The 60948-nt window shown below is 42.6% G+C and overlaps 2 protein-coding genes across 2 annotated transcripts in view; both read left to right on the top strand.

Moving 5' to 3' along the window:
* The window catches only part of slc7a1a (solute carrier family 7 member 1a), a 19716-nt gene extending 16883 nt beyond the window's left edge, over window positions 1-2833 (top strand). The window contains exon 12 of the mRNA XM_030792414.1: window positions 1-2833. This exon is cut by the window's left edge and continues 262 nt beyond it. The gene's annotated coding sequence lies outside the window, so the exon portion shown is untranslated.
* A 25675-nt stretch (window positions 2834-28508) lies between these two features.
* mtus2a (microtubule associated tumor suppressor candidate 2a) lies at window positions 28509-60487 on the top strand. Its single transcript, XM_030793129.1, has 14 exons — window positions 28509-30434; window positions 30860-31130; window positions 36239-36442; window positions 48128-48286; window positions 51939-52037; window positions 54745-55019; window positions 57105-57171; window positions 57763-57977; window positions 58179-58284; window positions 58430-58503; window positions 58599-58697; window positions 58987-59106; window positions 59456-59556; window positions 60130-60487. Exons 1-14 carry the CDS (start codon window positions 28509-28511, stop codon window positions 60485-60487), a joined length of 4074 nt encoding a protein of 1357 aa, XP_030648989.1.
* The last annotated feature ends 461 nt before the right edge of the window (window positions 60488-60948 follow it).

Genomic DNA, 60948 nt, shown 5'->3' on the forward strand with positions numbered 1-60948 from the left:
AACAAAAAAAGGAAAATCAGTCAAAAACAGTGCCGGGGGTGATGTTGCCTCCTTATTACACGAGAGTGTGGAGAATATTTTAGGTTGGAGAACAAATGCTGGAAGCCACTGATTAGTTTTGACGTTTCAGGATTCTGACAGTTTGGGTCTTTGTGTATGCAAGAACCTCATTTCTTTGAGAAACAAAAGAAAACACACACACACATACTCAAAAGACTGTTGAACAAAGGTCAGAGGAGAGGCATTTTACAGGAGCCTTGATGAGCTGTTAAAATCTACTTTAGGCAGAGGTGCTCTCACTCATAAATGAACGATGGCTGCTTTAAATTTTGAAATGCACTTTTGTAAGTGTCTTGATAAACTCACTGAAAGCTTCATTTGGAGAGGCGGGAAATGGAACAAAAAGGTCATGTGCCTTTATGACAAACCGTGCTGATTCACGCTAACGCAGGACTTAGTCATGCTAATGCACAATGCTAATTTGTAAGGCTGATCACCATTAGATGGTTACATTTTTAATGTTATCTTAACAGTTGAAAGCCTTGTTGAAAAAAAAAAGTCTTGTGTACGTAGAATGACTGTGCGTCAAAAAATCACTGACTTCTGTTACCAAGACCCATGCTGCTAGTCAACTCAGTGTTAAAACCCCACACCATCGTACGTTAATATGTACCGTTCTTGTTATTAGATGTTAATCACCCACTATTAGGGTTGATAAAAGCAGGGATATTGCCTAAATGCTTGTGAGTTTATGCTGACGTATATTGTTTTTTTGGGGGTTTTTTTTCATAACCTACTAATGCATTCTCATTACATACGATAATGAGCTCATAGATCAGGTAGGCTGTAGAGGCCCTTGGTTGCTACTGACACCTGGTGGTGTGGTGGAGAATGCCTCCAGCACGGATGGATAGGAGTTAGAACGAGCTGGAAAAAAAAAAAAAAAAAGGTTAAAAAGCTGTCACAGTGCTGGCTACTGTGTCCCTGTGCAGATGATGTCTGCCAGTGTAGCAGAAATTGATTTTGTTCATTTCTTGTTTTCTGAAAGGAATATTTCATAAATCTTTTAAGGGCAGTCTGAGGAGTCCAATTGTATCAAGGCTGATAATTGCTATGGAAACCATCTGTAGAGTTTTAGAGGTTTAGACAAAAAAACATCTTACCCTGGAGGTAAACAATATCCCTCAATGTTTTCAGGTTACAGTTTTGATAAAAAGGTGTGGTTATTGTAGGGCCTGTCTAGTTTAATCTCAACCCACCATGTTGCAGCGATTCCCTTGCCTGCTTTTACAGAAATGACAAGCTGTTTAGACATGGATTAAATGACTGTCTTTTTTTTTTCGGAAAGAAAGTAGCTTTTCGTTAATTAATTTTGCAGTATACACATTCAGCTTACTTGTGGTGAAATATTTGTTTGCAAACATTGCTTTTCTTAATGTTTCTAAGCAAAATTTGTAACAGGTGTGGATGTGTGCATACTTTTGGAGGATGGGTTTAATTGATCTTTATGGGATGGGCGTTGAAGAGTCATTGTTTTATTTAGTCTTCGTACTTGAACCCGCTGACAAACATTTGTGTTAATAAATAGACAACTTCTGTCGTCTAGCAAATGAAACATGCTACAAACAATGATATAGGCCTAACTGTACTTGTACTCAGACTAACACTATTTAATCACGGTGTTATAATGAAAACACTGTACATTTTACGTTGTTTACTGGCCTAAATTCAGTTGACGGCTTATGGAAATTAGGACAATTTTCATTTTTCAGAGCGTTTGAGTGAAATTAAGTTTGACCAGTCTGAAATTTGTGCTTCGGTGTCCTCTAATACATGTCTTTTTAGTTGAGGGACACCAGCCATATATCTTGTGACTTCGTTTTTTTTGTAATGTGACATGTTTTCTACGGCCGAGGTGAAAAGCAGAGTGATTGTTAATATTCTGTCAGCGGGGTATTATTACATGCTGGTATTTTTTATATAGAGAGAGAATGTTTATGGCTTACAGAGTAGTCTACAGTTATTTTTGAATGATATTGCTTTTATGTTAGAATACTTTACATTCTTTGCTTAATTTCATCACCACAGCCATAATTATCAAAAACTGTTATCAAAAAGTGACACGCGGTCATATTTAACTCAAATAACTTCACGAAGTCTGTAGAATCGCATTGACTACCTGCTCATGGCTTTTCCGTAACTGGCAACAGTCAAAATGTGATTGTAATTTAAAATGTCAAAGCTAAGCACTCTCAGTTCGTTGCTCTCGATTTGCCACTAATTTTGAGTTGAATTCGGGTCGAAGTCTCTTTTGAGCATCATGACTTATTTGTTATCGCTTATGCGGACATCGCTTATGCGCGAAAACAGAAATTGGGGGGGACGTGGACGTGGCCGTGTTTTCATTGCACCAACTGTTTAGTGCATATACTTACTCCGCTAAAGTGGCTTTTCCTTTTTGTTTAACCTGTAAACTTCATTTGAATTTAAAGGTTTAACCGATTTCATTGAAAAGCAACGTGCATTCGTTGTAATCATACTTCCCCTATAAAGAATGTACCGTTACGTACGAGTGTGTCCGATTCTGTGCATTGTCACTGAAGTTAAGACACTGTCTCATTTTTTTAGTGTTTGTAGATTTTTCGTTGTTTGTTGTGTTTTGTTTTGTTTTTTCATGGGTGTTACTGTGTTTGTCTCTAAATTTGGACCATTTCCTGTGCTCCTATGTAACGTTTCATGTACATGATGACTTTTTCTTCGAATAGTGTAATCCCTGTTTCCTATCTTACGAAACTGTTTAATTCGCTGCTGTAAATAAAAATGCTTTTTGTGATTTTTTTGACTCCCGTGCTACTTCTACATGTTATCTGGATATGGATGACAATAGGCCTATTTACTGTTTGTCTCAGCCGTATGTAGCTGTTAAAGACTAAACTGTTTTTCTGCCAAGTTCATTTGTGGACCGCTCAGTTCAAATACTGTATTTAAGGAGTTGCTCATGCTCTCGACCATAGGGGGCGCACGAGGCACACTAAAGAAGAGAGAACACCTTGGATGGAAGAGGATGGGCAGGACGCACGAAGATGCGCCACTTTATAAAGACGGAGCACGCGACTGGATGGTGCTTTCGGAGAGGTTTATTGTGCAGCTCAGCTGTGTTCTCGCGCAACTAGCATTTCCCAGGTAAGACCGCGTGTTATGATTGAAACAAGCCGGGGATGTATCACCATTCACGATCATTCTGGGAGTTAGAAGAGATTGTTGATAACGTAATTCTATTAATTTTCTCTTGTATAGTGGAGTTTTGCAGCATGAATACATGTGCATGACGACGTGGGGTGTTTAATTAATAAACTAATCGAAGGTTACCTGAGCCTGTCGGAATAATAGACTAGGAAATTGCACAGGTAGTGTTAAGTGAGATTTATACTATAAAGTGGCGTCTTCAAATTTTAAATACAATTTCACTTTTTTATCTTCTTGTTTGTTTGATAGGATGCGTGCTCATTCTGTGCATGCTAATCTTGATGTGTGATACTAGACTACTGTTTTTTTTGTTTGTTTTTGTTTTGTCTTTTTTTAAGTATATATAGGGTATTGTCACGGTAGGAGGACATTGTAAAACTGTATACAAAATGCAAAAATGAAACATAACAAAACACAATCATAAAGAGCCTAAAATGTAGTTCATAATTTTTATCACAGGTGTATTATTTATTTCTGCCTCTACCTGTGATGGAAAAACAGCAGAACTGGCAAAACATTAGTCCGATATTATGTTGCGTGTCTTACAATTTCATAAGATTTATTTGCCTCGTGAAGCCACGTGTTTTCTGTGTTCATTAATTGTGCAGGCTCGGCTGTCTGCGTCCCGTTTAAACAAACTTTGGCTACATAGCTGCTTGGGTCTGATTATGTTTGTTTGGGAGTGATTATATATACATAATCAAAGTATATTCGATTTATGGAAATTGCATTAGATCTGGGCACACAAATGTGTGAATTCACAAGCAACTCTTAATCTGGAGGACCTCAGAAAGCCCACTGTTTAACATACATTTCAGCACATTGGAAGGAGTAAGATTAAGCGTCTTAACTATTCATCTAAAGCCTTCTACATTTGGCCCTTTGAGCATAACTCCCTTTGCAAGACTTAGCGGAGGAAAGGAAGAGCCTGGGGCTATAGCTTACAACTGACAGATTCAACCTAGCCATGAACCTGAACTAGGGATATTCAGGGTACATCCAAGGCAAGTGGTCCGAGCAGAGTTTGTCCGACTCAGCACGTCTCTGTTCTGAGAGAAAAAAATCAGATATTCTTCACAAATTCAAGGAAGCCCCCCCCCCCCCCTCCCCCCTTCCCTTTTCCTAATGTACATTATGCTAGTAATTGTTCTGAATCCTTATACTTTAGACAAGTAATTTTTGGACTTCCCTGTCCACACACTGTGCATATCTATGATTTGAAGTAAACAGAGAGGAAACGGGGGAAAATCGGCCAAGATTCGCGTGGCTTAAATGGCCGAATTCTTTGTGCGATGGAACAGAGTAGGCGCTTGAGTCTTTCATGACTTCTAGGCCAAGGGTCCGAAAGAGCCAAGTCACGAGTGAAAGACAGCAGAGTTGATGGAAAGTGAATTATGCTAATGATTACCGAAGATTAGAAAGGCTTTGCCCCGAACTCGGCTCTTGATCCACTCTGCAGTCAATAGGATCAACAGCTGCTGAGGTTGATGGAAAACAGTCATAAGCCTACAGCTTCCCCTGTGTTCCTCTCTTAAGTGTCCAGATATAAATTCAAAAGCCAACACAGAGGCAAGAGGCCATGCAAACGTCTGTCTTGGCGTCCTGCGATGCGGAAACGCGTTGTCCTCCGTCCCAGAATTGACACTTGGCGAGATATCTGGAGCTCTGTTCTCTGTAAGACACTCGTTCAAAAGAAGCTTCAGGTTAATCTGAGCATAACATGCTGTCTCATACATGACATAATCCCCACCCTTCCTGCCAGAGATCCCTTTTGTAGTGTCCTGTTCCCTCTTTTTCGGCATTTGCCCCAGCGGTAGATCACTGCTTAGCCCGAGACGCCAGTCATGTCTCTGATCTCATGCCTGGATCAGTCCTTTCTTTTCCTTCTCCGTTAGCGCTGCTGCTTCATCTCCCCTCTTCATTTATTTATAATACCTTACTGTACTCAGAGCTGAGCTTTTGTCACGGAAAGGAACTGAGGAAGGGAGACAGTTCAAGTAACAGAGTAATGCGATTCCCAGACTCATTCTTTTTTGGGGTGGTTTGATTGATATGTTTCTGTCGTCAGGGGAGATGTTGAACATCTTCGAGAACCTAAGGAACCTTCCCACTCCCAGTTATATACATATGTATATGACCGATAACGAATTTAAAAAAAAACAATACAAAAAAAAAATATATATATATATATATATATATATATATATATATATATATATGTGTGTGTGTGTGTGTGTGTGTGTATAGGTATTTTAGTCATATTTCATGCTACTGTGTGAAAGTTAATGTTGAACCTGTAATAACTGCTGACAGTTAGTTTGAGTGCGCGTTTGCACGGTCTCCATAATCTTAAAAGGAATCAAACATATTGCAATTATGTTTCTATTAACAAACACATCGATATAAGATTGATGTGTGCTCCATGAAGCAGTATTTCTCATTTACCCAGTTGACTTGAGCCAAAACAGCTAAAATATGGAACCAGCCATTCTTATTGGATAGTCTTGACTTCCGATTTGAGTGTTTCAGTTGAGGTAACTGAAGCCAAGTCAGAGAGCTAGACATTGTGAAAGGGTCTGTGTTTACAGTGTGCTTGGGAACAACTTTTTGTACGCTTAGTCTGTCATTCATCTGTCGTGTTCCTCACTCCATGCAGCTACACTTTGTGTCTGATTTCTGGGGGTCTTATACAGCGAATCATAACTTTCTCAGAATTCTAGAATCCAATCCCAGACTGGAATCACCCGGTAACATTTGATGTGTCAAAAAAAAGTCTGCCAACAGCATGAAAGAGAAGAAACTGATTAAAGAATGCCTGGGCGTTAGCCTTGAAAGGGAGCCCACCATTTTCTTTTTCATCCATCAAAAGCAGAGCAAGGACTTAGAATTGTAAACACACTGAGTAATCTCAGAAAACGTCCGTGCAGCCAAAGCAGTCAGCCACTGAGTCACAGTCTATCATGGAGCAAACTTCGTGAGAAAACCTCAATTAAAACTTTACAGACCTGGGTCGAGTAACTATTTGAAGTAGTTGACTAACTGGGCCCCGTCCCAGTTCTCTTCAGCACTCCCTTTCTTTGTGACCTTGCTTTCTTAATTAGCAGGATAAAGTTTGATGAAGAGTCCATAAAGCATTCATGTATTCTTTGTTTGATGTATTTTCAGCACATTCAGTCCTGTTAATTTAGTAACTTCAGTAGAAAAAGACCCAGAACAGAACCATTCAAATCTTATTTTGACAAAATCATTCAAGTACTTATTTGACACAGATCTGGGACCTTTTCATGGGGTAGTTTTAGAAGCTATTCCTCTACTTCCTTTTGATGGTCTGTCTTTAAAAGCTAGATGTGAACGCTGAAACCTCTACCTAGCTTTTTTTTTATTTCATTGGAAAAAGTTTTGAATACGAGTGTTGATGCTCCTCTGACCTTTGTGTTAACTGAGTAATGTGGTTCACAGTCTTAGTCCTGGAGTGATATATGCTTTTGGTCAGGGGTGAGAGTACTTGAGTACTGTACTTAAGTACATTTTTCGAGTATGTGTACTTTACTCGTGTTATTTTGTTTGTAAACTTATGACTTTTACTCTACTACATTTGAAAGACAAATATTGTACTTTTCACTCCACTACATTTCTATGAAGATTTTCGTTACTCATTTTTTTAAGCATAGCTTTAAAGTCATTGGACGAATTTTCTTTTCTAAAATGCGATAGGCCATATTGTGTTTGTCACTGGAGAAAAATTTATCACAGTTAACTACTCCAATGCTGTCAGTCAAGTGTGTGCTGCATTTTTTTAACAGTTGAACTTGGCGCTTTTACTGATGGCTACCACTATTGCAGATAAAGATGATAACGATAAAGATTCCTCACTAGATCACCCATGGCCATAAGTCCATGTCTGAGATTTTTGGAATCAACCAGTTTGTTTCAGAGTCATTAGGCTCTGTAAGTGCATTGTGGCAACAATACAGCAATGCCTTGACATTAAAAAGAAAATGTACTTTTGAATACTTAAGTAATTTTAAAAGTGAGTTCTCCAGTACTTTAACTCAAGTAAAAATTTAACTGAACAACTTTTACTTGTATTGGAGTAATATTTGACCAGGAGTATCTATACTTTGACTCAAGTAATGGAATTGTGTACTTTATCCACCTCTGCATTTGGTTAAGATGAACATGACAGTGCAACTGATGTCTATGGCTTTCATTGTGTCTCTCAGTGTGATGACTGCTTGGTTTCTGTCGTGTTTGTTTAGCTGTTCAATATCCGATACCAGTAAATCAGGGAAAATGAACACACAACACAAACTAAAAGTGTGTTTGTGTGTGTGTGTGTGTGTGTGTGTGTGTTTGTGTTTGTGAGAGCATGTGTGTGTGTGTGAGAGAGCGGGAGAGAGACTGAGTTGGAAGTTCAATTGTGAGAGAATTAGAGCAGTCATCACCAGGGTATTATCTATTGTCTGTGGATGTGAGTGAGTGAGTGTGTGTGTGCGTGCATGAGTGTGTGTGTGTGTGTTTGACAGAGAGACAGAGAGAGAGACACAGAGAGAGAGAGAAGGACTAGTTAAGTTGCAACGACTGAAAGCTTCCGGAATTTTCCCATGGGCAGGCCAGTAAATGACAGGCCAGCAGCCCACTGCCCACCTGCTTTCATTCAGCACCGTCCTCCAAAATGACCTTGACTGCCTCACCGCTGTGCTTCAGTACATGCGTTCCCTGCTGTGAATTACACAGTCCCGCCTGCGTGCACAACTTCTTACGTTCTCCCCCTTTGGATTCTAGCTCTGAATACAAGAAAGAGATAGCAGCTCCCTAGATAGCTTTTTTTGAGATGGGGAAATTGCCAGACACCAAAATATACTACCAGTGTTTTTATTTTGAAAAAAAGAGAAAAGAAAAAAAAGTAAGTCAAACTGAGGTTATGAGAACACTCCCGGTCCCCAAAGGAGAGAGTCACCTCTGTTTCACCTCTCCAAGCGTCTCGCCTTTACTCCTACTTTATCAGGCCTTAAGTATTTATGAGTCCACCCCCCCACCCCCACCCAAACTCCTATCTCCCCCATACTACACCATCCTATGTCCCCTTAACCCCATCTCGAGCACTTCCTCCTCCACCCATTTCTTATTCTTCACACTTTTAATCTGCCGCCACCACCACCGCTACCGCTGTTGCTGCTGCTACTACTGCTATAGTTACTGAATGTCATACTTCTCACCCCGTTCACACAGCTTACATTAAAACTGTATATGCGTGTGCATGTCTGAGCATGTATGGATTTTGCCTTGATATTCAATTGGTGTTTTGGCTTATTTTTTTCCCCCTCTGTTTTTTTTTTTTTTTCCTCATCAATGAAGCTGTCCGTTAACGAGTCCAAAGCTTCACATCCCTCTCTTAATATTCGTCCATATCCTCTCCCCTGCTTCCTAATTACACAGTGGCTCCTTTTGTGTGCCGACTGGAAGCTTCGTCTAATTAATCACATCACTTTAATGATCGCTGGCTGTCGTCATAACCAATCAGAAAGCTCTCGGCCGTAGCAGAGGTCAGAGGAGAGAACCGGGACTAATGAAAAGGCTTTTGACCACATTTCCACTTCATCATGAAAATATTTTTTTCCTCCCACCACTGACAAAATGAAAGGAAGATTTTACGAGTTAAATAGTGTCTAGTGTTTTTCGGATAGTTTTGTAGCAATGTTTGTTGTACTTGATGTTTATTCAGTTGATAGCGATTTTTCATGCAGGTAATGTGGTGCTTCTATGACAGAGATCAGCTACAACAAATGTTAGTTCAGCAGTGATGGATGCTAATTGGACACATGCTATGCAGAGGTGTGAGGTAGACCGTTGGCATATGTACATTTGTCTTTTTCCGAGCGTCTGAAATGTGATAATAGATCAGGGTCGGACACCACCAGCCCTGTGACTGTTCTCTCACTTGTACAGTGAGATCCATGCACATGCAGTGTTCCTCCACACAATATTAACTCATCACAAAGTGAAGGGGACCCATAGACTAAAATCAATGCTCATATTGATAAAAGAGCGTAATAACTATTATCTTTAACACTTAACGGCCCTTGAATGTCATTGTATTAGTTTTACAGTCATTTAATTCAAAGACAGCCTCGTGAGTACAGGTAATAAAAGTCAATAACTGCATCATTTTAAAGAGGTTTGCACAGATGTATGGACCTGGCTTTATGCGTGTAATCAGTTCACGAGCATCCCTGGTTTACAGAAGCCTTGATTTGTCTTATTTGTCTAATGCCTTTTGTATGCCCGTGTGCGAAGCCTGTAGAGAATCCGTCCATTCTCCTGGAGCACAATGGGGTGGAGTCTTACTGCAGTATTCCGTTCTCCCTGTTATACTCCGCCCCCCTCTCACACACCGGCATTGTGTGCATCCATCCATGCCTTTCTGTTTACATTGCTGAACCCAACGTGACACACACAGATAGAAACTGGTATTTGTAAATTTGACAAAAATGGAGCAAATGCTATGAATTGAGAGTGATTAACTGACATGCAAAATAGAGGGATAAGAGATTTGTGAGAGAGAAAGAGAGAGAGAGAGAGAGAGAGAGAGAGAGCATGCTGAAAGTGTGGAAATGGTGGGAGCTCAATAAATCTGTGCTGTTATTGGCTGAGCTCTGCTACCCCCATTCCCCAGGCACTGTAGAAAGCTTTTTAACCCTTGCAGGTGAGTTGTAGCCATGTGCCAATATCCCTTCTCTCAGTATTGAATCTTCAGTGAAAGCACTGAGAGAATCATAGTATAATAACATAACAATATGAAATGCTTTGTTGTGTATGACATAAGCGTTTACCGTCGTGAAAAGAACATACACGAGGGTGCATTTAATCAGAATGAACAGACTCAATACAAAGTTAGTACCTAGGAAGCAACAAAACAACAACATTAGGCACGTCATTCACTCACTCAGTGAATCGTTTGTTCATTTGTTGGTTGGTTGGTTCATTCATTCATTCATTCATTCACTCACTCAGTGAATCGTTTGTTCATTTGTTGGTTGGTTGGTTCATTCATTCATTCATTCATTCACTCACTCAGTGAATCGTTTGTTCATTTGTTGGTTGGTTGGTTCATTCATTCATTCATTCATTCACTCATTCATTCACACGTCAGTGAAGAAAAATAACATTTACTTAGATATATTGCCAAACTGATTTTTCTTTCTGCTGGAGTGGAGATGCAGGAGAAAGAAGTATTTTCTACTCTAATTCAGTGCTCACACCGCAGGGTGATGGATTGCGCAGCAACAATGGAAAGCAGAGGCTAATGTAAGATTTGAAAGAGATTTATCTGCTCCTCTGTCATAACTTTGCCACAGCCCCAGCTGCAGAAAGGTTTCATATTCTCTGAGATCGCCGGTCAGATTCGGCCGCAAGTCCCGCTCTGCATCGGAATGGGGGTCTGTGTGCAGTGCAGACGGTAATCAGAGGACCTTGACTGACAACTGGGATGTGTGTGTGTGTGTGTGTGTGTGTGTGAGGAAATAGGGAAAGTGAGTGTATGGCACCAGGACAAAGGAAAAGCAAGCACATGGGTGTGTGTGGGGGGGGGGGGGGGGTGTGGAGGAAGTGGGGGTGGTTGCAGTTGGAATCCTTTATGGGAGAGAGGGATGGAAAGAACAAAAAGGGGGGATGAGAGAGAAAGAGAGAGAATGAGTGAGCGGGCTTCTAGGTATGGGAGCAGACGAAAATAAATCAACTCTGTCGGAGTGTGCGTGCGCGCGTGTGTGAGCGAGTGTTTCCTAGATCCCAGACAAAGAAGTGGCCAGCATTCACCTCAAAGAGAGGTGTTCCACAGTGTATTCTGGGGATAATAGAGTGGATTCTCCAGCCTGGACAAAGCTGCACCGACGTGGGGGCAGGGGACCATTTTCAGTCTTTTCTCCATCTTTCATGGACGCGGCAGTTTAGGTCTGAGACGTTTTGTCCTGTGATGAGATTGCAGGATTAATTAGTGTGTCGGTTTATATATTCATGGTTTTGGGAGGGAGGGGTCAGATTGGGATTCGTTTCAGTCTCTGGGGAGAGCAGGAATGCATCTAAAAGCATTAAGACAGACATATTCATGCACACATCAATAGACATGTTCACACACACACACACACACACACGTATGCACGCACATTTTTTACACGTGAGACCTGAGGGGGTTGTATGTGATACTGTCAGCACTGAAACCTGAAAATTTGTTTTGTGTGTGTGAGTGTGTGTGTGTGTGTGTGTGTGTGTGTGTGTGTGTGTGTGATGTCCATGGCTGTGTGTGTGTGTGTGTGTGTGTGTGTGTGATGTCCATGGCTGTGTGTGTGTGTGTGTGAGTGTGTGTGTGTGTGTGTGTGTGTACATAGTGTGGAGCAGGGGGGTGTGTTCTCTCCTCTGATTTACTGCGTATGAGTGTGATGAGACTGTGACTGTTGGGGTGGGTGATGTGGAAAGCTGCAGAAATGCCTTCATAAACAAAGCGGACTGAGAGGAGAGAGGCTGTATGTGTGTGTCAGGGAGAAAAGGAAAGAGGGAGAAAGAGGGAAAAAGAGGGAGAGACAGAGCTCCTCTGGGTAAGTGTCATTTTGTCACCGTCAAGTGTGGAGTGGGTCACTGGCGGCATGGCTGAGGCAGCAGCACGGGTTCTTTTGTTTGAGAGTGACACTGTGTGGGTTTGCTCCTGTTGTGCCAACTCTCACTCTCTTGCTGTGCGTGTGTGTGTGTGTGTGTGTGTGTGTGTGCATGTGTGTTTGACAGAGAGAGAGAGAGAGAGAGAGAGAGAGAAATAGAGCAAAAATTTAGAGAGAAAGTGTGTGTGTGTGTGAGAGAGAGAGACAGACAGACCGACCGAGAGAGAGAAAGAGAGCAAGAGAGAAAGAGAAAAAGTGTGTGTGTGTGTGTGTGTGTGTGTGTGTGTGTTTCTTTATTTGTGTGTGTTTCTTTATTTGTTTGTGTTTGTTATGTGCAACTTTGCCTAAGGTTAGAAAAAAGTATTTATGTCAAGTTGATGTGCAAATTATGCTGGAAATTCAAATACCAGGAGGAGTGGTGAAATCTCATTGGTACTCATTTCTGCAGAATGCTGAAGCCTAAGGTGATTAATGACACACAGCAGCAAATTTCATCTCACAGCCCTAATGTATTTATTTATTTGTTTGTTTGTTTATTTATTTCTCTGTTTTCCACGTTTGGATGATTGATGATACAGAATGACTGATCACTGGTCACATTAATGCTATTTGGCTGCATAATCTAATTATTATTATTATTATTCTCTATATAGGAGGTTTGAAAATGTTCTCTTTATACTCTACTCTATATGAAGCTATATTTTCATATGTATAGGGATTACTCTTTTCGAGTGTGAATGGATTTTTGTTATTACAGGGCAAAGGAGGTAATTCTGTTACGCATGTCAGTCAGTCAAGCAGTCAGTCTCTCAGACTGTATAAGAAGAACTTTAAAGAGGACACACTGTGTGCTGTGTTTGGATATGATCTTTCGTTGGGGAACAAGTAGGAGAGAACTTACCCCTTACAGACATCTCCACCTGCTTCTTGACATACAGTATCTGTCTAATCTGAGAAATGCTAAGATGTCTACATGAGGCTGAGAGGCTGATAAAGGAACAGGGTTTTTTTTTTTTTTCCTGCCTGCCCACCAGAATGCTGGGGAGTGAGTGAGGTGATCTTTATAGAATTGGATCGTAGGAGCCAAAAGGTCCTGTTCTTTACACATGAAAGTGAAGGTCATTGTCTGTGATACTGCCTCTATACAGCTGCCATCATATGGAGAATACCAAAAGAGATCAGTGATGATCTGGTTACATTAACAAAGCTTACAAAAGCTTTCAGTCTGAGAGTTACAGTTTTTTTTTTTGTTGTTTTTTTCAGGGTAACAGATTTTTTTTTTTTTTTTGCCTCTGAAGTGTTTATTCTTAAACGTTTGCTTTAGCGATCAAGACAGTATGACTCTCAGAGAGTATGATTTGATGAAAGAGAGAAATAGCGAAAGAGGCCAAGTACTGACAGGAATACATTTCCCCCCGTCCTCAAGAGGAAAGGAACTGTGAAAGTTTTTCTTTTTTCTTTCTTTTCTTTTCTTTTCTTTTCTTTCAGCTGAACCGCACAGCTACTGATACGTGCTCCGTGGGGCAGGTTTTGCCGACTCAGACTCTGAAGTGCCGTTTTTCTTCGTCTATCAATAAGCATTTTTATTTCTCACAGTCTCACCATTCACCAGAGAGAGAGCTTTACAACTGCTCAGCCGTTCTTTAAAAGTAATTTTTCATCTTTAAAACCAGATATCATCAATCAATTTAGGCCATGTTATTTATTACAGATATCTAATAGAAGGATAACAGAACAGAACAGTTCAAATACAAGGGCTTAAATATGAATCTGAGTTTGTGGAAGAACTGTTTATTGTTGCTTGGGTCTTGCTGTCATTGTGTTGATTTTATTTGATGAACTACTAACCGTATGTGCAGTCTGGTTCTGTTATTTATTTATTTATTTATTTATTTATTTGGGGGGGGGGGGTGATTACCATTTATTAAAGATGAAGTAATGGCCTAAGTATATTTAGCTTCACCCTTTTGTAAACAGGGCACAGAATAATTTATCTAGGGATTATCTCTTCCTTCTGTCTGCTCCCGTGGACAGAATCTCCCCCCATTTATCGAGCTGGAATCTCATTTGGGGCCACACTGTAATAACGCCTTCATATCTTCCACACCAGCGCGACCTTTCAGTTAAATGAATTACCGATTATGCTCTTTGACAAATAGATTTACATGTGCCAGTAACTGCGATGGATTTGGTGGTAGCCGGCGAAATGAGCAGATAGATGCCCTAATCCTTAACGGGTCTTCGTAGCTCGCGGAGACTAAAATCTTGTTAAAGGGCCGCTTTTGTTATTCTTTCGCCAAGGGACATGCCCACAGTCCTGCTACTGTGGTGATGCCTGTAGTATATGGTGATGAGAAAGTAGGAAGATGTATGGGTTTTTACCCTGATATTGTTCTATGAAACTCCTGTGTAGGAGTGCGTGTGTGTGTGTGTGTTGTTCATTATAGTCTCTGGATAGTCTAACCACAAATGCAGTTCTGTCAGCAGACCAAAATCTGAACCATACACTCCTGTAAAACTCCTTCCATATAATACCTGTGTTCAGCAAACCACCAACAACTTGTATCTCTAAAAACAGCTGGCCAACTAATTGGCTGTACTTTTCGTTACTACCAGTGAGAGCAGTGTAATTAATATGCATTAATAAGCATCGCGTCAGTCAGTCAGTCAGTCTCACAAAGAGGACTAATGCTGTACATAAAGGTACTATCAGAGAGAACGATTAAACCCTCTATAGTCTTTGTGATAGTACTGCTACACTTTAACTTTTCTTCGTGTAGTTTATAGTCATTATTGTTTGTATCGATAAAGTTATCGTTGACTGAGAGCGTAGGAGATAATGTACTAAAAATACACAGGGTCAGGCCTAATAATATTTCGCGTAAATCTACTGGGCTAGAGTTAACCTTATACGGTGCACACACAATATGTTAGTATTCACATCAAGGAAAGTAGGCTGCTCTGATCAATTTCTGTGCAGACTTCCTTAATGAATGTGTGTTATACACCCAGTCCAACACCTACTGTCGTTTACCTTTCGCTCATCCGTGCCTTGTTTCAGCCAACCGGTGGCTTCAAGGGAAACAATGGTGACATAGTAACCTATTCCCCAGTGTGGGTGAGAGAAACGCTGGTCGAGCAGGCACGTGTTTGCCCAGTGGCGTGCGTTGTTTTTCGGATCGATGATTCTCCTCCGCCGCACTGCAGGTGCTAAAGCGCACTTGGCTTTCTGCTTTTGTTCTTTTTAACAGTCATCTTATTTCGCCATGGTACCAGCTTGTTAAAGTATGCATTCAGCTGACAGTGTCATTGCATGGCTATTGGTTTTTCTCTACCACCATGCCATTCTTTGTCTCATTATGTACGCGACATGGTAGACCGTCGCATTGATCAGACTTGTCGCACAGTGGACAGTACACCAGATTCTTTGTCTGAGGTGTTCCTTTTTATTTTTTCGAATTCTTACAACTGGATGAAAGTAATATAAACTGGTCGTTATGGCAAGATCTTGAAAAGCACGAGAAATTGAAACTTTCAGCTTGAAACGAATAAGATTCGGACCCATACATCTGAAACTAGACTAGTTCTTCGAAAAGAAGAAGAAGAGGAGGAAGAAGAAGAGCTGCCGGTCACGCGGGACAGTTTTAAAAGAAAAAATACTTTGTAATTTTTATAAGATAAAGCTGAAGTGATAAAACGATTTCAGTTAAATATGTCTCATTATTTAAAACAAAAGCGTTTTGCGCTTTGAACAGTGTTGGAAAGCTGTTAAGCATTTACTTTTCGTTTGACCTGGTTTGAGGTATTCGAGAGTAATTGACTATCGGCTGCCTGTAAGCAAGATAATTGAAGGAGAAAATACTGTGGAGTGTGGTTTAAAGGGCTGCTTGTCAGCGATGGAGGCGGGCCGTGGTCTATGACTATATGGTCTCTGTGCCTCGCCAGCGAAACGGAGCCTACTGTTGCCCTTGCTCTGTTTTCGCACAAGATTAACTTTGTTTCTTTCGGTTGTTTTCAAATAGGCTGTAAATATGTCCCTTGTTCGAAGGTTTTGAGTCTTTACTAATGATCCACAATTAGGCAGTCTGTAGTTCAACTCGAGGATAGCCGCATATTTTATGCATATTTTAGTGCAACGTAACGTAGGAATGTAGTTTGCGTATTATGGCGATGTGTTCCGGTTTGGATATAAACTGGTAACAAACTGAAGGTCATCTCAAGGACAGAAAACGGCCATAAAATGAGGGCAATCATTGGGAAGGTACTGTGTTTATGTGTAAAATGAGGCAGAATGTGAAGGCTTTGAATTCAGTGGTGCTCAGTCAAGGGCACCGACTCAAATGGCTTTGATTTCCTGGTCAATAAGCCAAATCTCCCTCCATCAGTGAGTTCCTGCAAAAAATGCTCCACGATGCGTAGACCAAGTCCATATGTCACTCCAAGTGCATAAGCCTGTCGTCCATCACAGAGTGCTCAAGAACTTAATACACAAATGAAATTGTGTTCTTGAAATGTTATCAGATCACAGAGATGAAAAGATTATCGTGGTGATTAGATTTCTTAGAGCAGTAAAATGGTTTGTGGTTTAGTTTAAGGGTTGTCGGTATTCATAACTAAAGTGGAAACAGTATTTGGGTGAAGCACGGAAGAATTTGCACAATTTCTGTTTGGGGAGGTTTTGCAGGGTAAAAGGTTTGTCTGATACCACTCGGCTGCTGAAAGGCTCCAGAGTGGAATCGGGGGGGGGGGGGGGGGGGGGGGGGGGGGCTTTGCACCACTTGGCTGTAGGACACTGGATGTCTACATTTGGAATTGATCCTCCACACTCTCCTGCATTTCTCCATCCAAGCAAAAATAAGAGGTTTTGCTCTGGTCTCTGCACCCCAAAACACGTGCTTTGTTGGGGAGAAGTAATTTCAGCTCGGAGGATTGGGAGATCTATATTCCCTATTCCTTTTTTTTTTTTTTGAAAAAAATCAATCTCTTGTTTGACATTGTGCGATGTTGCCTCCTTTTCGTGAGGGCAGTTTGATGGACAGCGCATTCGAAATGATGAGACAAATGCCTTTTCATCTTTTTTTTTTATTTCTTAATTTATAATCTTTTCTCACAAGTGTTCTGTGCATTTGGAAAAGGCTTTGGCAAAACACTGAGTGAACCCAAATCCAAGAGTATTCCTCGCTGCTGGTATTGGATGTTGTTGGTTTTATGGACAATGAGATAGCATGGGTGGTACATTTACACATGGCGGTGACTTGAGGGTGAAGAGGCGTAGATCCAATAAGCCAGTTGGGGTGAGCACAGCGGGTAAACGCTCCTCTTTCAGAAGATGTCCTGGTTGGTTTCAGCCTTTCGCTTATTTGCTAGGAGGGGTAATTGACTCCATACCCAGCAGCTGGTGGTGCAGAACCAGCTTGGGTTGAATCTGCCAAAGGGGCACGAGTAACATGAATGTCCAGTCTTCGTTTCCACATGTTAATCTGTTCTTTAAATAAATGAAGGTGGTTTCATTTTGAATCTCAGTCTGACATCAGTTGTCTTAAATTTGAAGAGCGGCGTGAGGGTGGGGTGGTGTGGGGGTGCGTGAAAGACGTATGTGAGAAAAAGTGCAGGAAGGCAGCAGAAAACGTCTTAAATGTTTGATAAGGAGCAGATAACGGCGCCTCGCATCATTTTAATCTACAACCAACGGTTTTCGCCCTTGACCGAATTCCTTCAGTCCAGGAGATAAAGCATTTTCTATTGCCCCTGCCTGCCACAAACACTCTTGGAGGGGGCTGCCATAGCCATTTTTCATAGATAAATAACACAGGTCTGTGATGGGGAGTGGAGGAGGTGGAGGAGGAGGAGGATGGGAAGGTACAGGCAGTGCAATCTATTTTCAGCCGGTGAAGCTCGGTGGTGAACAGGTATGTGAGCAGGAGTCACTCTCTGTGAGTCCTGAGCTGTCCGCACCGGCATTAATTACCTGCCAGTCTCTTTTACGCGTGTGTGTCCAGGGACACTGCTCCTGTTTAGAGACTGGTCACAGACTTAATCATTTAGCCCGTTTGTGGCACAATAACAGCAGGAATAGAGGACAAAAAGGACACTCTTTTCCACCTTCACGCTCTTCTACACAAAAGAGAGATCTTGCTTTCCAGTCGGCATTATTTTAATAGGCCTCCTCTGACCCCGATTAGTGTTTTACAAGAAGAGGAAACTTGGGAACGGAGCTTCTCTCTGCTGTTCTGGGGAATTTGACAGGCAGACAGTGTAGACCGTCATCTGATGTGTAATGATTCAGACAGGTCTTGCGGGTCATAAACCTTAAGTCACCCTTCCTGGAGCTTCCTTTAACCTCTATCCAAGTGAAGAACAACAGAAGTCAGATCTCTTTGGTCTGCTCTGAGAGAAACAGTTGTCGTGGCAACTTGGTAACCAGGATAAATATTTCACCATCAGTCACAAGCCTTGTGATAAAATAGTTCCAGAGTTTAAGTTTATTCTAATGCCATCCGAACTCCCCTTTCTTAATATTAAAAGGAATATTGGTTTGCCATGAGAAAGATGTTCATGACATGTGGGTTGTGATAGCATAGTGAGAGAGATTAAGGTCTCTCCAAAATGAGAAATTAATTGATTCTCAGAAGTGTTTTTCTCTAATGAGGTTTTGTACATCTACTCTGCTAATGTGTTTTGAAACAAACCTGGGCAGACAAGACAATTTTCCGTCCCCTGTTATTCTGGACCATCATCCAAGTAAACAATCTACCTCTTCTTTCAGAGATCAACACCTCTGGGATTCTCTCAGTCTGTCACGTAATGCATTGAGCGGATACAGACAGACACACACACACATATATATACACGCACATACATTCACACACACAAAGATCTTGGCAGTACGGGCACGTCCAAGCTCTCATGGCAATGTGTCAGTGAGTAGCACCTCTCTCCATGCCCACACCACCTCCACTGCTCTCTGTCTGAGCGGGTTGTTTTGTCTGCGTATGTGCGAAGGAGGGGGATAAGCCATAAGTCTCTTTTTTTATTTGTCACCATGTAACCAGACATGTCAGTTAGAATGACATCAGCCATCACTCGTGTTAATTTGATGATGTCATACCGAGGAAAGCGGCACGTGTGTTGTTTGTCTCCTGCAGCTGAGACTTTGCTCCGCACAGCATTCGTTCCGTTACCTATTCTAAGCCCTGTAAAGCCAACGCTGCGGAGCTGCGTGATAGAGTTCAGGAAGCCTGCCGGGGGTTTTTTTTGGCACTCCAATATTTCTGACAAACCACGCTCTCCATCTCCCATTCACGCACTCCACAGTCCTCCCACAGCTGGGGACATTTTTCTGCATAATTGGAGCCTTTTGGAGGACTTGCTGCCTGTGACTGGGTTCTTCTGTCTGGACAGACTGAGGAATGCATGTTCATAAAACCTGACATCTGTGTGATTCTTCCTCCCTCTCTCTCTCTCTCTCTCTCTCTCCCCCTCTCTCTCTGTCTCAAACTCACTCTTCTCATTCCTCCTTTTTTTTTTAGATTCACTATCATTTTCTCTCTCCACACCATTTTCTTCCTGTCTCTGCATGTACGCTCCTTCATTTCCCGCCTTTTTTTTTCCTTTTCCTCCTGTTCACACTGTTCATGTGTTTCTATTCAGCTTTTCTCTCATGTTGAGAGGTGAATACATTTGACTGAACAGTACAGGTTAATGCCAGATACGGCCAGATGGCACAGTTGGAAGTCGACCAAAAAAAAGAAAAAAAAAAACCCAAAACTGCAGCTTTAATGTATCCTTTTGTCTGAAGGCAGATTGCAAATATTTATTTGCTGCTGTTAGATGGGCAGCAATTATCTCATATTGAATTACTCCCAATCCACAGCATCTGTTTTGAAACAAAATGTGAACTGTCAGCTCTGACACCGCTGATCACTCTGATAACAACACATTTCAGCCTAAATGAGAAACAGAATGCCAAAATTATGTATTTGGCATTTTCAACATGAAGCCGCATCGCGGTGCAGTGAATTTATTACTGATAGCGGAACATGGATAGATCATTTAAGGTATGCCCGTGGATGAGGACAAGCTGAGACTGCCAGTCAACCACAGAGAGAGGTGGTCTAACCGTTGGCACCTCTTCATAAGCTTGTTAAACACTCACATCGGTGGTTTTGTAGCCCATAGTCCTCAGAGAGTCAAGAGTATGTCCATTTACCCAGGCAAAGATGCCAGACACATTATGGCAAAGTAGTCCCAATAATACTTGAGGTTTGGGCAAGAGATGGAATTTGCTTTTACGAGTGCATATTGAGTGTACTAAAGTGGGCCATTGTCAAAGCATCCCTGAAATCTGTATTAAAAATGAACTACTGTTTGCTGTTTGAACATGTCTGCTTCCACTCACTTGTCACAACATAGAATTGTCAAGCTGTCAAATGTGGTCTCACAGGATTTGAGAAACAACTCTACTGCCAGCATATCGAAAGATTTATGTGTAGTGAGGAAAACTACCTTACAGCTGCTTCTGTTCAAGGAAATCATTCATTTCTAATTGTTCCAACATCAAGAACATGGTTTTTCCATTGATGTGGTCTCAGTGGAGCTCTTTGTATCGAACCACTTTTTTTTTTTTTTTTTTTTTTCAGCGTCTGTGTAAATTTGTTGAGACTCTTGGAGGACACGGTATCTTCCTGCTCAAGTAAACACGACACCGATTCTGACTGCTCTGTTTACTCACCCTGCAGGTCTTTCCCCAAAACTGTCAGTTTCTCATCTACTGTTTATGAAAACTCTAGAAGATAAATATTTACAGCCCTTTTGGTGGAGAACAGGAGTGCCCCAGTACAGTCCTAATGGGGCCCCAAAGCCTGTTCATATCTATCAACCACAGTACTGTGTCATTGGCTGAGGACTAGGCACACCTGTTCCCCTGATACAAATCAGCCTTTGGTTTAGTTGACTCCAAAAAGCAGTTGGTCTTTGGCCCTTCGGGCCTGGATTTGGACATCCCTGTTGTAGGGGGGTAGCCCTGCTTCCTTCATCTGTTAACTGCTCTCGGTTCTGCTAACTTAACGTTTTTTGAATGGACGCGCTTTTTTTGCTGCGTAAGAATCTTTTCCCTTCAACTTTCCCATGGGTGGCTGTATTTTATGGTTAAATAAGGTCCGAAATATTTATCATCACTAATAGCTTTTAACATTTTCAGAAATGAGGATTTGGGTCTTTGGCTTTGTTTTAGCAGGAGGAGTGTGAGTCCTTGGAGCATGAAGTAGGTCAGCATTGAGTTTGCTGCCTGCCAAGCGCGGAACCCAAGCTGGGTTTGTAATAATGAACCGAGAGCAAGGAGAGAATGAATGATTTCTCTCAGCTCCTCGTTTGTAACTGTTCTCCATGAGTGTTTTTGTGTTGTTTATCTAAACATCTGTCTCCCAGATGTGCTTATTACTGCCACCAGACTATTTCGTCTTAGCCCATCATGAAGTTATAGTCCTGAAAAGACAAGTAATGGCTTTAAGTTTCCATCAAAACCTCGATACCTAGGACTGAATTCTATACTTATATATTATAACGAGTCCTTCATCTAAATTTTTTCATACCCAAACCCGAATCTGTCCTCATTTTTGCCCTATTTATCATCTCTCAAGTATAGTCATCTTTGTCTCGGTTGTTTTCTGAAGGGAAGAGGATGTGGTTTGGGTTTGAATGTGCTTAATCTTGATACTTGTGTATATTCAGCAGAAGGTTCTTCAGTGTCTTCACTCCTCACATCTCTTCAGACCTTCATTTGTCACAGTTCCCTTCATCTGGCTCCTTGCCCTCCGCTATCTCTCCCCCAAGCTTTGACTGACATGCACATCTTCCATCTTAGACAGAAAGAGTGAGTCTTTCAGCGACCATTAGTTCTGCTGAATTAAGCTTCTACCGGGGGGTAGTGCCCTAGTATTCTCTTCAACCGCCGTTGCCTTTAGCTGATGCCTCTGTAAAGTGACAGCAGAAATATGGAGACAAATACTCAGGCCGCGTCATTAATGCTAAGAGCACCTCGCGTTTTTATTTAATTAGTCCTTTCTCCGTGTCCTTGTGGCTTTTATTAGTGAATAGGAACTGGATGTCATCTCTTGTCCTCTTCTTCAGTAATCCACTTTCACACTTCATCAGTCCTTAACTGGCATGAATATATATTCAGACTGACACAGGCAAGATGTTTCAACCCAGTCAGTTCTATGTCCTGTTTTACTTAATGTTCATATAGGTTTCATGTAGGGCTAAGGTTAGCATTTAGGCTTAGGCCTTTTATAGCCGCAGGTGTAACTGACTCGATGCCTCCCTGTCTGTGATTTCTAGTACATAAAATGACCTAGATCAGGGCTGTGGTCAGTTTCAGGATTTCAGAGAGAACATTTTAGTTGCTTATTTGACATGTTCGGTGAAGGAATGTGTTTGCTTGGGTAGCAGTAAGGTAAGCATCACACTGACCAAAGGGTTGTGGGTTCAAACTCCCAAGCATGAGGGCTCACCGCCAATGTAAACCTCTCCTGAGCAAGGCATTTGGCTGTAGAGTGGTTCCAGAGGTTTATCAGATCTGGCATGAAGAATAATTGTGGCTTGTTCTTTCACAGCTAAGTGAAGTGACCTAAATGTCTAAGACACATATCAGAACATTATGAGAGAGACATTGTTGGTTATGATAAATTAATGTAAACTGTGAAGATGGAATAAAGGTTTTGGATTTATTAGAGAAAGTACCGGAGCAAACTATCTCTCAAAAGTTAATTCTGAATTTCAAAAATAAGTTCTAAATGAGAGTTTAGGACGTGTTAGATGATGCCTTTACACCTCCTCCAAACTAACAAAGGCATATACGTAAGCTTACTTTACCTTCTGTGACGTCGGTTTACCCCTCTATCCAAAGTTTCCTCGCTGCCCTCAGTCGTCTAGGGAGGTTCAAGACCAACCAAAATGACACGTAGCCTTCTCGGAGAGGCTCTGAAATGAGCAGAATTGACAAGTAAGAAGACTGCATTCCATATTACATTTGAAGTTAGAACAGACAGTGTAACTTGGTTCATAGGAATGAAAATCTCTGTTGCTATCTTTGGGTCAAGGTTAATTGGCTCCAGAGGTGGCTGGCAAATGCCTGCTTTAGTAGAACAGAACTCATCTGAACTCAGCCAAGGCACATAGCAACAACCCCCCCCCCCCCCCCCCCTCACCTCACTCCATCACAACACTGCTATGTGCTGGTCAACACTGCTAAGTGCTGAGAAGACACACAAAACTTTTAATGAAAATAGCTTTCAGAGAGCATTCTTTTAGCCCGGGTCTTATTTAATTGTATTTCACTTTGAGTAAATCATGTCTCTTTTCCAGACATGTCCGTCAAATTAATAATCTTTGCCACAACTCTTAGCTCCTGATAATATCTTCTTACCTGAAAGATTAAAGTTTTTAAAACTGCCCCCCCCCCCTCTCCTATTCATCCTTAGATGATATAAATTTACAATTATGGCATACATTTTGTTTCTCATTTGCATTTTACAAAACTGATCTATTGCTGCATGGAAAATAACCTATTTTGCTCCTTCCCGTTTCCGTTTTTTTTTTTTTCTCCGTTAGAATGAGGAGAAAAAGATGAAAAGATGGTGAGGCTTAACATACGGAGCTGGGCGGTAAGACCTGAGGGAAGGGATGTAATTAAGCGCTGTTCTGGTTTTCTTTACATGCTGCAGGATGGCAGATAAGCTCACAACTGTTTCTCTCTGAGAGAGAGAGAGAGAGAGGCAATGTTCTTCAAAAGCTAATAGCTCATCATTCATTTCTCCTTCATCAGAAAAGATTGGGAGTGAGCACCTCAGCTGTCACTGAATTTCAGTACCTTATAGTAAAAAAAAAGGCTTCCTTTTAAAAGTTCAGTTTTTTCCAAAAAAATGAATAAAAAGAATCAGAGATGAATGAGAGAAGGGAAATGGATAGTGTAAGATTTTGGGGGGGAAAAACAGAACGTTTAACAAACATTTTTATTTTCATCGTTTGGAGGTCAGTCAGTGGTTGCCTCTTTTTTTTTTTTTTTGACTTTTTTGAAGTTCTACATTTCAGCTGCAGGGGTTTAGCCCACGGTATGTTTGAAGTGGTACAACCTGGCTACATTTTTCTCTTTTTTTCACCATCAACCAGCTTTAAAGGTTTCACAGTAAGAGAGGAACTTCAAAGTGGTTTCATTAATATGTTTCATTCAGTTTGGCTTAGATATGGGACACTGTGCTGTACCTAAGGTTCACTACATCTAAAACCTGTAGAAATTAAAATTCTCCCTCTTTAACTCGTGTTTATTCACCTAAAGCATCTTCATGGTATCTTCTAAGATGAAAATAAATACATAAAATAAACAAAAGACAGGTTTCCATTATAAGGGTTATACAGTTTAACATGCTAACACATTTTGTTTTCAAATCTGAAAAATGTGTCTATTTAAGATATTGTAAAGTGTCCCAATGGCAAAACAAACAGAATGACATTGTTCAGCCCACAGAGAGCATGCTGTTGTAAAACGACAGAGATTTACATCCCATTGTTCCTGCTGCTTCATGATTTCAAAGGAAGGATTGGAATGATTTATTTGTACAGCACGAATTCACACTCGTGCACATACGTAACAGTCACACGCGCGCTCTTCTGCCAGCCAGTTAACAGGATAAATAACACTCTGTGCAGGAATGACAACACACAGCCACAGAGCTGTGAAGAGCAGAAACATAGCTATATAAAAACATGTTTATGATGATGCCACCCCCCCCCCCCCCCAACACACACACACACACACACACCATACACCTCCTTGCAGGCTTCCCACAGCACGCACGACATGCACGAGTGCTGTTTTACCTCTCCTGGTCAATCAGACTAACCTCACTCACTGCTAATTTTGATGGATTGTATCATATCACAAGCCCCTTTTCAAAGCAGCGTTTGAAGTGGCACCGTGCCTGCGTCTGTAAATATTCCTGGTTGATGTAACAGTCAGTCAGAGAGGGTCTCATTCACAACCCTATGGTTAGAGAGGCAGAGGAGTCTGAGAGACTGAGACAGCATGAAGGAGACAGGGGACCATGGGTTCCTGTGTACCTTGGAGGCACAGTGTATTTAACCAGAACTTGTGCTTCTCTACACATTTCCTCTGACTCTCGACGCAACCTTCGTGTCTGTACCCTACTGTGCAATGAGACAAGACAATTTGTTAACTACTGTTAACCCGTGCTACATAGAGTTAGATACAAACACATGCTGAATTCACTGGCTACTGTCTTTACTTTGTTTGAGGCACATTTATTCACAGGCTGGCACAGGATAAGGACAAACATTTTGAGTGTTATCAGAGAGTTTTGAATACTCTTGCTCATTTCATATTTTCATTTACCATTAGGTTATATTTTTACCATATTGCTTTTTTCTCATCTTCCTCTTTCACCCCTACTTTAGATCACCCCTACACAATCTATTTTAGTCCCTGCTATGGTGCATTGGTATACAACTTCAAAAGCTAGGAATATCTGATTGTCGATGCAGGATTATGAGACGGTAGTTATAATTTTTTTTATTCTACTGGAAAAAAAACTCAGAGTCAGAGCTGAAGAACAGGCTACTTCACAATTCATTCAGCTCACAGAGAGAAGCACAAGTTGACAGTCAATTAAAAAAGGAAGGCTTGGAGGATGAGGCCTGTAAGTCAGTACAGATTCCATTAAACATTGATTGATAAGTCTATATCTAACCAAAGGACGTCCATAGGGAAGTCATTACTGCAGACTGGGGCCATGTTACATCTGCTATGTCAGCCAATCACAGCACTGTCATGTTTCCCATATGACACTTATAATAATAGACACTGCATTGCTATTCTTAAAAAAAGAGAATGATTCTGTAATCTGATATATCCTGAATTCTAAGGGAATTTTTTTGCCTTCAGTTAGAGCGGAGCTGTTTAACTCACATATTTCAAAGGATGGGACCTCCAGAGTTTCGACCCGCCCTTTAGCTTGGAGGAGTCACATCTGATGCCACTGTAGCCAATCAGTTGCACTAATTGTTCTATTAACTACAAGTGTAAAAACAGACCAAATTTGGATATGACGGCTAACGTTGAATATGCTTGATTTAGACCATCTGTGTGGTGGTCTTGTAGTATGTTCAGCTCCAGGCTGCTGGGCTGGCTTCAGTTTCCACCATTATTTCTTTGATTTGGACCCTCTGTTTCATGCCTCTCTCCCTCACGTATTTAATTTGATCTCACATTAGAATTGTTCGTGCGTCTGTTCGTTTGCCCGTGTCTGCATGGAGGGTGTCCTGCTTGCAGCTCTGCAGGAAGGACAATAAACCAGCTTATCACTGGAGTGTCAATATACTTCTCCTAGAAACCTTTTCTCATGGTAGTTAACTGAACTCAATATGGATTGTTTTGTTTCTGTACAAAGAGAGGGTACTTTGTTTGCTGGGATACAGTTAAGCCTTTATTTTGATCTGTGGCGAAACGTATAAGGCATGAATCTCAGAAAAGAACTGATAGTCTATACAGTGAGTTAAAATGTTAAATCTTGTCGATGAATCTGCTGATTGACGTGAACAGCTGAAGTGACTGTGCCAAAAATCATTAGGTCAATGTATGCAAGGATGCATGTAAATGCTTTCGAGCTCTCTGCCGTGGAAGCAAATCTATAGCATGTTTTGATTGATAATAGTCCATCTAAGCCACTGTGTGCTCTCCCACAGTGTGAGCATTGTCAGCAGATTTGAAGCCAGCTAGAAAGACTGTGTGAATGTAAAACTGTCCTGGCTTTGTTCCAAGACCTGGTCCTACAGTAGGAACTAAGGCCATAGGCAACTTCTTATGTGTGTCCAAAGACAATTTGTGCAAGGCAGCTAGTGCATTAATGTTTTATACAGTTGTTTGAAAACATTTTGATTAATGGATTATTTTCTTTCATTTTTTCTCTCGTTTTTTATTATGCCGTCTTTGTGCTGAGTGTTATATTTCCCTCTTAAGGCACAAAAGTTAATTACCAAGCATTTTTTCCACTCTTTTTTTCCCCTTTCTCTTGGTTTTCAGTGCTGTTTCATCATGTATCCACTGGGAGACCCAGACATGCAAAAAAAGATTGTTTTTTTGCCAAATTGCCTGTCTTTATTTCACTCCACTTTACCACTTTCACCACATATCAGTCTTCATTTGCTTTAATTACAGTCCCCATTCCCCACATAGAATCCTCAGGAGCAGAGATTTGAAAAATTTAATTACCAGATGAGAATATACTGCCATCTGTCATTCAGCCAGGAAGCCAAAAACATCCTGAAAAGTTTTTTTTTTTTTTTAATTTCCCTTCATCACAATTTCATCTCACTTTCATTAGGCAGACTTGGAAATTGAAGCATTTAAATGGATGTAAATTAGACGCAGGAAATATTACAGTCCGTTAATTGATCTTCATCGTGCGAAGCACCTTGGCTCTGAGGTAATAAAGAGAGGGAGCGTTTGACCAGGCCAGGGTACCAGTTCTCCATCAAGCATCCGAGAGCTCTGCTTGATGGGGGACTAGCGAGTCCGAATTGGATTAGAGTGTCACAGTCCAATCCGCTTTGACACGCACAGCCACGAAAAAGGAGAAGAAAAGGACTAGGGTATAAATGCTGTTATTGTCTGAACTGGGTCTGGATATGTGAGGCCGAGTGCACTCTACTCATTTCCTCCAATAGTTTAGACTTTTGGTGAAATCACTCTCATGTTCTCTCTGATTACAGGAATCATATTTATCACATTTAGCAGACTGAACTCTCATCCTGCGATGATAGGAGACGTGTATTAGGGGGAATAAAGTGTTCTCCTGTCCTTCTTTTACATATAAAAGGACATTTCTGCTTCGAGTATATTTTTGATATTCTCAACACACCTTCAATCACCATCCACAACACATTTATCATACGAGCAAACGCCAATGATCTGACCGAGTCAAATCTGGATTCCTAAACAAAAACAATGGGCCCTTGAAATGTGTCTGTCAGTAATCATAATAGCTTCCAAACCAAGGAGTAAACAATGCAAGGAGAAAGAAAAGATACAGGAAGTTTTTTTTTTCCCTCTGGATCTTTGTGGTATGGAGATGCCAATCCCTATCTATACACCTCAAATCTCAACAGAGATTAAGCTGCCCATCAAGGATTAGACTGTTAGACATTCTTTCATATCTCTATGTTGTCGATTGTTGTCATTTATGTTCGGTGAAGAAATTGAGAATATAGGAATATTAACTGTTTGTAATGATGCTCTTTTTTTATCTGTGCAGGTTTGGACTTTACAAGACCGTACAATTCTCACACATGCAACAAAATGTCACCTGAGAAGCTATTCAAGTGAGAAGAAACAAAACCAACAGCAAAAAACCCTGAAAAGCAGATAAAGCCACAATCATATTGTCGAATGAGGAAAAAAATGTGAAATTAGACTTTTTGAGTCTCTACTCTCTGGCTGCACAGAAAATCTTTAAAAGGCCAGAGGAAGCAGGTGAGGAATAAGTCTTTTAATGGATCAAGGACCATCAGGGAGCTGTTGAGAGAGCCTCAGATTTGTATAACATGAATTTGCAGGGAGAGGTACAAGACCCACAGGACAACCGAAGGGGAGAAATAAAAAACAACAACAAAACAGCTTTGCTGGCTCCTGATGGCGATGCCAATGCCAACCAAATCCCCATACAGGGGCCCCATACAGAGGAGAGAGGCACAGAGGGTGGCAGCCCCCTGCCCCCACTTGTGCCTCAGAATGAGGCTCAGGACAGTAGCATTATTTGGGGGACACATTCCCAGTGCGACGACCCTGAGCTGGAAGAGTTTGAGTTGCTAGAGTGCCAGGAACTAGAGGCTTTCATTGTTGAGAAGAAAAGAGGGAAAAATTGTGAGAACCCCAGAGATGGCACAATGAAAGACTTGCTCCTTGATGGACAGTCTGTGCCTGCTTCCACTTATGTTGCCCCCAGTCTGAAAAGGAGAGACCAGAACGACAACCATAGTACAGAGGGACAGGACCCTGAGGAAAATGTGCAACCTCTGGATCTCAGGACCACGGTTTCTCAGTCAGGGAGAAGAAGAGGCCTGAGGGAAACTCGAAGCGGTTCTGAAAGTAACGTGTTTGTATCCTGCCTTTCAACGGTGCCCAACCTTTCAGGAAGCCTGGCCAGTGCCCTGGACAGTGCTGGACGGTCACAGCCTCTTAGCGCCATTTCTCAGTCCATCCAGCCTACCTCAGCCCGAGGCAGAGGCCAACAGTCTGCCCCAGATCATTCTGTCTTCCCAGTTGAAAGAAGCAGGGAGCAGTCCAGCTATGTGGACCAAAACCACAACTCCACAACACTGCCTCAGGAACTAGGCCCACCACAACACGACCGCAGTCGGCCTCTGAAGAGAGCTTCACACCGAGATGGTTCAATGCAGCTAACCAGTGAAAATGGGAGTCCACCCAATGGGCAGGGTATCAAAGATCAAAGGTCTAGCAAGCTACCTGCCAGAACAGATTATGAGCAGGACAAACAGGGTAATGGCATGTCTTTTGAGCTCAGAAAAAGCCTCGAAAGAGTCCTGCCATGCCGCCGGCAACTTGTACAACCATTCTCTCCTGAGACAGGACAAGGGCTACACTCAGGACAAGTTTACATGGAAACCCAATCAGGATGCCGGCCCTCCTACCCCTCAGAAATAGGTTACAACATCAGCAGCCCACAGTCAGCCCTCAAAGAACCATTGAACATTGACAGTAATCATCAATTTGCCAGCAAAGGCTCAGGAACTCTGTCCTGTCAGCCATCTGGCAGGGAGGCCCAGAGTATTAGGAGGCAAGGTGCACGGGATCGAACTGCAAGCCCTTCCAGCCTGGAGAGAAGAACTCAGTTGAGCCACAGACCCTGTGGAAGCCCTACAAGAGCCCCAACCCCTCCATGCCCAAAAGCCACAGGATCACCACGCAAACATCCCCCATTTTCCCCTGTAAAGACTTTGAACACACGGACACCGCAGCTTGGGTACGGTAGCGTCTCTCAGGGTTACGGCACAGGCCTCAGAACCCCTGTGAAGACCACACTGAACAGCAACATTCAAAAACCTCTCCTCCAACAAGGTCCAAATGAGAAGTCTCCCCCACCCAAGTGCCCCCCAAAGCCCAAAAGTGTTCGGCCAAAAATCATCACCTACGTTCGCAAGAGCCCACAGACGAAGCCCCAGTCTTTGGATGGCCCTTATGAAGTTTCTTCCTTGCCTTCAAGGCTTTCAAACACCTACACCAGCACACAGGCACCCAAAACAGGAGGAGACCCTGGAACAACTGCCATACTCAGTGCCTCCAACCTCTTGTACGACAAGTACCGACAGGAAATGCAAAAGGGTCGGCTGTTCTCCTCCCCCGGACTGGTGGCTTCGGGAATCAAACCTCCCAGCCACACCATGCCCCACAAATTGACCAGCAGGGCAGATAGTTTCTACGGTTCGCTGAACAAGTACCAGCCTGCAATGGTGAGAAGCTTTCTTGGCAAGACAGCAAGAAGGGTGATAACCATTTAATTAAGATATAGAGTGCTCTATATTGTCAGTATGTTCATTTTGTCCACATCCAGATATTTTGTGGAGTACTATTATGTAGGACTTATTAATACTGACTGAACTTGCGTGTTGAAACACCACAAGAACTGAATGATTTAATGCTATGTTGTATTTGAGAGTTTGTGGTAGAACAGCAATATGGCAAATTCACTAACCTCACATGCTCCCAGCAAATAAATGTGATATCTGCTTTTTTAATATTTTAAACTACTAATCTCAATATTTTTCTCTTGCCCTCAGCAAGCATCTGTGTTTAAACGGTCTTTATTGTTGTCTAGAGGACTCTCTGATGTCTTAAGACTCATTTTATTGTTCATCCTTTTCATTTTTCATATCAGACAAGCAGATCTCCAGGCAGCTTTGGGAATCAGGGCCAGGTTCCGGGAGCAGAGAACCCCTCAGGACCACAGACGGGTACACGTGGGACAGAAGGGCTTTTTCGTCCACAGCGGGCACTGAGACCCCAGCTTGGCCTGGGGGCCGTAACCAGGGCCCCATCAACTGCTGCCAAAAACAGGGTACAACTAACAGGTCAGAAGTCACCTTTGACCTTCAGTCAGCCAGTGGAAGCAGTGAACCCGTCCACACAAAGCCATCAGCAACCCTCAGGTAAGATAAAAAATTGATTATAAGATGAACTGTGAGCTGAAAAACATACCAAGAAACATATTATAGTAATAAGATGCAAAGTACTAGACCTCACTTTTCAATTTTCATCAAAAAGATCAACTGATATAAATCTTATCCTTTGCAAACTAGCTTAAGATAAGAAGGAGCTCATTAAAATGTAGTCTCGAAAATTAATTTTGGCATACTTAATACCAAAATCAGTAACTATCACACCAGGCTGTAGAAGACAAGTTGTCTCAGAAAGATAGCCAGAATATGAAAGAGCATGACAGAGAGAAAGAGAGAGGGAGAGAGAGAGAGGGGGAGAGAACATTAAGGCGTTAGTAAAAAAAAAAAAAAAAGAATAAATAATCTGGGAATGCTGCAATCTAATGGTCATCAGCGTAGAATCAGTAATTGAATAGATAAACGTGTCTGAGGCTCTGCTGGTGTGTGTTTTTTCTCTGCTGGCTGCCTTGCTGCCTTGCAGTGCCATCTCTGCTGAGACGAAATTTCATATGCAATGAATGTAAGGACAAAGTTTTTGCTAGTTCTTAAAATTCTTAACTTTTACACTGCCACGCTTTACTCGAGATGACTTTGCCCGTGGAGGGTGGCAAAGTCATTAGATATTATTTCATTCATATTTGATCTGAACAACTTAACCCCCACCACCCAGCACCACCACCACCATCATCATCACCACCTCCACCCCCTCCAACATCACCAACCCTTCATTTTCTGTCCATGGGGCAAATGCTCACTCATATCTGCATACTATTATCATGTTGTATCCTCATCAGAATTCCCATTAATGCATATGGATTGAGTTTCCTTGCTGTTTGGCCCTTGAGGCACTATAAGTCTTTGAAGTGCAAAGCAATTAACACATAAGTAATGTCAGTATTTTCCTGCTGGCATCTCCGCTTAGCACTCTGCTTGTACACTGAATATATGCACTGCATACGTAAATATGCACAGTCATATGTGAGTTCAGTGGCTTGAACACGTTTTTTTTTTTTTTTTCCCCTTTCCTGCTCAAGTTCATCTGCTTATATAGTTAAAAGGTCTGTTTGAGTTGTCACTTCTTGATGTAGAGGTTATGGCTGTGTGATTCGGCCCTTACGGCGGTTTAAAGAGAAATGAACGAAGCAAAATTCTGGAACAGAAATGAACTCCAGAGCTCTTAAATGAAATTGGGGTCTTGAACCCCAAGCATGTGCACTCTTCTCCTGTAGTGGGGCGCTAAGATTAAGGATTTGGGAAAGTGCAGACCAGCATCTGGGTCAGAATAGTGTTGGACAGAGTGAGGTGAGCGTGATTTGGTTGGAACAGTAATATTTACTGTAGTACTATGGGAGCCATAGTGATATGTTTCCTTTTACATACCCGCAGAGGATTATCTTTCCTGTGAACTACTTATTAGTACAGAAATCCTTTTATGACTCGAGAAAATGTCAGACCCGCATTAAATGTTGCTGTTCTCTCTTTGGCTGAGTAAAAGCTAACCTGCCACCATATGAGACAAATAGATATTCTTCAGATATGCACCAGCTTAATCATTTTAAAGTTGTGGTTGTAGAGTGATTTTTTTTTTTACCCTCTTTTCTTTTCCTTCATGCTAAAGGCTGCTTCACAGAACTGGATTAGTAATAAGCATTTCAAGAAGGCTCTAATTGCTTAAAGGATTGGTTGTGTATTTTTGTCACTAGTTCTGAGTGTAATTTTTCAGTGCTTTCCTTGGCTGTCAATGGCTTCTGTTCTCTCAACCGTATTTCTTTCCTCATTCATTCAATTAAGAATGTCCTGTTGAACCGATGATGTTTTGGTGAATGTATATTGTGAAATAATATATTCATGCAATTTAACGCTTGGGGAATTAAATCAATGTGTTTCTCCACATATAGCCATAATTGAAAAAAAAAAAAAAACATTTCAGTCTTTTAGTATTCCTTTCACATGATTTCAACTAAAATTCCCAGATCATGTTTTGGAAGGTAACCCCTTTAGGTCATACATATATATATATATATAAAAAATCCTCTCTTCCTCTAAGAAAATGAGACGGGAAATAAGGAAATTGTTGACATAAATAATTTGTTTGTTCATTGGGGCAGAGATTTCTGACACACGACCATGGAATTGAACTGAAACCTTTATGAGACTTGCATCTCTTCCCTCCTCCACTGCTTAGAGGGGAGATATAGGAAGTGCAGGGCCACATTTATCTTTAATGACCGGGACCCTCACATCGAGGAAAGCTGGGTGCAATTTCATTAAAGACCCTGATGGCCCAAGGGGAGAGTTAAGCACCAGCAGGTTTGATTGGTGGAGATAGCTGTGCAGTGTGGGAGGGGGAAGGAGGAGGAGGAGGGGGGGGGGGGCGTCTGTTCACTGAAGAGTGAGGCTCCTTGGGTAATCATTTGCACAGGTTGTCTCTCTATAGCCACCACTGAGCACAGCCACTGCTGACAGTATGGTCTGATAAGCATCTGAAGGAGAGAAAGAGAGAGAGCAGAGAGAGGAATTCTTTCCTATTGTAGAGTTTTGTCATTCTGTGCAGCACCGTGAGCCTGTAGGAAGCTGGACTTAGGTTGTTTCACCTAACTTTGAGTACTAACTGTGTAATTTTTTTTTTTTTACCAGTCTCTGTGGAAGAGAGCTTGTGCCAAATTAATAAGTGCAAATGCACATGCAAATGCAAATTTGAATAAATAAGGTCCCAGTGCCTTCTAGTGTGTGTGTGTGTGTGTGTGTGTGTGTGTGTGTGTGTTTGTGTGGGTTGGGGGGTACAGACATGATTTATCTCTCCAAGCAGGATGGAGAACATTCCCTCTGACCAACCACAGTGGGCCCATAAATTCACCTGCTAGCAATGATGTATCAGCACGCATATGTGTCTGCACCCTCTTTTTTACACTAACTGCTCCCCCACCCCACACCCCCACACCCCCCTCACCAAAAAAGCCGTAAAACACCACTTTGTCTCCCCTTCCCTCGCCTACAAGGAGAGCAGATTAAAGTAGGAAAAGGATTTTCTGTTCTTTGAAGGCGGTTGTGGCGATGGACTGCCATACAACAGCCCACGTGAGACCATTTCTGTAGAGTCACGGTAAACACTGCTGAGGCTTCAGCTCTTAAGGGATTTGTTTTTTAAGAGAGTGGGAGGGAAAGCTTGGACAGAGGCCGTCCCGCTGCTTCTCTTTGATTTTGTTACAGCTGCACGCACGGTATTTGTCTAAAAAAAAAAAAAAAAGATGTTGTTGTTGTGTGTTGGTAAGCTAAGGTATTGTATGACCTCAAAGGAGATGAACCCTCAAATTTAAGGTCTATAGAACCTTCAGTGTGGGCAAGTCTCTGGTCCTAGAGAAGCCTGGAGCTGTTATCTTCTTATGTCTTAACATGGTGATAACATTTATCATATTTACGATTAACGTTGTGATTAAGACCTGGCTTGTTCTGAGTTGTGGGTTATATCACATTATGGTGCCGTAGTAAAATTGATCTTTATCTTTATATTTCGTATTCCTTATAAATATCCTTTTCGTATTTGACAGCTTCCATTATACTTTAATGTGAATGCTACCTTCTCCTTCATTTTTTTGGTAACATTCTGGATGCACTGGTCAGATCATCACAGAAAACCACCCGCTGTCTCAATTTCCGTCCCAAAACCCTTAGCATCTAAACAGATTAATTGGCGTAAGAATCGGGGGAAAGAGGGTGTCACACACCCTCACACTCTATTTAACCAATGCTCATTCATATTTGAATAATGCATGCAAAAATAAGCTGGAGCTTTACCATTGAACAAGCAGAAGTCTCAGGGCTCAGCCCGACAAGAGCCTTTTTTAATGATCAGTCTCCTGTGGTAATTAAAGGAGAATTGGTCCTTCGTTGAGAACGACCTCCCTGCTGGGCTCCACAGGCACCTCCAAAATGAAACAAACAAACAAAAAAAGAAAAGAAAACAGGAACTGTCCCTTCAGGACCACAGGCGGACTCCAGTATCTTTGCGGACTCCCGTGTGTACAGTCACACAGAATTCATAAATACATTCTCTCGCATGCATTTTCTTACAGAATCCATAAATATGTTTTCCCACTGTGATATTTCAATGTGTTTGTAGTACAGATGCATACAGAGCTCACGCAAAAAAAAAAAAAAAAGGAAAAAAAAATCAGTTAGAATTGACATCACTGTGTTTTTTCCTGCTTGCTTGTTTGTTTTTTGTCACTAATACAAATGTCTTTCGTTTTATGCTTTTGATATTTGACGCGTGCTACTTTGATTTGATTTAATGTATGCTCACTGCAAATCTCCAGTCCTTGGATGACACTGGACACTGAGATAAACGTACAGGTCTGAGGGCTTACTTTATGTTTAATTTAAGGTGGCAAACATTTAAGGCAGCATGCCTTGGGGGAAGCTTTGAGCTTTAGTGCCTTGTTTAGGGAAACTGTGGCAGTGAACCATTGTACAGAACCAACTGGTCCTTGTTGTTTCCCTCATGGCTACACCATTATAGCTTTATCTGTGGTGGGCACCTGTAGTGCTAGATATATAAACGCTACATTTCTGAAGACGGAGTCATTCCTTACAGAACTACAGATAAGAGAGAGAGAGGGAGAGGGAGAGGGAGGTAGAGGAGAAATTCAGTCTCATTATACAGTATTAAAGAACGGTGTGCTTGTCTGGGAGCTGATGAATGGTTGAAGGGAGCAGTGGTTTCCACAGGCCAGTAGCTGGTCTCTTTATAGAGGGATTTTACAGTGGCTGAATCAGGGCCCTGTTTAAATCGGCTCTATATGTCTCACAGGAGAGAATGGTTTAAAAAAAAAGTCCCCTGTCTACTCAGCTTCTCTAGGAAAGATCATTTCAGGACATGGACCACTTTCAGGGAAAAATCTAGGTCAGTTTCAGGAGATGGCTTCCTACGTATATGTGGAGGTGTGTTCTAAACATCAACAAACAGCAGTTGCTTTTTGAAGGCTACATTATTGCCTTTGTGACGTATATTTTACTGTCATAGAGTATCTTTTACAGGAGTTTCCTTCAGCAGTTCTGGTCGATATTTCACTCACATGTCTCGCCTCTTCCTTTCACAGACCAGAGGAAAACTACCCCAGGTCTGGCTACAAAATCTCAGCTGACCAAGCCAGCCCAGACAGGTTTACGACCCCCAGGCTTCACCCGCCTGCCCCCACCCCGACTGGCCGCCTTCGGTTTCGTCCGCAGCTCCAGCGTGTCCTCGGTGTCCAGCAACCACTCCATAGACAGCACTCGTAGTGACCCCTGCCGACCCGCTTACCGTGAGTCATGAACATTCACGCAACGTTTTTTCACACAGAATATAGGTCTGTAACGACGCATTTGTGCATGTGTACCCGCACAACAACATAACATAAACAAACAGTTTTGCTCTAGTTAGTGCTTAGAAATCCATATTGGTTCATATATAAATTGTATGCATTTTCTCATGTATATTCGTGTAGATGTGTGATGGTTAATGCCTGGAAGCGTAATTGGGAATGGTTCTCTCTTGTTTGCAGTATCTCCTCATCCTCAGAGGAATACCCTTTGTTTAAACACCATTTCAGCCTCAGCTCTCCTGAATTAATTATCGCGCAATTTGCAATATTTTCCTCTGACTCCTCCCAGATTTTTAGTATAAGCATTCCCCAGTTCATAATCTCATTATGTTCATTTGTATCGTTACTGTCGTCTGATTGGCCACAGATCTATCACAGAGATTAAGGTTAGAACGTTAGCTTAGAAGCAGTTACAGCTTTCCACACTAGACAATGCTAAGACAAAACGACTAAGTCTATGTCAGTGCTATCTTAGAACAAGGTCTCCTCCGTTTGTTGAACTAGACAGACTCCAAGCTTCATCTTGTCCATTAACAGCCAGTGGATGCTGACCAACCGTTGTCTCCTAGCTTTTCCAGAGTGGACCTGAGTTTGTTATACAGCATTTTCAGACACGCTGACGTAGATGTTGCATTTCTTCAAAGGGGGAAAAAAAAGCTCTCTGGAAAGTGATGACTGGTTTTCGTGCATGTGTTTTTAATGTGACCTACATAAGTAATGCCACTTCCTCTTCCCCTTAGTTACAGTTGACGTAAACGCCCGCTCCGATGTCTAGATTGGAGTGTGTCACATGGCTTCTGTTATATCATTGCTTTCATATAAGACGTGAGGAAAGAGGATCCCTTAACACCAAGGCCCCACGTGAATGTGGAGCAAAGAGGAGCCCAAGGCTAGAGAGGAGGAGAGAGGGAGAGAGGGAGAGGAGTAGGAGGAGGAGGTGTAAAAAAACAAAAAACAAAAGTGGTATGGTGGTTAATACATAGCTGGCTGGGTTGTGTACTAATTGTAGTCAGGGCACAAAACCTTTGAAGTAAAGGCTATAAACTTCACACTCCAGGACTTTTAGTACGCTTGAAAGACCTGTAATCGTCACAGCATATGTCAGCCTTGTTCTGGTTGAATTTTTTTGTCAAGCTTTGTTTTTTTGTTTTTTTTGTAGGGGGGGGGGGTTGGGCTGTTTTATTTCATTTCCACATCAAAGCTTCCTATGCTATTTATTGCCGATTCCTCTTAGCGCTGTGGTCGACACAGCAGGCTGTGTACCAAAGCAATCAGTCGACAGACGTTCTTTGACATAACAGGGAGTCTAGATGTATTTTTTCTGTTCTCCCTACATTCTCTGCAAAAAGCGGAAATGTGTTGAGACATAAATGAATGTTATTTGATTCCTTTTTTTTTTTTTTATGAGGAAATCTCATTACGATCCATCGCTAAGCGTCTCTGTGGGCCAATTTTCCAAATGAAAATGAGTGTGGCCTACCACTGACTTATTGATACAGAGTAGCAAGAAAACGAGGTTGAAGCAGAATTACCCAGTGCTTACAGAGTTAAACTGACTGATTTGCACATTTGTACAACCTTCTATACTTTTTATGAACAGCAGCCCAGAGCAGGTGGGAATTTTCACATTTAAACTGATTTGAAGGGGCTGTCGTCCTCCTGAGAATACAGATGTCTGTTTTGACCACCTGTCCTCTTAAGTAAACAAGGACGTTTGCAAGACACACATGGGCCTCTATTGAAATCCTGTATAATGAGAGAATGTAGCTTTAGGGTCATTATTCTAATAGTCTGAAATATTGACGCAGGTCTCCTGGAGAAACCAAGCTCTCCAGAGACCGTCCAGTCACTGACTGAGAATTGGTTTATTAGATCTAACTGATGGAAGGAGCCCGTTGTAATTGGCTAAACAAGTTTGAATTGGAGAGTGTGAATTATGGTGGGCAAATACCGCTGGATTGATTGAGGTGTCATTAGCGTTTGAAGAGCCATAGACATTCTTAGCATCCAGTCAATATTTGCCTCTTTATTTTTTCTTAAATGGGAAAGTCAAAGCATCTCTCTGCTTAGCATACTCGGTTTATAATAAATTGCATGCTACCCTCGTCAGTGAGTTGCATGGATCTTCACCACATGCATCAATCCATCTTATCCCAAAGGGTTTGCAAAATTAAAGAGTTAAAGTGAATCAATGGAGAACAAAAAGACTTTATGTCTCTGATGTGAGAAGGAAGGCCAACACCTGACACCAGAATCAGGGTTCAGTCTCTATAGATATTTGAATTCAGCATCCATTCAACATCTAGACGTGGAGGTCCGTCTAGTTGTCCAGTTCAGTCCGGTTTCTGTATTTTAATCTATTTTTGTCAAAGATCACACTATAATGGCAGCATACCACAGAGATCAGTGGTACAAAACAAACCAAATGTCAGGGAGGGAAGTGAAATCAATGCTTTTTGATCTCTTTCAATTCCCTCTCTTCCTCTCTCTCTCTCTCTCTCTCTCTCTCTCTGTCTGGCACGGGGGTTGTTCTCTGCAGTACAAAAGCGCATAGCTAGTGTGGGATTTGTTTAGGTGTTCTTTTGAACAGGAGAACTCTGTTTGAAGCTTCGCCCTCTTACTGTGCAATGTTGAAAGGCTCAGGCACCGTTTGACCTTAACGAACAGTCGGCGATATAGCTGCTTTATTGGACCAGCAAGGGCATACAAGCGTCCAAACCCTCAATCAGAACTTAAATGTATTGCAAAGGGGTGGGAGAAAAGCACAGAGGGAGAGATGAAAGAGAAAAAGAAAAACAGAACCTATAGAAATCTCATAATGGATCTCACAGGATCTCGTTGTCGTTCTATATTCTCTCCATATTTCTCCGGTTGTGTGCGTTCCCTTATTCCCTTCTCTCAATCGAAGTGTAATTTATCTTCAGAGATTGCTAGCTGTCCCCTCTCCGTTTTTTTTAGGCCTGACAGAGGCAACAGATTGACGGATGTGGTCTCCCACGAAGGTGTCGGGAGATTACGGCAGAGGCTCATTCGGTTTTGCACTGTTCACCTTGTTGCTTGGGGAAAAGTCTTCTCATATCGAGCAGTGGTCTGTCATTGATCACCTCAGAGCAGCCCGACACGCGTAAGCGAGCAGACATGTTCGGCAGCTCGCTGGCGTCCGTGCACATCTAAGTGCTTCGACGACCCCTCAGAGAGGTCTACCTCATCGCTTTCTCGAAATCGACTCCCGTCACGTGTCCATCATGTCAGCATGAGGATCAATACACACCTTTGGGATGTCAGGAGAGATGATGCAGTCTCAGTGGATACTTGACTTCTTTGTCAACAAAAAAATATGTAAAAATATTATGTAACCAAAACATAACATTTTATACTTAGTATAATTTTCAGACAGTTCTTATTTTACAAATCTCTGAGTTTTTGCTTAATTTTGGAGCCATTTGAGCGACTCAAATGTATTTAGTTGGGGTTTTTCTTTCGTGGGTGGAGGGGGTGATTATAGCATCTCTTGCATAAAAGACATCCACACACCCACTTGTCTCACCCTGCTCTTCACTGCAGCAGGAGAAAAGCGCTAGCACAGAGAAAACCCTGCTGCAGCCGTGTAAGACAGAGAAGACAGAAAGTGACCTTGAGACTAGGTGATACCGCCTTAATTGATTTTCAGAAAAGCACGTGGGACAAAGTGCCTGTATGACTGAGGGGTCGGGATGTCAATCCATAAGAAATTGATTATCTGATAACACACTCCTGCTCTTTGGCACCGTAGCAAATATCCATACCAGAGATAATGAATATTCTGAAGAGTCTGGGGACACACTCAGTATTGGTTTATTTCACATTATGAGAAATTGTAACTCAAACTGATGTCAGATTGGAGTAGATGATGGTAAATAAGGACAGATAATGAGACAGCTAATGGTAAGGAATTAAATAATTGCGCCCTAGTTTGTAAAGGGGTGCGTATCCAGAGCTGCTCTGCCCGTTCAGCCAGTAATCTGAGGTCAGCTACTAACCCCAGAGTGTTGTATCTGAAATAGTCTTTGACAGCATATGAAAGAATAAATGAATGAGTGTCATACGTAAGAAAGAGGAGAAACTGAAAGAGAGGGGGAGAATGGGAGCGGAGTGTTGACGTTAGGAGAGACAGAAGCGGAAAGAGGCGGCAGAGAGAAGGTGCGAGGGAGCGTGAGGAGAGACGGAAAAGGCGGCGTGTTCTCCCGCGGCGAGGAAGGCACGGTGTGAACTCACATGCCAACGTTCGGATCAGCCCTGTGAGTCATGCTTACGGCTGAGAACAGATGGCTCCTGCCTCCCCACACGCAACACACACATTTCAATAAGCTCATTAGACCAAGCAGAACCCGGTCCACGGCCAACAGGACTTCAATGACTCGGACCTCGTACTCATCCGCTGGTAGAATTCAACCAGGACCTTAATTTGACATTTGGAAGTGCACATAGCATGTGCTATGTCAGCCGATAGCAATGTTTAATAACGTGCTCTTGCTGAGTAAATTAATAAATCTTTTTGAAGTCATTTCTATATGTTATTTTGAATGTATGTGCTGCCACAGCGAGCTGCAGACCTTTGGGGTTTTTTTTAATTAGAGGCTCGTATGTATGAGCTCTGTTCAGCTGGTGATGATGGACTGGCAGTTTCTGCTTCTGTGATGCAGACTTCCTCATTCTCTCTCTCTCTCTCTCTCTCTCTCTCTCTCTCTTACTTGTCCGAACGTCTTTTAAGTCCACTTGTGCCAAAAGTTTTCAAGAGAAGCTTTTGCTTACTTTTGGCTGGCTCCACTCTTGTTTGCTCTGGTTAGTTTTTGCTCGTTAGTTTGTTAGAAAAGTGCTCTCTCTCTCTCTCTCTCTCTCTCTCTCTCTCCCTTAAAAAGACATGCACACGCTCACTCTCTCCCGCTATTTCTTTCTTTCTTTTTCTGCACAATGTCCATTCTCTTTTAAAACCCTGCGGTAGTTCAGTATCAAGCTGACTCACAGCCTCATACCAAAGAGCTGTGCTCTGTCAGAATGAAGATGGTACATCTTGTCTCTAACTCTATCTCTTTTTGGGATCCTGTGTTCCTCCCCTTAATTGCTCATGCTCTATCACATGCTCAAACTAGTGAGGTTTAGCCGGCCCGCAATAACATTTAGCTGGTTTTCGATGCTATTGCACAAAGGTAGTCTTAATACAAAGAAAAAAAAGAAAAAAACACAACACATTAAAGCACCAACAACCCCCCACAACCCACCCCACCCCCCCCCCCCCCTAAAAAAAAAAAACCAAAAAACAAAACAAAAAAAAACAAAACCTGGAAGCCATTAACTGGATCAATTGAAAACACTAATTTGTTTCTAAGACTAATTATTTCGAAAGACAAGTGAATCTGCGCAGTCTCTGAAGTGCCAGCCTTTCTGTAAGATCCCTCTCTTTCATCACCAGCATCATCCACGTCTTTCTGGGCTCTATCACTGCAGTAATCAGAAAGCATTTTCCTTTCCTCAGATCATCTTACAAGGACATAGGAAAAAAAGGTCTTCATACCACAAATTGGTTACATCTACTCATATATTCATTGAGAGACGTCGGAGCAAAGACGCTGGATTTAATCTTCCTCTTGGACATCGATCTTCTGTTCTGTTCCTCTCCTACTACATACGGTCTAGTGTTTATGGTCAAGATTACAGTGCAAATGTGCTCACAGGCATACTTAAAAAAAAAAGGCTAAAAGAATCCAGGAATCCAGTAACTAAACATCAAAAGATAATATTCAATAATATAGCATACGAGTGATAAAACCAGATAATCAGGTAAAATAGATTTAAAAAGTTAAACTGCAGGATATATACAGTATATACTGTATATGTATGTGTGTGTGTGTGTGTATAATACAAAGAAAAAAGAGCAAACAACTTAAACAAAAAGGTGGTAGCGAGGTCATAGATAAAAACCTTACTGAAAGCAAGAAAAGAAGGCCTTGAAGTCTTGATTCTTCTCTTATAAAAGTGTCAACAGCTTGTGATAACTAAATACGTTGTATAATATCACAGTAATAGTTGTGTCTGCAGTGAGAATAGGTTGTACGTTGAAAGCTTTGTCAGAACCAGATGAGAGTTTAAGCCTTGAGAGTGAATACAGGGGACTGGTAGAACAGATCTCCTGTCCCCTACCTGAAAATAGTTCCCGTGATCAGCTCCAAATCTCTCTCTCTCTGTCTGTCTCTCTCTCTTTCTCTCCCCTGTCTTTCTCTTTCTCTCTCCCTCTCTCACATTCAGTTCTATTATAGGTCAGATTAATTACCCCCCCCCCCCCCCCCCCCCCCCAAGAAAAAGCAGGTAGGTTGTTGTATGGATTAGAAAATACTCAGCATCCCATCCCCTCCTCTGACTCTGAAGGTTGTGTGGGCTTTTGGAGGTTTTAGAAGAAAGCATTTGGCCTTAATAGGAGCTGAGGTGGGGAGAAAGCTTATACTATACTTCCCCCAGCATCCAAACCCTCTCATTTCCCATCAGCGATGTTTTTTATCCATTTTTTTCCCCCCTTCACAGCTGCAATGTTATCCTACTTAAGCCTCTCCTAAACTGCCAGCGTGATGACAGAGTTTCCCAGACTTGTTTGAGTGAGTGAGTGATACAGCAACCTCAATACCGAAATTCTCCCACCGTACCCCCTTCTGACCCCATTTCACGTTTCAGCACACTTAGCTCGACTCAGAACCGCAGTCTACAAGGTCAGCTGGATGCCAGGATGGCACGCCAGGTTCTGCTTTTTGACAGCTTGTCATGACTTTCGGGAGATTACGGGTTTACATTTAAATTTACGATCTTATTTGGATCCAGAGCAGCTTACAAAAAAAAGTGCACAGAGTTTATCTCTAAAGGGATGTAAATGTAGGCTCCTGCATCCTCCAAATCTCAAAAGTGAATGCGATAGTAACACCAGCTCCTGGAGAAGTTCAGTGGGAGTACTAGGAACACAGCTAAAAAGAAAAGCGATAGTGTAAGTGATACACCGCACATTCAAACGCTATACAGTCAAACAGTAAACAAAAACGATAAGGGAACTATACGGTACAGTATGTGAGGTTCACGACCTGAACTCCAGATGATTATTAATTTCGCATTAAACTACATTTGATCATTTCAGTTTGACGGTTTAGGATGTGTTGAAAAGACAGAAGCCTTGTTAGCCAGCCTGTTTTTTGACGCTGTTTCAGTAGATGCCTGAGGGCCCTGTCTGCTGTTCAGGTTGACGGCGCAGTGTTGTTGCAGAGACTTCGCTTTGACCTTGACAGCGTAGGACCTCCTGTGGGGTAACCTATTGTGTGTATGTCAGCGTTGCATGTTGTGCATGTGACACTTTTGGCAGAGAGACAGATAATGAGGGAGCTGGAAGACCGGGTTCAGATCAGACTCCTCAGCCGCCGTCAACGCCGCATTTAACAACACGGACGTTATGGAAATAACGGCCACATGCTACCATTCACTAGACAGTTTCCTATAGAGTGTCACTGCAAAGTCCTTAAACACGACTACCACTCATGCCCAAGACATGACATCTGTGATTGGAGAGACTGGTCGGGTCTGAATCACTTTGTCACTCTGGGTGTGAAAAGAGCAACTGCTTATCGTTTCAGTTATGTTTGGCTAGTGTTAAATTACCATGAGTTTCACCTCACGTTGCTTTGAGGTTTACCTTCTTTGACCAAATTATTCTAGTTATTCGTTTATGCGCTATGATATCCCCCCCCCCCCCATTTTTATGTTGTTATTTTCTAAATCCCTATTACCATTTTCACTTTAATTCCCGTGTCTTCCGAGGAAAGGGTTGGGTTATATTATAGTGCTGAAATTGCAGTAGTTGTCATCTTGTCTTTCTCTCGTTGCTTTACCCCGTTGGCTGAATTGAAATCCTCTTCCTAATTGAATGCTGTGATGCTGTGGGCACTAAGACTACTGAAGCTGAACAGCAGGAGGTTTCTCTCTCTCTCTCTCTCTCTCTCTCTCTCTCTCTCCCTCCCTCACTTGCTTTCCTTCCCTCCATCTTACTCAGTATCTCTATCTCTCTACCTTTTTCTCTCACTCTCTCTGCCTAGCGCTCAAGCTCTTTCAGCCTCTCCCCCCCTCTCTTTTTCTTCTGCTCTCCTTCTCACACAGTATCTCAGTACCCCTCTCTCTCTCTCTCTCTCTCTCTCTCTCTCTCTCTCTCTCTCTCTGTGTGTCTCTCTGTCCTTCTCCCCTTCTCAGCAGTGGGGACTTCAGGCACCACTGGAACACAGCATTGTTCTATTCCGGTGAGAAAACAGAAAAAAAACAAAAAAAAATGCTGTTTCAGCTCTAAGCCTCTGTCTCAGCGAAACCTGCGGGTTGTCCACCTGCGCGTTCACCGCAGGTTCACATTGACGTGTATAACCATTGTCCTAAGGTCACACCGTTTCCCTTTTACAGTTTGAGTTTGATACGCTATTGTGACACAGGCCTGGGCGTGTGACATCGAGTCGCCGTGCTTAGCATAATGTTTCCTGCTAGACGTCCTGGCCTCATTTGGTGGAGAAAACTGCTGTGATGTTTTCTCTTGAATAATGTATGAGAGTGTCTCTTTTTCATATGGGGGACACTGCTGGGTTTGCTGGGCCCAATTTTCTGACATTTCTTCACACACGATTTGAATGTGATTCGATAAGAAAATTACCACCCGCCGAGAAAGAATAATGTCGCGCACCCCCGCACCCTCCCGTTCATCTTTTGCTTTTGAATCTTTTTTTTTTTTCCCTTTTGTTCTTTTGGTATTTCTCTCAATTATTTGTAAAAAAAAAAAAAGGCTATTATTTCTCTTTTCCCCTTTTTCTACGCCCCCCCCCCCCCCGCCCTTTCCTAGCTTCTCAAATTCACAAGATCTTTCCTTCGTCATTTCTCTTCAGGTGCAGATTCATCCATCCATCTCTCCCACTCTGCATCCTTCTTCTCCTTCTCCCCCTCCCTCTGTGTCATAGACAATTTAACCTCTTCTTTCTCTTTTCCTCTCCCTCCTCCGCTCCGTCCTGCCATTCCTGTCGTGTCTGGATCTGCTCGGTGGGACTGTTGCCACATGAGTAATGCACAATACGTCGCGTCCTTCTTTCTTTGTCAGCACCTCTCCCTCTCTTCTCTGCCATCTCAGGAGAGTCTTGGTTTGTTGGTTTGTTGGTTTGTTTGTTTGTTTGTTTGTTTGTTTGTTTGTTTGTTTTCCATTTTGGGCAGATGGTCTGTTGTCCCTGTCAGCCAGGAACAAGAGACAGAACTGAGACAAAGAGAAGGTGCTCGTTTCATGAATTCCGGAGAGTTTTCTCCACGTCTCCGCTGTTTAAACTGAGTGTGAGAGAAATGCACCGTGCACTCAATATGATGCTGGTCGGCGCTAATTCAGTAGGAGAAAGAGTTTTGCTTCATGTTTTTGGTTTTGTTTTGTTTTTCGCTCATTGTCAGAGTGCCAAAAGCGTGAATTTTGGTTGAAATGCTTGGATCTTGATAGACAACTGGCTGCCAGGAGAGTGTGTGTGTGCATGTGTGCGAGAGTATGAGTGTGCGTGTGTGCGAGAGTATGAGTGTGTGTGCGTTTGTGTGCGTGTGCGTGTGCGTGTGTGTGTGTGTGAGAGTATGAGTGTGTGTGTGTGTGTGAGTGTGAGTGTTACGTTCATTAAGAAGATAATAATCTGGTCTCCTGAGATGAACAGATCCTCAGTGATTGTTTCTTCTATTTTCTCCCATTTTAATTAGACAAATGCCCACTTGCTTTGCATAAATGTATGTGTATGTGTGTGTGTGTGTGTGTGTGTGTGTGTACGCACACATGCGTGTGTGTGCGTGTCTGTGTCTATGTGCTGTGTGCAGCCATATGCGTGTGTACATGTATGTAAATTAACATTAAATCTGAATGGTATCCATTATTAATGTAGTTGTGAATAATTCTAATGACTGAGGACTATTCATTTGTATTCAGGCACAAACATAGAAGTCATTACCTCATCATTAAACTGACATATAACAATACCTATTTTAAACTCATTTTACAGTTGAAACCTCTACAGAATAATACAATAAATGTGTTATTATGGAAAATCACTGCATTAGTAGAATTGGATAAGGCTTGAGCTGTAAGTCTCGGAGCTGCTAACCCAGTTCCACACAATGCTTACGCCAGCAGGGGGTCTTCCTTAAACGAGCTGATCCTCATGGAGAAATTTTTACCAATCCACCAATGAGAATTCATTGTTACCTGTCCACAGCCAATCAGATGCTTCCTCCGGCTGCACGGTCTTTTAATCGTATCCCGCTGTGAGCCGGAGGGGTTCTTCAACACGCCCCGCTGTGCGATCGCTCCGACCTTGGACCAGCGACAGCAACTTTCAACACCACTGGTGGAAAAAGGATCCGTTTCCTTTCGGCTGTGGTTCAGGGTTTTGTTAACGTGGAAGAGAAACATTGGGTGATGTCCCAAACAATAGCAGATGGTGTCTTTTTTAAAGATGCTCCCTCAGTTAGGTGTTTTGGCTCATTAGTCGTTAAAGAGCCTCTTTGTTTCCTCCTTAATGCGGCTGTTTTGTAAAGAGACACATGCAAAGCAGTCCCAGAGTGCCTGTTAAACACCACTTCTTGTATTCGCTGTTTTTTAACGGTGTTTGTGGGCGATAAAACCCCTGCCTTTTTAAAAAAATAAAAATCAGGCACTCCTCTTGACTGACTGCCCAGTGTTTATTGCGCTCCACCCCTGCACTCCATCACCGCAACTCCATCGCTGACAGCCTCTCCGCATCCTTCCATTTCACACTATTTCTGGAAGCCTCCCTCCGACAGACAGCACACACACACACACACAGAATCATATCTGCACAATTTATTAAAAACTATTATTAAACCTCGCGGTCGTTACTTAGATTATCTGACAGTCTGAGATGTGATTTGGCTTGATTGATCTTACCTGAGGAAGATGTATTCCACTTTTCTTTTCTTTTTTTTCCCGTAAATGATAATTCCCCTTTTATTGGGCTGTTCACAGGTATTGAGTTTTGCCGCGATTATCGATCAGACTGAACGTAGGGAAGGCAGAGAGGTCTCAGGGTGTTAAGGAGACGTTCAATAGACCTGATCGTCTCAGAGATGATGAGGGATGCGGGGGTCGTGGTCAGAGGAGGAGAGAACAGAACCGAGACTGGACTCAGAACAAGGGCCGCAGAACCTTGTTGAGCATGTGAAAGCCACGAACCGTTATACCATTGATTGTGAAGAACGTACAAGTGGAGTTTGAAGCAGCCTTGTGTGTAGTTTGGCTTTTAGGGAATGGGTAAGGAGTCTGGGAGGGAGGATTTTAAACCGTATGTATTGCTGCGGGGTATAACTTTGGGTCTTCATGGTCCCAACCATAGAGCTAAAACAGGCCTCTTTCTGATGCAGACTCTTCTAATCTATTTTAAATAAACTGAATAAACTGAGTTATTAGGTATAGTTTGCGAGCGCGTGTGTCTGTCTGTCTGTGTGTGTATGTGTGAATGTATGTGAGTGTGTGTGCATGTTAGAGACTGTCTGTGCTGTGCTTGCATGTCTTTAGTCCATTTTTTTTCTTGTTTGTTTCTTCCTTTCCAGGTCCTGGCAGTGTGGGTGAAGACCCACCATTCCACAGAGTCGCCACTCACTCCTCTACAGATGGCCCCCGAACCCTGTGCCGCACCAACCCTCTGCCCCCAAACACGCCGGCGCCCGTCCGCCGCTCCCTGCTGCCCCCAGCCCAGGCCTCCGCTGGAAGTAAGTGAGCCCTACGGCTTTTGTTCAATGTTAAACAACTGGCATGGGTTAAGCATTCAAATGACTTGACCCCATCACAGTACCCTTACATTTCTCTTGATCCTGTCCCCTTTTCTACTAATGTCACTCAATCACTGAGTCGCTTGGTCAGTTGAAGCAAACATTTAACAGTCATCACTTGCATGCCTTACAGAGTCAGAACTGGTGTCTAAATTGCTATTTGTCCTCTTAATTAAAGAGGGCAAGGTCACAAGGTAAGGAAGCACTAAGGAGAATTGGGACAAGGCCCAATTATTAAAAACTGATTTGTCCCAGGTCTGTCGAGTTAAACTCCCGCTGGGTTTCGCAGCTTGCCTGCATAGCTTTATCTTTAATATAAAACTACCACTGAGGAGTACCCTAGCTACTTGCTTATGGTTCTTAATGTATGTTACTCTGTGTACTCTCCACCTGTCTGTGTATCTGTGTGTGTGTGTAATCCCTTGAGATAAATGGTCAAGGAGCAGTTCATAGCATAAAAGTCAGCATTGCAAAGAATCAAGCAAAAAAAAAAACTAAGGAGAATGCATCTGTCAACCTAATCTTAGTCTGCACATTATGTTTAATTTTGTGCCTAATTTCTAAAGGGCTTTGGGGTTGCCCAGCAGAGGTGGCAGAGAAAGGGCAAGCATGTATAGCCAAGCCTGAGATGACACCTTGGTCTATCCTTACACATGGCCTCAGGAAAGAACTCCAACTCCGTCACACCACTGTGGGAAAAGGATTCACCCGGAGCTCATTAATCTTACAGAGAGGAAAGAAAAGGAAAATACTGTTTCATGTCATGCGTCTACCTCCACTCCACTCACCGTACACACACACACACGCGCACACACACACAGATAACGGGAGACAGGTCCCATTCATTTAAGTCTCATTCTTCCGCTCTCCTTTAGGAAACATTCCTCTCTCATCACTGCTCAATTAAGCCGGTCGTTAAGGAGCAATCATGTAATTAAGACTTAGATGGGAAGGTCGGGGGATGACGGAGCTCGGAGGATATTTACGTTTATTTAGGACCGGCCAGATTCATTGCCTATGATTTCAGTCTAATTGGCCCACAGCACAAACAGCACAGTCCCTCTTCTGGATATGATAATCTCGTGCTTCGTCACAGCATTCCTTATAAAACCACAGACCAAACTGATCAGAGAGTCTGGACAGGAATACTACTGTCAAGAATGAAAAATTTAGAGGTGCAACAAAAAAAAAGTATGAACCCAGTATAATGCCATAAACATACATGGTCCATGGAGTTGTTCTTTACAGAGATCTTCTGTACAGTGCGACAGACTGGTTTAGGCTGATTTACTTAAAATGCTCTTTGTACTTCGCTTACAGGAAGAAGTGTCTGTGATATAACTAAATCTAAATGTAATTTAAGCATAAGGGTTGTGTACGGTCGCCATTCTTACTACCGCCCACTGATTATCCAAATATCTTCATGCTGCGAGGGAACTATTAGGGTGCTACTATTGGCATTTGTGTCAGCTTACTCCTCTCCTCCCCTCTCCTCTCGTAGAGTCGAGTCGAGTCGAGAAGGCAGAACCAGGTTTAGACACTCTTTGGCCTGGTACTGTCAACATCTGGGTCAAAACATTATTTGACGTGCCCCGTCCCAATTCTCCTCTCTGTTCCCTTTCCTTGTGACCTTGCTTGCTTAATTAACAGGAGTTTTGATGAAGACCCTGGTGTACCTTCAGGTCTGGTCGATATTTAGTCAGTGTAGAAGAAAGGACACAAGGTAAAGGAGCCATGGACAGAACCCAGTGATTTAAATACTTATCTCACCCAAGTCTGATGCCTTGAGCTCATGTCAGAGACTCACACCTTCTCTTAATGCATTGGCCCCCACCTCCACTAATCCTAATGTGTACCCCCATCCTCCAGCTGTCTCTGGCCTTTCTCCAGCTGCTTCAGCCAGGCAGGAGATGCAGAGTCACCAGAGACAGACTGGTGGTGCTTCCATCACTTCTGTCCCTGCAAGACGAGGGTTGCTATAGGCGGGATCCAAGGAAGCAGTGGTTGCTATGGGCGGGACCCAGCTGCTAGTGGTTGTCAGGGATCCTTTCTCAGCCAGGAGTGGAGAGCTATGAGTGAGGGCTCTACCAGATAGTGCCAGCGGTGTATTATAGTGTTTGGGCAGTGGGTGGGGGGTGAAACCAGTGGTGCTGTCTCCACAGGGACTGGACTCTGAGGGGCGGAGTCTAAAGGGGACTGAGGGAGATATGAGTGGCTGAAAGCAGGGGTGGAGGAGTGCGGTGTGGAGGGGGGTCGGAGGGTGGGGGCGGGGGGCGGTGGGGGGTCTCAGTGGTTGTCTGATACATGTGGAGATGAGCTGGCAGTAATGAGGCACCTTGGGACCTTTGGATTCACCAGGGTTCTGTCTCTGTGTGTGTGTGTGTGTGTGTGTGTGTGTGTGTGTGTGTGTGTGTGTGTGTGTGTGTGTGCGCACGCGCGTGTGCGTGTATGTGTGTGTGTGTGCATAATATATATGTGTGTGTGAGAGAGAGAGAGAGGGAGAGAACTAGCTGTAAGATGCTATCACCTTTCTGTTACGGCATGTGAAAATCTGTTCTGCATCAGAGAGTTTCAATTTAATTACTGTCCTAATTCATTTTCCTCTTGTCAGTTTTTGTTCCCACTTGTGCATTATCAACATACGATCTCATCTACCAGAATGTTTTATCCACGAACACCCCCTTTTGCTCCTACCTTTTCAAAATAAACATTTTTTTTCTTAATCCAGACCCTTTGCCAATACATGGCACACAATACTCTCTGTCAGGCAATACCTTGGGGACCTGAACCATGTCAGCATTAACTGAACTGAAATTGACCTAAGATTAAAGCTAACCTGATCCCTGTGTTGTGATTTGGCTAGTGAACATTGACTTTATAATGTAATAAAGTTAGGTGCCATATCTTTTGGTGGTCTAGCGGTACTCTCAGCACCTCAGAATGGTGTGTGTGTGTGTGTGTGTGTGTGTGTGTGTGTCTGTGCGTGCGTGCGTGTGTGTGTGTGTGCGCGCGTGGTCTGAGGGGAAGTGGACCAGGCAGCTGCCCCATTTTGTGCTTGACTGCGTCTTATTGTAATCGATCTGCAGACCAGTGAGATTCATTCACTGCAACATGGAGGGACGTAAGAGGAAAGGACAGGAGCAGGAGGGGGGACTCTGTGTGTGTGTGTGTGTTTGTGTGTGTTTAGTGTGTGTGTGTGTGTGTGTGTGTGTGTGTTTACGTGTATGTGTGTGTGTGAGTGTGCGTGTGTGCGTGTGTGCGTGTGTGTGTGTACGTGTGGTGTGTGCATGTGTGTGTGTTTGGTGTGTGTGCGCGTGTGCACATGTATGTGCATTTGTGTGTGTGTGTGTGTGTTTACGTGTATGTGTGTGTGTGTATTTAGTGTGTGTGCGTGTACGCATGTATGTGCATTTGTGTGTGTGTGTGTGCATGCTTTTGTGTCGTCCTGAGATATTTAAAACATTTCCTCTTTTTTATACCCAGCCCTCCCACATTTCGCTTATTCAGACCATGCCTACATGGAACCATCATTAGCCTGACATAACTTACTGAGGATAAATGTTTGCCTCTTCCGTTCCTTTTTAAATGACAGCCTCGTGTAAGGAATTCCAGAAAAATCCTGACGTTTCCCGCCCGGCCGTTTCCTCCCCAAAGCGTTTGGCGGTGGTGTCACCAAAGCCTCAGTCTCCGGGTAAGAAACTCGAAAAAAGTTCGGAATCCGATTTTTCAAACTTTTTTTTAAATTCTACCCTTGCCGACTTTTCTCAGAGCTGAGTTGATGTGTGGCCGGGCTTCTCGGTAAATCTACAACTGTCACTCCAGTTTCTCCAAAACCCCCCCTTTTCACTTTCAGCTGTCATCAGACTCCATCTCAAGGACCGAGCGAAAGAAAGAGAGCGAGAGAAAAGAAAAAAAGAGAGAAGAAGAACCTTTCCATCCATCCGTAATAAATATGAGTTTTGACTAGTGGGGTAGAGTCCAGCAGTCAGAGAAAATGAATTCACACACACACACACACACACACACACACACACACCACTCTGTCCCGTATCCATCTCTCAGCCTTATATAGTGTTACAGTACCCACTCTAAAGTAACCCTCATAACCGTTGTCTCTTTACGCTTCACCTCCCAGCATTCTCCTCTCTCCCCTCTCCTCTTTGTCCTGTCTCCTTTTACATCAGCTCCACTCTCAGATATGTTTCTATGCAGAGCGTCTCTTTGGTTTTATTTTCATTTTTGTTTCCCGAAGAATATGTGCTGAAAGAATGTTTGTTTGGGGAGAACTAAGACGATATATCAAAACCGTATTTGTGGAGCGTGATGCTTTGTGACAAGTGCATTTCTCTGGATTTGTGTATGGGGAAGTCCCGGACTGATATGCTATATTCATGTGTTCGACCCGCAGATGACCCGATCAGCAGACGCATCCATCTCCATTATAGACCTCCCTTATGTCCGCCGCAGCCAGCCTGCTCCGCCTTTTCCCTTTAAAGCCGCGCTCGCTCTCTCTCTCTTTCCTTTTGTCTTCACTCTCTCTCTCTCTCTCTCTCTCTCTCTCTCTTCTTTCTTCCCCCATTCCCTCCTCTCTCTCACTGTCTCTTTTTCCTCTCTCTCTTTTTCTCCCTCTCTCTCGCTCTCTTTCTATCTCTCTCATTCTCTTCTTTCATCCACCTCTCTCTCTCTCTCTCTCTCTCTATACCTTTGTCTCTCTCTCCTCCATTCTCTGTCTCTTTCTGTCTTTCTCTCTCTCCCTCTCTCTGTCTTTGCCTCTCTCTGCTCCCCCATTCTCTCTTCCTTCTCTCTCTCTCTCTCTCTTTCTCTCCTCCTATCTACCCACCCCCATCTCTCTCTCTTTCTCTTTGTCCATACCTAGAGTGTCTTACATCACAGCTACTCTCCCATTCCGCTCACCCTTCCCCTTCACACATCTCTCCCCTCATCCTCTCTCTGTCCTCCACTGGAGCATAGCTATTCTTCTGCTCTGTTTTTCTTTACCCCCCCCCACCCCCCCCCCCAACGACCAACCAACACCACTGCCACAGCCACCATTCTCTTCCCTCCGTTTATCCACCTTATTACCTGAGACGCTCTACCTCTCCCCTGCCGTTGTCATAGAGACATCTCTGACTGCAGGCTGGGGTTAAATTGCTGTAGTGGTCATGGGTTGAGCCTTCTGGCTGGGTTTACCACATTGTGTGTGTTAGCACAGAACTCTGCAGGTCCTCCACCCGCAGGCTCCGACGGCCTGGCTTATAAATCACTTTGATTTATAAACCGCAGCTACAAGCCAAGGCAGTTTGATGTGGTGACATGTTTATCGATCAATAAGGCAGAAAAAAAAAATGAATATATGATGTACAATCAGGGTTGTTCACGATTTCTCAACGGAAAGGTCCAATTTTTGGTCATATGGTAGTGCCATTTCCTGCCTTATCTGCGCTTCCATGGATTGGCATTACCAGTTGTTTTTCCAAAAGCGTTTAGTCATCTATCCTGGAAAAATCAGTAATCTAGTCTGTCCCTTTAAAGGCATTTATCACACAATAACGTCAAAACAGAGAACAAAAACCCCTTTATGGCCCCACAGTTAAACATACAGTTACGTACTGAAGTAGTACAGAGATCGACTTCTGCATTTTCACCGCGCCATCTTTGGCTGAACCACGATCCAGCTGATCTGTAGGAGGGTTAATTACACACCTGCTGTGTTAGTTGTACTTTAATGGTTACACCCCTTGTAAGAAAAGACACGTGGCTTGTTTGCTGCCGAATTACTGAACAGATTTTTCACGTATTAAGACCAGTATAGCCCAACTACGTCGTTACTGGCGATTAACTCACCCCTCCCCGCTCTCTTTGTTCCTGCTGGTATTATCATCTCCGAGCTGCATGCTTTACTGTAATGATTACAATACATCATCCTGTCCCCCCTGTTCAGCTTGATAATGATACATGACTTTATCGTACTCATCAGAGAGAGAGAGAGAGAGAGAGAGAGCCAGTCTACGATGCTAGTCTTCCGAAGAACAAAACTGTTATCGGCCAGAATCTCATGTCTTGGCTCATAGTTTATGTTGCATAAAATGTCTTTGATTGTCACAATGTAAATTTGCCTGTGTTTAAAGAATTCTGAGAGTGTTGAAACTGTCCCACATTAAATACACTCTCAGTGTTAATTTAACACTGGCAAATGTGCTGTGTAGTTAAATAAGTGTAATGTGCACAGATCAGTGGATAGCTGGTGTATTTTCTAACTAATTTTCAATATGTCTTTTCTTTTGAACTTTAAAAATGAGAATTTGAGAAATGTAGGATTAGAAATACACCATAATTTCAAAGGAAATGAGGTAACTGAACCCCTTTGTAATTCTGCTTCCTGTCTCCATGCCCTGCAGTTCTCCAAAGGCACAGAGCACCAGTGTCTGTGCGTTGCCAGGGGAACGCTTTGGGTCACGGCGTAGAGAGAAGTGGGTCTCCCGGGCGTGGCAGCCAGGCCAGGCTGGACAAGCAAAAAGAGAAAGAGCAGCAGGAGCAACAGGAGGAGGTGCTGCTCCTGCAGGGCCGCTGTGAGGAGCAGGCCAAGCAGCTACAGCTCCTGCAGGCGGAGCTGAGGAAAACCACGCTGGGTTTGGAGGCCCTGGCCCTCTGTACTCAGCACTTCTGCCTGAAGGTAGTCCAAACATTCTCCATTTCACCTAAAACAGTCCTCCTCAGGTCAATCCCTACTAACCTTTCTCTCAATGCTCTCTTAATTTTACTGTTCTTCCATGAGGTGATCTGCAGTTAGGGTTCATTTGATTTCAAGAAGTGTTCAAATTATAAATAAAACAATAAGTTGGATCACCTTTAAGCCTGTCATAGTTTCTCAGTTAGGGCTGCTAAATATCAGTGCCTCAACACATTACTCTTTTCCTAGACTCCTCTATGACCAAATGGAGGCTGGGATTTTCTGTGTCATAACTGAGTGGCTCATCGAGGTGCTTATTTATTGTAATGTCTTGTTGATTCCAAGACTGTGATTTGGATTCACCAGTTAAAGGTGTAAGAGCCTAAACTGTAGATTGTAGTCTGTAAAATGGATGGAGCGTTAGAGACACAGCGCCCTCCAGTGGTTTTTCAATGGAAAATTCCATTTTGTGAGCAACACAATTTTCATTTTTCTCGTTTTAATTTATGGCTTCAGCTATAAATTGTATTTTGACTGTTTGTAGATGCCTAGTCATATCGGACTTTGTCTTTTCTGTGTAGAACAGAACACACACACACACACACACACACACACACACTCACTCAATCATTGCATTTCATTTCATGCGCTTCCATCCCACGGGCTCTTGTGTAGATAATATTAATAAAAAAGTCTGTTGGTTGGAACATTATTGGGGATAGTGTGTCATGTCCTGCCTCTCAGACAGCTTCTCAGTAGAGGAGTAAGATTTAATTTTAGTGTTATCGTGCCTACAATATCAGTCTAAGAGCTTTTCATTACCCGTCTTCTCTTGTTTATGTTTCTATACACAGGCTCCTCTTCCACACAGTGATATCAACTATACAATTACATATATGATATTTCAAAATAAATCCTTCATATGTGAAATGAAATTTACTTGGGCCTTGTCCCAATACTCTTATATGTCTCCTTCAACACTGTGTCCTTTTACTGTTTAAGTTAAGAGGGATGAAACTATTGAAGCGATATCAAACTGACATTACATGGACGCCTTACATATTCTTCTTCAAAACTGACATTTGTGTTGTTAATTAAGAGAGCAAAGTCGCAAGAAAGGGAGCACAGAGGAGAAACTGATCAAGCACTTTGTTACTCAAATACTCCAAATACATATTTGACCTGGTCCTCACCTATTGACAAAAGTTATAATTGTATCTTGGTTTGCATCTCAAAAGCTAGAGTTGCATCATATCAAAGTTCCAACTTCAGCTTGTTCTGTGTTCTCTCTAGAAAGCCAAAGAGGCAAGTTGATATGTTCACACACAAAAGAAAAATGTCTTACTTTCAGACATGCGGGGTGAATGGTGCATATTTGTGAAGTTGTGTGTTGAAAGATAAGCACATTCTAGACAAATAGGTCTGCTAGACAAGCCCGTCTGGTTGCTCTAAACCTCTATCGTGTCATAGACAGTGACACAGAACAGAGTTTGGTTTGTCTTCTAAATGAAAAAAATTGTTAAATGTACTTGTTTTCCTGTGTTTCTGAATTTTTAATTCATTTATTTATTTATTTTACTTTTGAGTCTATGTCAGTTGATGGTTTAAAGTCTTTGACTGTAGTTTCATCAGTTTCCCTCAGGCTAAAAGATCTGATAATGACAGAGGAAAAAAAAAAATCTCACCCTCTCTTTTTGCTTCACTACTATGTCACTCCCAATTCTCTCTCTCTCTCTCTCTCTCTCTCTCTCCATTTCTCTCCCTCTTTGTCATGAACCTGTAACACACCTTTACTGAGGCAGTACTGTGTGTGTGTGTCTGTGTGTGTGTATTTAGCTGTGATTTTTAGAGCATGGGTCAGTGCCCCTGTTCCCCATGCTGTCACTGTAAGGACCGTCTGGACACTACAGAGAAGGTGCAGAGTTGATAGTACCGAAGACCGTGGCCGAGCTGGAAATAGCTTTTCACTGTTTTCCTATTGGACTGGGAAAAGTGGATCTTTCTTATTGCACTGCACTGAACTGTACAGATGATGGATCATTTCTTGCTTTGAACATAAATCAGTGGTATGTTATGTGTTTGTTTCAGAATGAGAATGCCGTTGAGAGGGAGAAGGAACTGACCTCAGAACTCAGCAGGATCAGAGATGAAGTGGGTAAGTGTCTGGAGCACACGGGGGTATTTCAATCATATCCACTATACTTCACATAAATGAACAGACTGTCAAAGACACACGCCCCAGATGTAAAAATATTTTGTTTTGTTTTGTTTTGTCTGGAGCCTGAATATGGGACAATCTTTTTATTTATTTTATTGAGGCAGAGCTGTTGATCATGTTCTGTGGGTTAACGGCATGTGTGCCAGTTCCCTCCCTCATTCACTTACAAAATAACATGTGTTTGTATTTCTCTATGGTTTGTGTGTGTGCGTGTGTGTGTGTGTGTGTGTGTGCGTGCTTGTGCGTGTGTGTGTGCATGTGTGTGCGCGTGTTTTAATTTGAGACTGAAATATTTGTGTGTGATCCTCTAAACTATGGAATGTGTATACGAGCGTACGTACATGTGTTTGTGTGTGTGTGTGTGTGTGTGTGCGTATGTGTCTGTGTTTTAGCTTGAGACTTAAATGTTCATCTGTGATCCTCTGAACTACAGAACATTTAAGTGCGTGTGCACGTGTGTGTGTGTGTGAGAGAGAGAGAGTTGTATAAGTACTGCATCTTTGTTTATTGTTGCTCCCTCTCACTCAGCCACTAACACAGCCCGCTGGGAGCGTCTGCAGAAAGAGAGGGCTGACCTGGAGCAAAAGTTTGAGCGGGAACTTAAAGACCTGCAGGTGCAGCAGGAGGCGGAGCTGGCAGCATTGGAGGAGGACCTTAGGGCCCGTCATGCTGCTGACAAAGACCACCTTAAGGCAGAGCACCAATCAGAGGTCGAGGAGCTGCGCACTCAGCAACAAGAACAGGTATAAAGCTCACACGTCTGTGCCTCGGAATCATGGGAAATGTATTCTTCACTGTGCTGTGATCTATCGTATTATAGATTTAAGTTATGCAAAATCAATTACAAAATTTCAGTAAAGGTTTTCATCATGTGAATTTCAAGTTTAGTTTGAAAGTGCGTGTGATTATTTTGGGGGGTAATAAGAGTTCTTTTCTGTTTATAGATTGAGGAGTTAACTATAAACCACGAGTCCGCTCTGGAGGACCTGAGGACCATGCACAATATCACCATGGCGACAATGCAGGAGGAACATGCCAGAACAATGAGAGGTGTGTTCTCATGCTGTAGAATCACAATTCACAGAAAGGGGAGGACAAATATTATACCTTCAGCACAATCATTTACTCATTCATTCGTTCCTTCATTCATCTGTTCATTTTTGGCATTCTGCCTTTTCTCCCTTCCTACATTCAGACTTGAGAAGAGCCCATGAGCAACAAAAGGCTTCTCTAGAGCAGGACTTTGAGAAATTGAGACTTTCTCTCCAGGTAATATGGAATTAATGCTCTTTAAAATGACTCTGTCCTGGTAAGAGGTCTGAGAACTGTATATATGTAAGACCTGTACGTGTGTGTTTTTGCAGGATCAAGTGGATACGTTGACATTCCAGAACCGGAGTCTGAGAGACAAAGCCAAGCGCTTTGAGGAAGCTCTGAGGAAGAGCACAGATGAACAGATAGTGGTACACTGCATCTGCATCTGTTTGTGTGTCTGTCAGACCTGCATGTGTGTGTGTGTGTCAGACCTGGGTTAAATAAGTAAAACTGAAATAATTCAATGACTGAGTCCCATCTTAGTATGTTTCATTGCTCCCTCTCTTTAAGAGATTAACAGGATGTTTGTGTGATGTTTATTTGATTTTTGATTTCTGTAAAAACAAAAACACTAAAAACACTAAAAAAAAAAAAAGAAAAAAGACCTGCAATGTGATTACTGGAAACCCTGACCTTTCCTGACCTGGGTGTGATTAGGATGCCCTGGCTCCATACCAGCACATTGAGGAGGACCTGAAAAGTCTGAAGGAGGTTCTGGACATGAAGAACCAGCAGATCCATGATCAAGAGAAGAAGATTTCTGAACTGGAGAAAATGGTAGGCTCAAAATGAAAAAATGTGCAAACCTTAAAATCAGTGTGTGACGTGACATCGATTTTATAGTTCTGTATCATCATTATGAATATATCTGACTATAGCCTGCTTTACTTTCAATTTCATTCATATGTTTTATTACGTATGCAGTATGTAGAGTTTACATTTAGTCAAAGCTGTTGTTAGCTGAATCAGCACTTTGCCAGATTTATACTTAAAAATGCGAAGAATATTAGAATGTCGAACCAAATGAGAAATATGATGAGTTACATATTATTAGGCAGTTAGTGTTTATTAAATTATGCAGAGGAAGAATTTAATGTTAGGCTATGTGATTGTTTTACTCTTTGAGCAGGCCCAAAAGAATGTGTATCTGGAGGAACAGGTCCAAGTGCTCCAGCAGCAGAACGAGGACCTGAAGGCCCGTGTTGACCGCAATCTGGCTCTGTCCAGGTCTGACACAAATCTCAACTTGTCTCCTTTTTTTTTTTTTTTCTTACTCAGGCTAATAGCACTGTGTCTAAGATGATAAAACATTCTGTCTCTGTCTCTCTTTCTCTCTCTCTCTTTCTCTCTCTCTCCCTCTCTCTCTCTGTCTTTCTCTTTCTCTCTCCCTCTCTCACGTTAAGTTCAGTTCTGGCCAGCTCTCACTCTCACTCTCTCACACACACTTACACACTCTATTTCTCTATTCACACTCACCCACATTTTAAAATTCAGTTCGTTATGTTGAGTTAGGTTGAAATGAGGTGAATTTATTCAAATATCTGTAATGCTATTGTCAAGGCTTTCTGAATTATTAAGAGCATCTTGCCAAAAGCACAATCAACACTGAGCATCACATCAAAGACCTGAGACATTTATAATATATGAAACAGCTCTGAATAACGGGAATCAAAGCACTGTTTTCTTCAAACCGCATAATAACTTGCGTCTTCGTTCGCCACAAGGTAATTCTTAACCGATAACAGTGAAATGTGATTGATCAGAACCTTTTTGTTTGAGTACAGTGTTCTCTCCTCGCAGGCAGCTGTCGGAGGAGAACGCTAACCTGCAGGTCTACGTGGAACGGGAGAGCAACGAGAAGAAACGGCTGAGCAGGAACAACGAGGAGCTACTGTGGCGTCTCCAGACGGGAGACCTGAGTCCTCGCATGTCTCCGTCCTCCTCTCCCATCCACAGAGCCTTTTTCGCCGATCAAGACATCCCCCCGTACCCTTACTCTCCGAGCCCCAGCACTCCCACTCACTGTTACTCGCCCGGGCCCTGTAATACCCCCCCGCACAGGAGCGTGTCCCCTGGACCGGGGACACCCCCACACAGAAATTCACCAGCCCGAGCCTCCCCCGCCCGAACCCCCAACGCCAACACACTTCCCAGATGAGCCTCCTTTTTTATGTATTTCACTCTCTCTTTCTCCCTTTCTCTCTCTCTCTCTCTCTCTCTCTCTCTCTCTGTCTAACCTTCTATCACCTTTTCTTTTGCCTTTCTCTTATCTTTGTGCTTTGCCCTCTCACCTCTCCTCCTTCCCTCTATCTCTTTTTTGAAGGCTTCACTACATTGGAGAAAACAGAAAAACAGCTCTCAGACATGAGATCGTTAATACAGTTTTTTTTAAATATTTGGAATATCTTACCAAGTAAAAGGAAACACCCACCTGGTAGAGATTCTGGCAGAGATTAAACACCAATGTTCTCTGCCCCTATTTCTGTTTCTGTGATGCGAAGAAAAAAAAAATTAGAAACAAATCTCCATCTTCCATTTGACCCTGTGTCCTCCAGATGTCCACCTGATGCTACCATAGGCTGAGTTATCATTTTCATGTGTATGTAAAACCCTTGGAAG

Source organism: Chanos chanos, chromosome 15 (genome assembly GCF_902362185.1).
Source record: "Chanos chanos chromosome 15, fChaCha1.1, whole genome shotgun sequence".
In the NCBI taxonomy this organism is placed as follows: Eukaryota; Metazoa; Chordata; class Actinopteri; order Gonorynchiformes; family Chanidae; genus Chanos; species Chanos chanos.

Coding starts and splice junctions, on each gene's coding strand:
- mtus2a (XM_030793129.1), top strand. CDS start 28,509: ATGAATTTGCAGGGAGAGGTACAAGACCCACAGGACAACCGAAGGGGA. Junction 48,287..51,938: donor AGCCCAGGCCTCCGCTGGAA/GTAAGTGAGCCC, acceptor TTTAAATGACAG/CCTCGTGTAAGGAATTCCAG. Junction 59,107..59,455: donor TTTCTGAACTGGAGAAAATG/GTAGGCTCAAAA, acceptor TTACTCTTTGAG/CAGGCCCAAAAGAATGTGTA.